The sequence below is a fragment of the Uloborus diversus genome, chromosome 8 (assembly GCF_026930045.1).
Source record: "Uloborus diversus isolate 005 chromosome 8, Udiv.v.3.1, whole genome shotgun sequence".
Classification (NCBI taxonomy): Eukaryota; Metazoa; Arthropoda; class Arachnida; order Araneae; family Uloboridae; genus Uloborus; species Uloborus diversus.
In genome coordinates this window covers 106,658,757-106,730,845 of record NC_072738.1, presented here as the reverse complement: position 1 = coordinate 106,730,845, position 72,089 = coordinate 106,658,757, and positions in this window count along the sequence as shown.

Here is a 72,089-nt window from a genome sequence, read left to right as displayed (position 1 = left end):
TGGTCGACTTAAAAAGATCTCGATTATCAATCACTCGATTATCAGAAGTACTCGATTCCCGAGATCTCGATTATCAAAAGATCTCGATTATGCCCATCACTACCCTGTACCCATCATCAAGGAAACTTACAAGGTCGTATGTGGTATATAGTGGTATTTACCATGTAAGAGTTATATTTCGGTTGAATATAATCAATTTATTAGATTATATAAACATACACAATCTCACTCTATACAGAAAAAATGTAATTTTCTTTTTGGCACGACGATACAGCTCTCTAAGCTAAATGTACCCTATTTAGGGATTGATAATTGAAATCTTTCTTAAAAAATTGAAATCTGTTGAATTTCACCTTAAAGCTAGGAAACTACAAGAAGGTAATTTATTTTTTTATTTTAACTTTCATTACGATAAGGGAGGATACAATTATCATCAAATACTATATATCAAATGTTAAAGAAGACAAAAACGAAAAAGAACACACCAAGTCCTAATCTGAAAACTAGATACAATTTTTTACTTATCTATTACTGATAAAATTGGTGTAAAATTCCCTTGTATGCTTCAATTCCAATAAATCAAGAAAGAAATGAACCCAACGTAGCATTTAGAGTACACTGACTTTAGCAAATCCTAACATCACGTGCCACATTAATATCAAATGAATTAAGCCTAACGAGCAAAAAATAAATACAATTATGGATAAAAAGACGTAATACTTAGTTGCTTTAGTGACAAATAAATTAACATTTAGTTGCCTAATTACAGCTCCCATGTCATTGTAGCTAAAGGAATTAATCGTTCTTTGATAAAATACAGACACATAAAGCTTAACAGAAGGAAAACTTTTTTGTTTTTCGTACTATTTATTTTCAAAAACGCGATAAACTATTAAGAAGAATTCTGGCTGAATTATTCGCCGTATTAAGTATTCGCCTTCACTAAAGACATCAGGGTAGTTTAATTTCAACTAGGTAAGTTTTTATAAAATCTTTAGAACTTTTAGATAAAAAGTTTGATAACGACTTATGTAGGGGGGGGGGTATGTGGGTCAAAGTAAAATGGTTAAGATCACTCATTTTTTTTCAATATGAACAAATTGGAATTTTGTTTTAAAACTTATGGTTCATAAAGAAAAAACAATATATTTTCTGATAAAACTTTCATTGAATCATTATTTTTTATTTTTGGCATTAGCTTTGTACCTCCAAAAAAAGGTGAAACTTTGTCACTTTCTTTCATACGGCAAGGGAAAAAAATGAAAAGTTTTTCGAATGAAACATTTTTTTATTTGATTATTAAAGATATTATTTTTGGTCAAATGAATAAGAAAAGAAAGAAAGAATGAATAATTAAAATAAAAGAAAAATGTAAACAAATAAAAAAAAAATTGACTAATATACGAAAAAATAAATAAATAAATTAGTGAAAAAATAGTGAATGTATAAGAAAATAAGTGAATGAATGAATAAATAAGGGAATCATTAAATAAAGGAATGTGAATAAAATAAGTAACAAATACATGCTCAAGTGATTTGATAAAGTATTGAATGAGGAAACGAAATGAGCTAGTATTTCACTTGCCCCATCCACTTTGCCCCCCATGCACTTGAATAACTGTACAAATTATTTAAAATACAAGTAAGCTTAATATTAAACAAATAAATACTGCACCGAATATTAGTAGATGTCAATTAATATTTAAAATATTTTTCATCTAATGGGGGCTGCGTTTAGGCTATTTAGCCTTTAGCAGACCTAGTACGATCCTAAGATACGGCATCTAGTCTTTCACGTGCCACCATTAAGGCGCGGATGTCAATGGCACGGATAATTTGGAAGGCCCAGTTTCCACCAGATGGAGGCACCTAGGTTCTCTTTGATGCGAAATTTGCACTATGAATTTTAATTTTGCTGAGGGAATTCTAAGTCAAACCAATACCAAAGGGATCTTTTACCTGCCGCATAATCATACGACATGGATGCTGATGATTTTCTGCTTCTCGAAAATCCACAGACTGGCCACCCCAGGTCAGAACCTGAGTCCACAGGCGTAGAAGGCCAGCGCCCAACCATCACGCCACCAGCCGGCATATTTAAATTATTAATAAGTAAAAAGAACAAAGTCATTTAATATTACCAAAAATAATTTTTGACTTACAGCAAAATAATACAATATGAGCACAATTTTTGAAAATTGCGTTTATTGTAATACTAGAAAGTCCCCCGTCAATGTATGACACGTGAAAATTGCTTCTAATTTTCTACATTTTGACGAAGCAATCGCCTGTTTGGTGATATTTTGATAGTTGAAATTTCAACTCTTATTTCAGTGGAATAACCTTAAACTCCAGTAGATAGCGTAAAAGTTTACCAGTTTTTCGTTTCTTTACTCTCCTAAAATGACAGTTTTATCAACAACACAGGTAAGTGACCGGATCCAGATCAGCCTTTTCAAAATAAAGTTTGACTGCTTGTCAAACATTACCAAAAAAATATCAGATTATCATTCCATGGCGCGAGTTTCATTATTAATGACGTCAGCGTTACTCGATCTTTCGCTATTATATATATGAGGATTATTTGATTTACAGAGGTGACTTTTTCCTCGACTGGAATAGAATACGTGTGTTACTACATCTTTACTAATAATAAAGCTGAAAGTCTCTCTGTCCGGAGGATGTCTGGATGTCTGTAGGATGTCTGGATGTCTGTGACGCGCATAGCGCCTAAACCGTTCTGCCGATTTTCATGAAATTTGGCACAAAGTTAGTATGTAGCATGGGGGTGTGCACCTCGAAGCGATTTTTCGAAAATTCGATGTGGTTCTTTTTCTATTCCAATTTTAAGAAAAAAAAATATCATAAGATGGACGAGTAAATTACGAAATTATCATAACGTGGAACCGTAACATGGGCAGAAGCCAATTGGCGAGATACGAAATTATCATAACGTGGAACCGTAACATGGGTACAAGCCAACTGGCGAGAAAATTCACCATATATTATTTGTAAATATACAGGCGAACCAAAAGACCTTTTGATTTTTCTATTACGGGCAAAGCCGTGCCCGTCACTATAGTTAAAATATAACCAGATACGTGGCACTAAAAGCGGAGTAAATATTACACCATTCCACTATGCCCTACATTCCCCTACTTACACTAACGAATATCGACGAATTGCGATAAGATACCACCATGGACAGGTAAAGAGCAGTAAACCCAATTTTTTAAGCTGCAATTCTTCATTTCTGTTGCATTTTTGTCATCTGTTGTACGTAAGCTTTATTGTACAAGTTTGCGTGTTTGGTTTTCGCTGACGAAAAAAAAAAGTCTAATTGGGCTGTTTCCGAAATTTTAAAAGTATTTTTTTTCTGAAAGAGCATGTTCAAAAACATAGGAGTTAACCATTTTTTAAATAATTTAACAAAGTTTAATATATCTTAACATTTATTTTCATTGGTGAGCAGATTCAATTTCAATTTTTATACTTCTGCGCACGACATCATAAGTGAGGAAATGCTATTAGAGCAAAGCGCAACATGTAATTCGCTTCTTTATTCTCATGAACTGGCAACGCGATTGATAGTAACCGTAGAGCGCAATACGTAATTCACTTCTTTGTTATCATACTGGTAACGCGGTTGACTGCAAAGCGTAAATATTTTAGCGCGTCAATGAAGTAGCGCGCTAAAGTACATTGCTTGTGACGTCATAAAGACCACGCCTCATTTCCAAAATCAGACATAAAAACATTAAATTAATAAATAAAAAAAAATTGTTGGGGAAATAAAAGTTTCTTTCTGGCTCCATGTTATTATTATTTTTTTTTGTTTATTCTATCTATTTAAGTGACTAAAAGTGGTACTTCTGAATGAAGGAAACAAACCCATTCGAAAATTTCCTTGTTGTTACTATCAAATTCAAATCGATTTTCTTCAAGTATTTCGAAAACTCATTTCTGCAGATACTGCTGTTTACCTGCCCACAGCAAAACGGTAGTTGAGTCCGTATCAGCAGGACGAAGCGAGAGATGGGGAAGGGGTATCTTTTCTTACCAGGGAAATACACGAACAATGTAATAACCTTTACTAATAATAAAGCTGAAAGTCTGGATGTCTGGATCTCTGTATGGATCTCTCTCTGTCAGGATCTCTGTGACGCGCATAGCGCCTAGACCTTTCGGCCGATTTTCATGATATTTGGCACAAAATTAGTTTGTAGCATGGGGTGTGCACCTCGAAGCGATTTTTTGAAAATTCGATTTTGCTTTTTCTATTCCAATTTTAAGAATGTTTTCCCGAGCAAAATTGTCATAAGATGGACGAGTAAATTACTAAGTTATCATAACGTGGAACCGTAGCATGGGCAAGTCAATTGGCGAGAAATTCACCATACATTATTTGTAAATATACAGGCGAACCAAAAGACCTTTTAATTTTCCACTTCAGGCAAAGCCATGCGGTACCACTAGTGAAAATATAAATAGGTAGCAGCCGAAAGAGCATATTGAGACATTTTTTTTGACACAAAAAATATTTGCCCTCATGTCCCCGCTTTCGAGATAGAGCGTCTTAAAGCCTGCCAAAATGTTAAGAAATGAGCCAAACTTAAAGACTTGGCGAAGGCTAAAAGGCAACCTTGCCTTTACCGTTTGCATGAAACAGGGCATCTATCTGCAAAGTTGGTGAAAGATGTCTTCCATTACTCACCCAGACTCGCTAAACGGGCGAATTTTCTTAAAATTTCCTTATACATTCAGACCTCATATTTCGATAACGGGGGACGCAAGGGCAAATAATTTATGCGTCCAAAAAACGTGTCTTACTATGGTCTTCCGTTTGCTGCTTATTTAGGTTTTTTCCCCCTTTAAAACATTATGGTATGGCTTCCTAGTTAGAAGAGTTCGGTTGCCCAAGCTACAAACATCTGATCCGTTTTCGTAATTATATGACCTAAAAGAGGACTAGGGTTTCCTTCTTCGAGCATCTCAGAAATAATTGGAAATGAGAAAAAGTACAATGTTTAATGCTCATTCTGATGCATGAGCAATGTGTTTTAAGAGAGAAAAATTGTTGGTAGTAGAAATAAAATTGCACTTTTCTATAGACTTTGATGATTGTTAGAGATTGAAGGATGGCTTTAGTGAGAAGTACGAAAAGAAATCATGGTATCTTAAGTATTTAGAGCCGTAGAAAGAAATTTAATTCTTATTCGTCTATGCCGTGGAAAATTTATAAGAGTAAAATTTCCTTTCTGTCAGCGTCCCAGAAAACCGTCAAAATGATGGATTTGAATTTGCTGATACTGAAATAAAAATCTTTGTAAGTACTTTTGAAAATCTTTACATAGACTTGTCTCAGAAGAAATGAGAATGTTTATATATATTTAGTTTTATTAAATGTTCTTATACTTAAAGTCTGTGCTTTAAAAGCACTCAAGACATCTACTTGAGTTTCAAGGACTGGGTTTCTTCTCCTAAATCTGGAAAGAATATTCAAAAATAGAAAGGATCAGTTAAAGCATTGAGAAGCACAAAGATGTAAGTGTACTTTCCTAAGTATTGAGTAAAACGCGTGTAAAGTTCTACTTTGGTAGGATTTCATTGACATTTTTTTTCTACATTATGCTGTACAGCAGCACCTACCAGCATTGCTAGTACCGTTTCCTGCCCCCCCCCCCCCAAATGAGAGTTCCTTCTACCATTTGTGCTAATTATCTCGAAATTTTTCATTTCAGCTCTTACATCCTTGTTCTTCGAGGTATTTCCATTTCATTTATAACTAGCGGTACTCGCACGGCTTTGCCCGCAGTAGAAAATTAAAAGGTCATTTGGTTCACATGTATATTTACAAATAATGGATGATGAATTTCTCGCCAATATACGATGTTAATTTTCTCGTCCATGTTGTGGTAATTCGCTCGATAAAATTGGCTTAAAATCGGAATAAAAAAAGAACAATCGAATTTTCGTAAAATCGCTTCGAGGTGTTCACCTCTATGCCTCGAACTAATTTTGTGCCAAATTTCATGAAAATCGGTTGAACGGTTTAAGCGCTATACGAGTAACAGTCATCCAGACACCCAGAGACACGGACTTTCAGCTTAATTATTAGTAACTAGTGCTTCGTGCCGACTTAGTTCGGGTTAAAAAAACTATCTATCGTAAATAAATATTATAAAGGTGCTTCGTTATTAGAAAATTAATAGTAAGCACATTTTTTTTTCGTTTTTGTGAGGTTTGAAGGATATTTAACTGTCAAACGACATTGGAAATATGTAGGACCACGAAAATGTCACAAATGAGCCCTTATGTGACAAAATTCCAATTAGCTATTACGATGAACATTGTATATTATAATAAGAGAAGTGACTTTCTCAATCCTGGGATGCCTTTCAAACTCTTGTACTCGGTTTAATCAGAAAATTTGCGTTTATCATATGTCTGCACTTTTTTTGGCAATTTCTTTCTGGGAGGATATTTGTGAGCTATATATTTTTTAGCTATATCGTTTTTAAATGCATAAATACGGTTACCATGATGAATAGTTCTCCAAATAATTTTCTTTCCCTCTTCTTTGCTAAATTCTTTTCTATCCAGTTTTTTTTTTTGCTTGTTGTTGTTGTTTTATTTCTTGACTTTGAACGTACGGTAATTACACTGGTGTGCAAAAATTAAGGACGAAGTCGAAAAATTAGCATATCAGCTGAACGAAGAGGCAGAGCGGACAGAAAGACCAATCAGGAGATTAAGTAAGGTGATGTACGGTAGCACATGCGCAGATATGCAGGTAGACGTAATGGGGGAGTGTCTGAGTAGTATAAAGCATGTTGTCGGTGTAAGATCAGCATTTCTGGCAAAGAGATTGCACGCCGTAACGCATTTAAAATCACACCGAGTTGCTGCCTTAGCGAGAAATGGCGAATAATCAATCTGTTAGACGACATCTGGATGCTTTTACCTGAGGTCGAATCATTGGGAAGTTGGAGGAAGGCCGCAGTGTGACAAGTGTGGCTGCAGAGTTCGGAATTGCTCACAGCAACGTGTCACGACTTTGGAGACCATTTCAAACTACAGGAACAGCTATCCGGGGGTTCAGTAGTGGTCGTCCACGAGGAACCACACCCGCAGATGACCGGTATATTTTCTTACAGGTCAGAAGAAACAGGCGGCAGACAGCGGGAAAAATCGCTAGACACACGACACAGGCGACTGGACGACCGATATCGCGTTTTACCGTGGTCAGAAGACTGCACGGTGGTGGTCTGTTTGCACGACGCCCTATACGGTGTGTACCTCTAACGCCTGCCCATCGGAGAAGGCGTTCTCTGTGGTGCCGGGAACACCGGAATTGGAGAGACAATGAATGGGGACGAGTATTCTTTACAGATGAGAGCAGATTCAGTCTGAGTAGCGATTCTCATCGCATACTCATCTGGAGAGAGCGGGGAAGCCGCAATCATCTCTCGAACATCATTGAAAGGGACAGGTATGGAGGTCGCGGTGTTCTCGTTTGGGGAGGCATCATGCTTGGTAGTCGTACAGACCTTCACATCTTCGACGCAGGTTCAGTCAACGGGACCCTTTATTATAACAAGATTCTTCTTCCATATGTGCGTCTTTTTAGAGGCGCTATGGGTCAGCAGTTCCTTTTCATGGACGACAATTTACCATGTCATCGCACAGTAGCCACCGAACAGCTCTTAGAGAGTGAGGATATTAAACGTATGGATTGGCCGGCACGATCTCCGGATCTCAATCCCATCGAGCATGTATGGGAATTTCTAGGCAGACGATTGGCAGCTCGTACCTTACCACCAGTAACGATTCGGGAGCTTCGATTGGCGCTGCAAGACGAATGGGCAACAATACCTCAACAACTCATTGACACCCTCATTCTCAGCATGGGCAGACGCTGTGAAATCTGCCTAGCAGTCGGGGGAGATCATATCCCCTCCTAAAGACCGGATGTTTCTTGCTGGACACCCATCACAGGGATGTTTCGGCTTTCAGTCGCATTGCGCTCCATGCTACTTTTTCAATAAAGCTTCTTTTTTTCCCTCTGATTTCTCTTTTAGTAAGTGTTGCTTACATTACACATGTCCTTACGTATTGGGGATCTTACGGTATTAATTGTGTTGATTTGGAAAGCTTTTGTACAAAGTTATATTGAAAAAACAGTCTCGTCCTTAATTTTTGCACACCAGTGTATGTGCAATTACTCTTTCAGTTGAGAATTTTCTGAACTAAATGTACTTAAGTGAACTTATTGGCAGATGTTTAGCATTTCAATTTTAGTATGAATAAAATATATTAGAAGATAACTCGAAATGCTTGCAAAATTACAATTGTTAGAAACACGAATTATTACCGTATGCACTACTTGAATTCAAAAACTGATTTGTCCGAAGCGAATCTCAGTTAAGTATCATTTAATAAGTTATGATGCTTAAACATCCTGTGGCTTTGCATTGTTTGTAGTGTCCAATGCTCTCCGAACGCCCTCAATACATGCGAAGCTTTTGGCGGTTGTCAAACTGACATTCCTCAGCATTCAGTTCGATGACAGCCTGCAATCATTTTGTTTTTACAAATGCTTCTTATCAGTTTTATTCTTATATACGTAGAAAATCGAAACTTGTTTCTACGTATATAAGAATAAAACTGTATGAAAAATAAACTGGTGGCGAAAATTAGTATACAACCATATATGCATAATTTATAGCCTATGTCACTTAGTACGAATGCACCTTTCTTGTAGTGAAAGATTTTTTCAAATAGTTGCAATGGTTCCGGAGATTGCCACAAACATATAAACATACAAAAACCCGCTCTCTGTCTTCATAATATTAATATAGACTAGCGGTACCCGCACGGCTTTGCCCGTAGTAGAAAATTAGGAGATCATTTGGTTAGCTTGTATAGTTACAAATAATAGATGATGAATTTCTCGCTTATTTGCTATATTCATTTGCTCGCCATTATTCCACGTTGTGATAATTTTCTCGTCGACCACGTTATGGTAATTTGCGGTCTTTCACGTTACGATAATTTGCTTGGTAAATTTTCTTAAAATTGGAAAAGAAAAAGAACAAAATCGAATTTTCGGAAAATCGCTCGAGGTGCACACTCCCATGCTATATGCTAATTGTGTGCTAAATTTCATGAAAATCGGCCGAATGGTCTAGGCGCTATGCGCGTCACAGGCATTCATACATCCAGACATCGAGACATCCAGGCAGGGGTCCAGACTTTCAGCTTTATTATTAGTAAAAATAAAATAAATATTAAAAACAAAAAGGAATTTGAGCTCCTATTTTAATAATTTACTAGACATTCAATTATGATAAAACAACAGTTTTTCTACTCAAATGGTATCATATTCAATACGTTATATAACGGTGATAATCATCACATGTCGACATTCATGCAAATGAAAGAGCAGTTTATTCTCCAAAGAAAAAGTGTTGTAAGTGGATACTGGACAATGTTCTACATTTTGTGGCCATCTTTCAGGAGAAAAGTTGGGACATTATTATTGCACATAGTCTAGCGAATAATCATTTATTCAAAGGGACAATGCTGTTAGAAACGTTCCAAAAAGGTTTATAGTCCAACTTTCAGTTAAAAATCCTAGAGTAAGAACTTTTGACCCCTTAATTTTAAATTTTACATTTTGCATAATTTTTTGCCTGTTAGCTTACATTCTCGTGAAAGTAGGAAAAGAAAGCATAAAAAAAACACGTAATTTTTTCGTAAGAACATCGATCCAAAAAAGTAAATATTCAAAGCAAAATATTAAAAAAGTGAATGATTAAAAAATAAGGTTAAGAGAAGAGAAGAGAAAAAAAAAAAAAAAGAGAGAGAGAGAGAGAGAGAGAGAGAGAGAGAGAGAGAGAGAGAGAGAGAGAGAGAGAGAGAGAGAGAGAGAGAGAGAGAGAGAGAGAGAGAGAGAGAGAGAATAATAATAATAATAGCAAAAATAATAAATGAAACAAGAAGTTCTGACCAGAACTAAACGAGCCTAATTTCCAATATACCAATATCGACTTTCTAGTATCTGATCAATATTCTCAGAAATAGCTAAAATCACAAATTATTTCAAACATAACTTTCTAATATTTTAAGCTGATATCTAGAAATGAAATATGCCTCGCTCATCTAAAGAATTAGATGTGTAAAAATAAATAAACGAACAGATAAAGTAGCAGTTCCTTTTAAACAAAGCAGGTAATACATTGTTTCCATTAAAAAAAAATCTTTAATCGCTTTAAAAAAGAAAAAAAAATAATAAGCTCATTAAAATAAATACATCATATCAAATTCAAAAAAATATTTTAAAATATAAAAAAAAATATTTGTTACCGAAAAATAATTTTAAAAATTAATCAATATACTTTCAAAAATAAATAAAAAACAATAAAATTTGAACTTAAAGAAATAATTTTCATTGTAGGAAAAAAAATCGTCGACGCATATCTTTATGTAGAAAAATTTAGGACTTCGAGTTTCTCCGTCAAAAACTAAATACATAAATTAAAACTTTAGAGTAAAAATAAAAATAAATCATATTAACAATAATTATTTCACAGTAAAAACCATGGCTGTGGAGTTGGAGTCGGAGTCCATCTCATTTCGGGACAAAAGAGTCAGATTAGGGAGCCGAAGGTTTTTTATTCGAAGACTAGGAGTTGGGATCGGTCATTTTCCCGTAAAGTCCGCAACTCTGCCAATATTTGTGGCGTTGGAGTTGGACTTATTTTCGGATAAAGGAGTCGGAGCCTGATTCAGTTATTTTTCCTCAGTGTATAAATTTTTGCCAAAGCTACGTAGTCAGAGACAAAGTCGGGTCAGGAGCCCCAAAGTTCTCGGAATCGAAGTCGGAAGTTGGTCGTCAAGAGCTATTTCCAACAAAATTTGTTTTAAGTAAATCTGTCTTTAAGTTCGGAATGTATATTGACTTTCAGTTTCCCCGTAGGCGCTAAATTTAAGTGATTTGAACAGTTCAAAATTGAACGGAAAATTGTTCAAATCAAAAACATATTTTCGAAACATGTTCTTCATTAAAAGTTTTTTCCTACAAAATTTGCTTGATGCAAATTCGCCTCTAAGTTCAGTGTTTATATTTGCTTTAAACTTCCCCGTAGGCACTAAGTTTTTTAGAACTGCTCAGAATTGAACGAAAAGTTGTTCAAATCAAAAAATGAAATGTGGGTATGAAATGTGCTCGCCGAGATCTTTCGAACAAAAAAAAAAAAAAAAAGGTTCGAATCGGACTATTCACTCAAAAAGTTATTGGGGGGGGGGCGGGCAGACAGACCGACAGACATTTCCCCCCCTCTCTCAATACCGTACTTTACAATTTTTTAATTTTTCCATACTTATCTAATTATTTCATTCTTTTAAACTTTTTTTTTTTTGTTTTTTCGCGATATTGTAAAGATACATTCAGCCTTCTTTCATGCTTTTTTCTTTTCTCTGACTTTTACTGGGAAAGTCGGCTAAAAAGGGGAGATTACTACTTCAATCCACTACAAATTAATAAATTTTAGTGCCGATTGATTGTTTGATTTGCTCCAAATAAGGATCACTCTTTGCATTATTTTTTATACCAAAACCTGTAAAAAACGAACGAGCAAGGAAAACTCCAAATTGAAATGTATACAAAAGGGTAAACATGAAAGAGGATTTTTAAAATAACGTCTTTCAAAACGCTGCTCACACTATGTAGAAGCACAAAAAGGTGTGAAACGACAAACTTTTCTCCTTCATTTTCCTAAGACTTTAGCGAATCCTTATTAATTTCACCCTTACCGAAGCACGAAATTTATCATTTTACTTTCAGTTCCTTCCAATATTTTGACGACTCTTCTGCAATCTGATGTATCACAAACGAGATATTTCATACATTTTTAGATACTTCAAGAGATCAAAAGAAATGAAATATTCAGACTGAAATTGGGCTGGAATGCCGAGGAAAAGGGGCCGTGCAAATAGTGTATTGCTATTTTTTAAACGACGTACGCTTTTAAGTTCAGAATTATTGGATTTCATGGAAAGCAATGCATTGAGTTGCATATTTGGAATAAAAATGGCGCAGATAAAGACAGGGGCAGCATTTCAACATTTCATTTGGGGGGGGGGTCGAGTTTTTTTAAACATGAATTTTCTCAATATAGAATAAAATACCAGTACATTTTTTTTAAGTAAGGTCATTAAAGAAAATTCAAATTTTAATTTCCACGCTTTTAATTTATTTTATAGCAAACTGTAACGGAAAAGATCTTGATACTGCCGTTTCTAAAGTAAATTTATAATGTTCGATTTTTTGGAATCCAGAAAAAAAAAGGAAATCTTGGTACTATATTTCCGTCAATGTCCAGTGGCATGCTCTTGGCAGTATAGCTGAAGATGAAAGTCTTGCTTGTCCCATCATGCACCAAAAAAAAAAAAAAAAAAAAAAAAAAAAAAATCTCTAACCTTCTGAGACACGAAAATGATCTTTCACATTTAGCTGAGTTGATTGGAATTGGTGAAAAATAATTGAAGCTACAAAGTTATGTTAGAAAATGCATCTTTAAAAATTTTCTCTTAAAAAAAAAACCACGCAAGTTTAAAAATTTGTGCTCTAGTCTTTCATTTTTCATCATTGAAGTACCACTGGCTCTTCACAAAACAATTCTTTTTGCTTCGTTCAACAACTTTTACATGTAACTGAAATGTTTTATTATATCTTGTTCAATAACCTGCACATATAACATTGAACTTAGATTTTATCACTAAATCTTGTGTTAAATTCATTAGAAACTGAATGAATCTATTATTTGATACAAAATATTGAGCCAAACATAGGACTTTGCATCATCATGTGAATTTTTGTCACTTTTTAAAATATTTTTTTTAATGGGTCGAATAATTCCAAATTAACAAGAAACACTTAATTAGGAGCTCAATCAAGAGTTCTAGCTTTAACTTTTGAATACCATTTTGTACCTCTCAGTTAAAGAAATACAAAAGTAAACCCAACAAAAGTACTTGTTGATGCACGAATTTTTTTTCAAAAATAGCGTGTCTTTTGTAAGAAGTTTCCATGAAAGTATACAATGTATTGAATTGCTCAAATCATGCCTCTTAACAGAAGGAATCAATGTTCACTCTCACATAACTGAAAGTACATTTAAATATAATCGCAACAATGAACTCAAAATACTAAGGAACTTCTCGTAAAAATCGGCCCAGTCACACTGTGCACTGCCCTTACACATTAGAAGCAGAAGCATCATCTTAACTCTGAACTTAAAAGTATGAGGCATTTAACCCATATGAGGAAATTTCTTCTTCAGTTGAAACAAACTTTATTCTCCATCTGTTTTTTATTCTGGAAGTTCTGAAAATGATTCATGAATTTCTAAGTTATTACCCTAAATAGCGAAAAACAGTTGCTCGTGTCTGGAACAGGTCCTCGAATTTCATCAACTTTTTACTAAAGATCGTCTGCAGATTTTTTTTTTTAATTATTGCATATGATCACTGATTTCGCGCGTTATGTGAATTGAATTTCCCGATTTCTTAATATTTTGCGCAAAATATTTGGGGGTGCAACGCCCCCTCTTGCTCCCCCTATTTGCCGCCCCGGGATAAAGACACATTTGCATTAAAAAAAAAAAAAAAAAAAAACACGGCACACACAAAAGCAACTGATAAGAAAACACTTCGATAGGGTTAAGGTACACAAGTAAAAAGGAAATCCAACTTTAGTTTAAAATATTTTTTGTTATTGATTGAATTTGTTATTTTCAATGAAAATAACAAGAAACTCCTTAGTGTTAGAACGAAAACAAATAAATATGACTATTAAGAAACTTTTTTCCCAGTGTCAAGCACGGAATTATTATAATTACCGTATAAATGACCGATAGGGCACAAATTTTTCTAATGTAAAGGCTCGCATTTCTAAGAAAATGGACGACGTCTTTTCTTTAGTAAATTACAAATTTGCTGTGAAAATGAACGTAATGAAAAGTAACTTAAATACAAGCACAATTGTAATATAGCATAAGAAATGTTTCTATTTTTGAGGACGAAACCGGCTCTCTTGTTTATGACTTGAAAATAATGGGAGCAGTGAATCTCCAGAAATATAAATACACATTAATGGTATATTATAAGCCAGAGGTTCCCAAACTTCAGACCTCCGCGGACCCCTCCGAAAAAATTACGAACTTCGCGACCCCCCCCCCCCCCCGGCAAGCAAAAAAAAAAAGACACAGATCTTTTTTTTTAAATATATTTTTACGCTTTTTTTTCCTTTAAATTTATTTATTCATTTTTCTGTATATTTTTTAGAGCTCTTGTCTGATTTTCATTCTTACATTACTATTTTGAGCTATGGAAGTAAAATTATACTTGAAATTCAGTTAGGAATAAAAATGTTTTATTTGAAGTATATGTGCCTCAATGTTTGCCTTTTAACCCCCGACACACAAATCACACAAATGAAGGGGGTTATAAGTTTGACGTGTCTGTGTATCTGTGTACAGGCCTAAATTCACGTACAATCTAAGCAAACTATAGTTTAGGGTCCCCTGCTTTTTTCGGGGACCCCAACTCCCAGAAATTAGCATGATCCGTTAAAAAAAAAAAAAAAAAAAAAAAAAAAAAAAAAAAAAAAAACTTGGGGAAAAAAAATTAATTGTCTAATACTTGAAAACTTTGAAAGTTTGGACAAGTGTGGCTGCAAACCACAAATGAGCGGGGGAAGGAATGCCAATGTATGTCAAATTCAGCTCCTTGCTACCATCCTGCACAGAAAATGTAAAAAGCATGTTTCTCACGTTTCGGAAACATATTACAAATTTTTTGTGACTTACATGCTTCATATTTTGTTATTTATACAATTCCGAAGCAGCATTTTGGAAATTCTTTTGTTATTCTTGCTTTTATCTTACTTCTTCTGAATATTGTCGACCTGTTTAGCATGGGGGAAAAAAACACTACCTCTATTCCATTTTCTTTTCTGCCCCACTTGCAATTCTTGTTGTCATGAAAAATCTATAGTTTCTTTTTTATTTGAAATTTAAATTAGCTGTTTCTTACAAAGTTAGAACAGGCGTGTAAAAACTTACAATCAAGTACTAAAATATTAGAGACTGGAAAGTACAAATGAAGTGCATTAATTTTTTTTTATTTATTCTCGAGTAATTGAAAATAAAATTAAATAAGTCTTTGAAAATCCTAAGCGAAGTGGAATCCATTTCATTTCTTATCAAGCGTATAAATGGGGTCGTTTCCAAAACTTTAAAAGTGTTTTTTTCTGAAAGAGCATGCTTAAAAACATAGGATCTGATCATTTTAAAAATAATTTGCTTAAGTTTAATATTTTTAAAAAATTACTTTAATCAGTGCGTTTTTATTGTTTACGCTTCTGCTTATGACATCACAAATGATGAAATGCCATTCGCTGTTGCCATTCACAGAGCAAAATATCTAATTCGCATCTTTACTCACGTGTATTGGCAACGATATGGTTGATAGCAAGCGTAGAGCGAAATAGTTAATTCGCTTCTTGATTATCATAATGTGGAATCGCGGTAGAAAGATGCTGCAAAGTGCGCCATTTGTGACGTCCCTTTGTCTTGACCACGCCTTGTTTTAAAAATCGGACATTTAAAAAAATAACTAAAAAATAACTGTTGGGAAAATGAAAGACTTTTCTGGGCCCATGTTATTTTTTTTTTTGCTTATTCTATCAATTTCAGTGACTAAAAGTAGTACTTTTGACTGAAGGAAACAACCCCATTATGAAGTGTTCAAATGTGAAGTATGTTACTCTTTTGTTACCCATTTTCTAAATCTGTACAGCATTTCTTTTAAAGCATTTTTTACTATTGATCATTTTATATTCGGTTCATTGTTGTATTTGTCGGTGGGTTGGAGATGTGATTAAAAACTAATTCTACCGAAAGTCAATATTGAGCAAGTAACAATGCATTGTCTTTTCTCTACCTGTGATCTTTCTCTCTGTCAACTGCTGTCATTGATTTGTTGAATCAAAAACGATTTTTACCGTCTATTATCTTAGTTTGCGAAAGTGTATATAATTAAAAAAAATTTTTTTTGGCCTATTTCTGTCTTGATATTTTTGCAGTTCCAACTACATTCTATAAGACTTCAAAATGCGGAACATTATATCTATTTTTCAAAATTTCCTCCGGGGAAGAAACCCCCGGGCCCCCTACAATTGGGGATATTCTATACTCCACTTAAAGGGGAGTCCTGGGTCACTCTTTTAATATCACTTTTAATATCATTCACACTCTTAAGGTAAATCCAAAAAGCACATCAGGAATAACACATTAAAACACGATGAAAAAAGTAACAACATTGCTGTATGTATCAGAGGAAAGAGAAAAACGTAGTAAAGGGAAGAAAAATAAAAAAAAAAATTGTCTTGTACACCACCGAGAGAAACGTTAATTAAACTACAAAAGGGGGCCCCATACCTGAAATAGCTTAATGCCCCGCTAAGTCTAAATTCGGCTCTGTCTGTGTATCTGTGTGTTTGTCTGTGGAACTCTAGCACCTAAAGGGATGGACCAAATTTGAAAAACTTTTTTTTGTTCGATCGAGGGTGTTCTTAGCTAGGTTGCGTCTTTGGATGACATTAATTAACGAATATATTAATTAAAAACCTTTAAAGGGTTTTTTCGTGATTTTTACAGTGAAAACATATTTAAAAAAATAAAATTTAATACCAAAATAAAGAGAATTTTTTTTCTGTGTCTCATAGAATGTGTTTGGAACTTCCATGATACATAGAATTCGAATTATAACGTCTTTTTAAAAGCAGATTTTAATACAGTTAAGCCTTCATTCACGCGATTGATCACCAAATTCATTGTTGTTCGATAAAGAAATTAAACGCAATGATTTAAAATTTTTATCTGTTGCCAGTTTCTATTTGTTAACAAATAAAACACTTGAAATTGATTTTTAATAGTAAAGCCTTTTAAAAGGATTTTCAATTTTTCCTCTTGATTCTACAGTTGCGATTCAGTCGGGGGTTTTTAAAAATTTTTAATTTTAGTTACTTGTACTTAATAGAGTTTCGTAAACTATATGAACTTCGTCATGTACACAAAATTAGTAGTGTGTAGTGTGTTCACTTCCGAGAGTTCCGAGGGGGTCTGCTTCCTGCATGTACTTAAGTAAGAACTTTTTTATTCCTCATAAATGTTGCTTTCTTTTTTAATTAAAATATCGTTACTCTTCCTTCAACCTCAGTTATACTTAACGTTTTAGCTGGATAACACCGCGGAACTCCTGGCATGGACTCGCGGACCCCCCAGGGGTTCACGAACCACAGTTAGGGAAACTCTATGTAAGCAAACCTAAGCTCATACTTAATCATAATCATATCTCGAAATGCAAGTTGAATTATACGGGAAAGTTCTCTACTGAAGATTTGCGATGCGACTCTGACAATGAAAATTGCGATGCTTTCTAATTTTTTTTCTTACAACGTGAAATTTTTTTTCGGGTATGGGGCTCATAGGACTATGACCTATGCTCTGGTTTTATGTCGCAAAATAAACGAAAAAATTGCAAAGGAAACTCTTAAAAAAAGATCGGTTTTGGTGGTTTAAAAAATATTTTAAGGGGAATATCAAAGTGAGTTTCCCCAACTTGCTCCAAATATTCATGCTTTTGAACTTTGCTCCTCTCTAGCCTCTCAGAAGAGTGTTAATGGATAATATAACGCTCCCTTCCTCTCCAAATAAAAACGATGGCTATGAAAAAACTAAAACAAATTGGGGGGCGTCATTTCCAAAAAGTGGGACGTGTAGGGGGAAAATGGTGGTCATATTTGGATTCAAGGGGTCATTTTACATAAGAATCAGCAAGAAATATTGAAGTTTTTTTTTTGCCCCACAATGTTATTCAATTATTGTTTCATTATCTTTTCATTTATTCATTCAGCCTTTTATTTTCTCATTCATTTGATCACTTTTTTAATAATCGAATATAAAAGAATTTATAAGGAAAATGTTTTATTTTTCATTTTGCCCCATGAAAAAAAAAAAAAAAAAAAGTGAAATAAACGTAAAACACTGTAATTCCCTTTTGAAGCTTATTTCGTATAACCGTTTGTGTTTTGTATGTCTTTAAGAAGTTCAAACTTCTGTGAGAAAAATTTGACATTATTTTTTATCCTTCAATGAGTTCTTTTCATTATCCTAGTGAAGGAATTTTCGGCAAAAATGTCCGTCTTTTTGCTTCTTTTGTTTCATACTCATTTTAATTTATTATTTTTCGTCTGCATTTATTTAATACTCAAAACCATAGTTTTGATTACTTCTATTTTTATTTTGTTCTTACTACTTTCTTCTTTTTCGATGGTGCATTGATACGTCAGTTTCTCTGCTTGTAGTATCTAGTAATTATTTGCTGTTACTGCAGATTAATAGTATATGTTTATCACGACTAAATTAAATGCTCTCCCAGAATTTCGACAGTATAAAGCCATAAAAATTGACGATAAGAAACGTTCTACCATTCTTTATTACTGAATAAAAAATGAAAATAAAAAAAGACAAACCATCCACCAATGGTTTGTCTTTTGGACAAACCAAAGGGGTTGTTTCCCTCAGTCAAAAGTACTAGTTTTAGTCACTGAAATCGATAAAATAAGCGCATAAAATATCATGGAACCAGAAAAAACTTCTATTTTCCCAACAGTCATTTTTAATTTATTTTTTTTAAATGTCCGATTTTGTAAATAAGGCGTGGTTTTTATGACCACACAAGTGATGTACTTTGGCGCGCACCTCCATTGGCACTCTAAATGTTTACGCTTTGTCGTCAACCGCGTTGCCCTTAATTATGATAATTTGCGCTGTGAGCTAATGGCATCAGTGAATGGCATTTCTTCATTTGTTATGTCATATGCAGAAGCGTAAAAAATGAATTTCAAACTGCGCACCGATTAAAATAATTGTTAAAAAATATTAAACTTTGTCAAAATGGTTAAATCCTAAGTTTTTAAGCATGCTCTTTCAGAAAGAAAAAACATTTTTAAAATTTCGGAAACAACCCCATTGATGTGATGAAAAGCTTTCCTTCTCCATTTCCCATATAAATGACTCTCAATAAACCAATCACGCTTTTTAAATTTTTTGTACTGCCAACATAGACTCCTCTCACTAACCCTAATATCTTCCGTACAACAATTTTCTCGAAACCTACTGGTAGAAAATTCATAATCGCATTGGAAAGAAAACTGCAAATCACGATCTTCGCGCTTCTTTTTCGCAAAAACGTAATATCAGAATTCCTTCTTAATACCATCTCTGTTTCCTTCAGTTCAGGGTTATTAAATCTATCATGATTCTTCTTTCTATCTCTAAAGATCTTGAACTTTGCAATAATAGCACTTCGAGAAATTCCAGAAAACTTAGATTTCTGACTGAAACATGGCGGGAAATACATTTAGGAGGGGCGATACAGATATTAAACGTTGTTTTTTGATACCAAAGAAGTAAAATATTATGGAAAATTATTTTACCGGCGGGTAATTTCAACAAGGTCATGGACAGAATTGTATGTTTAGTACCTCTGAGGTTATTTGAAGTGTTTTTAAAAAAATGTAATCTTAATTATAGTTTAAGAAAACAAATTTTTTGAGTCTTTTATTTTTGTGCAATTACCATCGTATTATTGCTGCCTCCGGGGTTATGAAACTTTTTCCTAACACAATTTTTTTCAAAAAATTTTTTATGTTATTATTTGACATAATGTTAATCTGAGAAGATTATATTTTCGGAAAATTACTTAAACCTTTAGTTTTTGAGGCATTCAAAACAAACAAAATATAATTAGAGAATTTTAGGAAATATAAAAGTTTTGGAACATTTCATTACTTTCTTTTAAAAAGAGCAGATTTTAAAGAGCAGATTTAAAAAGAGCACATTCTGCGAAAAAGTAAACTTTTTGTCCCGCTCGTGACGATTCATATATTTCATTAAAAAGTAATAATTTTAAAGGGTAATGACGAAACATTTTGCTTAAGAAATCACACGCAAGTTTAACATTTGTTAAACAGAAAAAAAATTGTTAATTAATTTTTTAACGCATTATTTTTTAGCGAAATACATGAGACGTCACGTGCGGGACAAAATGACCGTTTTCCTTAGAATAGCGCTTTCGAGTCTAGTCAGGCAACTGGAACACTTGTTCTGAGTTAAAGTACTTCAAATGTGTTTCCAAACTGCACTGGACATTTGCAGTGCTCCGTCGATTTTTAAATTGCAATCATATAAAAAAAAAAAAAAAAAGACTGAGACAGCCAGAAGCGAGAGATGTAAACGCCACCTTTAGAACAATAAAGTTCTTATAAAGTTCTTGTTATTAATAGTTTAAATATTGATAGAGACCTATTAATATTCTGCGCAGAATTTTTTTTAAATCAAATTTTAAACTCATTAATTTTTAAAAATATTTTGTACATTTAGTCAAGGGCATACGGTGCAAAGTGGATGGGACAAGGTTGAATACTGCCGTAGGCAGGTAAATGGAAGTATCTGTAGAAATCAGTTTTAGATATATTTGAAAAAACGGGGTTTTGGAGATAATTAATGAGTAAATACTTTTTTTTCGCACTTTTTTCAGTGGAAACCAAATAAGCAAGCTTGTAACACAATTTTAACATACAATAAATGACAAAAATAAATTGCTGTCACTACCCTTTACTTGCTTACGTTCATTTCGTTTACTTAGTCAATCATTTATTCAATCACTAACGTTTTAATTAGTTAATGAATTCATTTATATTCTTTCATCAAACACTTATTTATTCATTCGTTCACTTATTTTCTTATTCATTCACTAGTTTATTCACTCATATTTCTCATTAACTAAATAATTAATTGACTTTTTTTTATTCATTTATTGTTTCATTTTCTATTGTTTTATTCGTTAATTCTTTTTTACTCATTTGTTTAATCAAAAATATTTTTAATAATCAATTATAAAATGTTTTACTAGGAAAATATTTTATTTTTCACTTTGCCCCATGAAAAGGAAAAAAAAGTGAAAATTTTCCATTACCCATTCAAGGTAAATTTACTACTAAAAAAATGCAAGTTTTAATAAATTTTTCTTTCTTTATGAACTGTATTTTTCTTTAACAAATTTACAATTTTTTCATCTTGGAAGAAAAGGTAAGTTATCTTAACACTTTCACTTTGCCCCTCATTCCCCTATTTCAAATAATAAAGGGTTATAAATTATAATGATATTGATTAGCCATCCGATGAAATTACCACAATATCAAATTTTTATCCCCTATGAGTAGAAAACAAGAATGAATACGAAGAGGTAAAAATACCACAAAACAATTATAATAAATGAAAATAATTAAACTTTTACTTCTTCATGTAATTATGTAAATTTTAAATGCATCTAATTTTCTGCAGTTTAATCTGCTTTGCATTTGTTTGTGGATGTTTTTAACTTGTCTTAATTGCATACAAAGCATGTGAATTGGGGAGCAAAAATTTCTTATTTGTCTATCCATTAAGAGCAAAAATAGTTGCTTGATGGAAAATTCACGACTTTAAAAAGATGGGTTGAAAATCAGTTTTTTTACCAAATCTTTTGAGTAGTTTATCTGACAAAATACTTTTTGTTGATCTTATAGCATTTATACTCAAATGGAGGGAAAAAAATACACGAATGCTAAGTATAATTTTTTTAGCTTACCTAAATGATCTTTATGTAGCAATAATAGCATAATTCTAATGATGGATAAAAAGTCAAGCGAGAAATTTTACAGCACCGTGGTACATTCCAGAGCAGAAGTCTTCAACCTGAGTTCCACGGAACTCTACAGTTTTCTGGAACTTTGACTGGTGCTTCGAAAATGACCACTAGGGTAACGGCACAAGTAGCAGACATGCTTAAGACTTCGCTCTCAGGTTAACTCAGCTTTTGAGCCTTTTAATGTACACTGAAGAGCTAAAAAAACTGGTATAGGCATGCGTATGCAAATAAATTGATATGGAACCAATCAGAATACGGCGCTGCGGTCGGCAACGACTATATAAGACAACAAGAGTCTGACACAGTTGTTAGATCGGTTACTGCTGATACAATGACAGGTTATCACGATTTAAGTGAGTTTGAACGTGGTGTTATAGTCGGCGCACGAGAAATGGGACATAGCATCTCCGAGGTAGAGGAGAAATTTGGATTTTCCCGTAGGACAATTTCACGAGTGTACCGTGAATATAAACATTCCGGTAAAACATTCAGTCTTCGACATCGCTGCGGCCGAAAAATGATCGTAAATGAACGGGACCAACGAAGATTGCGAAACATCATTAAACGTGACAGAAAAGCAACCCTTCCGCAAATTGCTGCAGATTTCAACGCTGGGCCATCAACAAGTGTCAGCGTGCGAACAATACAACGAAACATCATTAATATGGGATTTCGGAGCCGAAGACCCACTCGTGTACCCTTGATGACTGCTCGACACAAAGCTTTGCGCCTTGCCTGGGCCCGTGAACACCAGCACTGGACTGTTGAAGACTGGAAACTCGTTGCCTGGTCTGATGAGTCTCGTTTTCAACTGTATCGAGAGGATGGACGCGTACGGGTTTGGAGAAAACCCCATGAATCCATGGACCCTGCATGTCAACAGGGGACTGTTCAAGCTGGTGAAGGCTCTGTGATGGTATGGGGTGTGTGCAGTGGGGCTGATATGGGACCACTGATACGTCTTGATGTGTCTGTGACAGGTGCCACGTACGTAAGCATCCTGTCTAATCATTTGCACCCATTCATGACCATTGTGCATTCCGACGGACTTGGGCTATTCCAGCAGGACAATGCGACAGCCCACACGTCCAAAATTGCTGCAGAGTGGCTCCAGGAACATTCTTCTGACTTTAAACAGCTCCGCTGGCCACCAAAATCTCCAGACATGAACATTATTGAGCATATTTGGGATGCTTTGCAACGTGATGTTCAGAAGAGATCTCCCCCTCCTCGTACTCTTAGCGAATTATGGACAGCCTTGCAGGATTCATGGTGTCAACTGGATCCAGCACTACTACAGACATTAATCGAGTCCATGCCACGTCGTGTTGCGACACTTCTGCGTGCTCGCGGAGGCCCTACACGATATTAAGCAGGTGTACCAGTTTTTTTGGCTCTTCAGTGTATTTAGACTTTTTAAACCATTTTTCTCTCGTGCAACTAAATCTCATCTAATGTTTGGCTGCACTGTAAAAAAAATTCCGGAACGTTACTGATCATTTCCGTGTAACGTTTCGGTATTTCAACGGTTTATATCCACTTCCTGGAAAAATCAAAGATCTCTGTCAAAAAGTTTCCTGAATTGCTACAAGTTACACGAATGCATACTCCTCATCGTTATGAAAAACATTTTTAGCTCTCAGTTTAAAGATTAACTGAATGTATTTGTAAAGTGTATCGGTTTCAGTTCGCTTAAGTCTGGACTGCGTAGCTTTGCAAGAACTGCAGGAGAGTTAAACTCTTGATTCTCTCTTACACTTCTGTCTTAGCTTTGGCCATGTTTCCAATACTGATTTTGGAACTTTCTAGATAAATCAGGAAGGTGCCATGTTATTATATTATAACTACGAGAGACACAACTGGCTTTAAACGGGAAGACTTCTGAGTCTTCCAGGATAATTTCAGGAAGGCTACTGAATATTAGCGGAAAACTTTCCTGGCTTTTTCAAGATATGTTACTGGCAGAAATTGGGCACATCAGCTGCCCATTATTTTCCATGAACGTTTCTGAATCGTTTTTAAAAGTGTGCTTCTGAATCCTCTGAATTAGTTCATTCTATTGTTATTTGCTCAATTTCCAAAAAAAGGTCCGACCCCCCAGTAACAGACACCAAAAATTCTGATGATACCCAGTAACAGAGAGGATGAGGAAAGGATGAGTAATGGGTAGAATTCATGTTTTATCTTGAAAATGTGCAAAAGTACTTTACTTTTACACTGTAAAAACGATTCAGAAACGTTCCTGGAAAATAATAGGCAGCTGATGTGCCCAATTTCTGCCAGTAACATATCTTGGAAAAACTAGGAACGTTTTCCCCTGGAAGTCAGTAACCTTTCTGAAATTAACCTTGAAACTTTCTGCAGAAGTGTGAAATCTCCCTTGTTAAAGCTATTCATGACTCTAAAACCTTCTAGAAAAATTAGGTAGGTTTAATGTTATTGAGTAGAACCTTCCTGATTTACCAAGAAGATTCCATAAAAATCAGAGCGACCACGGCTATGCAAGAAGGAACCAAGCATATCTCCTGCCTGCAATTTCAGCCTTACAAAGCTGTAGCTAGCTATCCATTGACTTTTTCGCTCTCATCGAGAGCTTAGTCAATCTGGACAGGCCGTAAGCAAACTTAGGCCGATACACTTAATAAACACGTTCATTCAATTTTCAAACTGGTTGCTAAAAATATTTTCCACAACAGCGAAAAGTCTGCACGCGTGCAACTTGTAGCGGTTCAGGAAACTTTTTTTTGAAGATACTTGTTTTTACGGGGAAATAGGTGAAAACGTGTGAAATCCCGGGACGTTCCACGGAAATAACCAGTAAGGTTTCGGAATTTTTTTACAGTGTAGGCCTAAAACCTTATTAAGTTTAAATGAACATGAAACACCGGCTGACCACGTGGTAACTGTTCATAACCTTCCACCACTGCCTTGTAAACACTGAATATCTCGTAAAATTCACTCTGACAATACTTGATGGTTGCACCGTATTCACGGGTCGCAGCATCGTTAACTCGCCTAAAATTCTTATTATTTCAATCCAAACTTACGACTGTCTGTTGCTGGTGCCGTTACCCTATTTGCTTAGTCAAAACTCAAAAATTAAAAAAAAAATGTTTCCGCTTTCGTAAAAGATCAAATTTTTACAGAAGGCTTGCGTGTAAAAATTAAATATAAATAAGTATTTTGTTATTTTTGTTTATTGTTCACAAAAACCCCACGATTTAGCTTCATCATCTTATCAAGATGTTTGTATTGTGATAAGATAAAAATCTAAGAATAATGTAAATTTTAGATGAATAAAACTTTGGTAGCCCATTTTTTCTCCTCTTTGATCAATAGGTTCCTAATAGGTTCATTTAAGAAAACCGTAAGATCCTAGGTTTCGAACGGTTGACTACTCTTGTTCTAGAGTAGGGGAATGTGGGGTAATGTGAAATAGCAGGGCAAAGTGAAAAGGTGAAATATTTACTCTGCTTTTAGTGCCACCTATCTGGTAACACTTTAGCAATGTGGTTGCACAAGTAGTCTATTCCAGTCAGGAAAAGCATACCGCCGAAGATTAAAGCGTATGATAATATAGGCAATTTTCAAAAATTGGTACTCCTTTTGTATTATTTGTTGTACACTGTAAAAACGATTCAGAAACGTTCCTGGAAAATAATGGGCAGCTGATGTGCCCAATTTCTGCCAGTAACATATCTTGCAAAATCCCGGAAAGTTTTCCGCTAAAATTCAGTAACCTTCCTGATATTATCCTGGAAGCCTCCTGAAAAATTCAGAAATCTTGCCGTTAAAAGCCAGTCGTGTCTCGGGAAAAATAGTGCAAACATAAAAAGGCATAATATGCATGGCATCTTCCTGATAGACCAAGGAAGTTCCAAGAGCATTATTGCAAACATGGCCAAAGCTAAGCCAGAATTGCTGGTAAGTAACGAGAATTCTACTCGCCAGCAATTCTTGCAAAGCAACGTCGTCCATACTTATCCGCTCCCTTTGGGAGCTTAGTCAGCATGAACGGGCCGTAATTTCAACGAAACCGATACACTTAATAAATACGCTCAGTTAATTTTTAAACTGGGAGCTAAAAATATTTTTCACAACAGTGAAAAGTCTGCATTCGTGCAACTTGTAACAATTCAGGAAACTTTTTGACAATGATACTGGATTTTTCCAGGAAGTGGATAAAAACCATTAAAATCCCGAAACGTAGCACGGGAATACCCAGTAACGTTTCGGAATTTTTTTACAGTGTAAGTAAAAAATTATTAAAAAAAAATAGTTTAGTTATTGTTATTAACATTTTAAATATGGATTGGGACCTTCTAATATGAGGTGCAATATTTATTTAGTTAATATTGAGCTTATTTGTATTTCAAATATTTTGCTCAAGCAATCGAGAACATGCGGGGCAAAGTGGATGGGGCGAAGTGAAATAGCTTATTTCGTTTACTCACTCAATCTTTTATCAAAACACTAATCCTTTTATTTACATTCATTCATTTAGTAATTCACATATTTGTTCATCCATTTACTTATTTTCTTATTCATTCACACTCTTTTACTCACTCGTTTGTTTTCTTCATATATCAATTAATAATTAATTTAATTATTCATTTATTGTACCATTTTCTTTTCATTTCTTCATTCAAAATTTTATATACAGATCCATTCGATCAAAAAAACTTTTTATAATCAAATAGAAAATATTTCATTTGAAAAATATTTCATATTTGACCTCGCCCCATTAAAAAAAAGTGAAAATTTTCCACTTTTTTCTTTTTGAAGACTCAAAATTATTGCCAAAAAAATAATAATAATAATAATGTTTCAATGCAAGTTCTATAATAAAAAACAATGCTTTTCTTTTTGTACTGTAATTTTCAAAACAAATTTGGAAAAAGCTCAGTCATCTCAGCCATTTTATTTTGCCTCACATTCCCCTATTTCTAATGTTATAGATAACAGTACTGCTGAGGACACGTAAAGGGCAGTAACTGCAAATGGGGTTGTTTCCTTCAGTCAAATGTACTACTTTTAGTCACTGAAATTGATAGAATAAGCAAAAACAATAACATGGACCCAGAAAATTCTTTCATTTTCCCAACAGTTATTTTTTAATTAATTTTTTAAGATGTTCGATTCTTCAAACAAGGCGTGGTCTTTATGACGTCACAAATGATGCTCTTTGGCACATCTTTGTACCGCGTTTCCACGTTATGATAATCAAGAAGCGAATTAAAATTGCCCTCTACGCTTGCTATCAACCCTATCGTTGCCAATACACGTGAGTAAAGATGCAAATTAAATATTTTGCTCTGTGAATGGCAACACAGAATGGTATTTCATCAGTTGTGATGTCATCGGCAAGAAATGTAAACAATGAAAGCGCACCGATTTAAGTAATTTTTTTAAAAATATTGAACTTAAACAAATTATTTAAAAAATGGTTGGATCCCATGTTTTTAAACATGTTCTTCCAGAATAAAATACTTTTAAAATTTTGGAAACGACCCCATTGAAAAAAAAGCGCGAAAAAAAAAAAAAAACTGTCTAGTCATAACATTTTCCTATTTTAAGTAATGAATCCAAACGCGTTTGTTCAAACACCTCAAAAATTTATTTCTTCAGATTTTGCCGTTTACCTGCACACGGGAGAGTAGGTATCGGTACTTTTGATTCCATGTCAATGGTATCAGAACCTCATGATAGGATACCACACCGGTCGTGATTTCTGTACGTTCGTATGCGTTACGTACGTTAATGTTACGTAAGAGTACGTAGCTAATATAAATCAAAAACGGTTAGGAGTTGAAATTTTATGTGAAAGAGTAACATAAAGTTTAATTGTATACGTCCAATATAATCAAACTAAAAAAAAAGGCAAAGAAAATTTGAACTTTTTACATCTTGAATTCATATTATGTTTTTCGCTAACACGAGTGTGAGCAGGCGTGTGTGTGTTTGTGTGTATGCGTGTATGTGCGTGTGCAAGCGTGTGTGTGTAGTAGACGAGTGTGTGTGTGTGTGTGCAGACAAGTGTGTGTGTGCTTATAGGCGTGCGTAGGTTTTCCCACCTACAGGAGAAGCTGAGTATATCTTTAAAAAATAACTTGAAAAACTACTTGAATAATCGAATAGAAAAGGTTTCATTAGAAAAACATCTTATTTTTCACATTCACCCAAGAAAAAAAAGTGAAACATTTCCATCTTTTTTTTTGGAGGTACAAATTTACTGCCAAAAATAAAAATAATTTTTTAATGCAAGTTTTCTTTAAAAAAAATTTGTTCTTTTATTTGTACTGTAATTTTCAGAACAAAATTCCGGTTTGCTTATTTTGAAAAAAGTAAGTTTATTTAATTATTTCACTTTCTTATTTGAATGTAATAATAAATACTTCATATGAAATAACAAGAATGTGTAGGTACTTAAATTTTATGCATAGTTCATTTCAATATTTAGGTATATAACCTAAAAATACCAACATTTTGGTTTGATTTCCACTGGCAGTATGTTAGAACTTTTCCTCCAACATTACTCAAAAGCTAAGTCTTGCAAAAACTCTCATGAAAACTTATTAATTTAAAAAACACAATTTTGTTAGAACGATGAACAGAATGAAAACCCATTGCAATAATTTATTGAAAATGAAAATCTTCAAAAACTCTAAAACACACTCACTCTCATTAATATTTATAAAAAAAAAAAAACAATACATTCAACTGCCAAAACATGTTTAAAAAAATTCATAAAATCAAATATGAGCAGACGATAAGTTAAAAAATATGAACTATTTTGTTTATTACTTACTATGCTTGAATTTTTCTTTTTTAACTGCCTTTTGATGATAGACGATATTTTGCACACTGAATCTGTACTATAACAGATGTAATTATATAAAACACTAGCTGATCCAGCACAAACGATGTTCTGCCAGATAAATATATATAAATATCAAAAAATATCGAAAGTATTGTAAGTTTGTGGGGATGAATCATCAAAGAAAGAGAATGGAGCGCTGTAGGCGATGATCACCGATTTATATATATATATATATATATATAAAACATTTATTTTCTCCTTACAGTAATACAAACACGGACAATATTTGTTGCAAAGACAATTTTTTGTATCGTTCAAAACTTGGTACGCACTGCTTTGTGATACAAAACAAATGCAGAGTAAAACGACGTGACGCTCCGGCAGAACGTCAGAAAACTCTCAATGCCATCTTCTGTTTGTCTATAAATAAAAGGTTTGTAATTGATTTAAGCAAGGCTTTTACAATGATTTTCAGCAATAGTTTTTACAATGATTTGCAACAATGGTTTTTACTATGATTTTCAACAATGGTTTTTACAATGAATTTCAACAATGGTTTTTACAATAATTTCAACAATATTTTTTGCTATGATTTTCAACAATGGCTTTTACAATGAATTTCAACAATGGTTTTTACAATGATTTTCAAAAAAAAAAAAAAAAAGGTTCTGGTTATGGACACCCTGAACTCCTATCAGTATGAAATATACTTTACGACTTATTCTCATATCTACCAAATACATATAAAAAATTTCACAAAAATCGATCGAGCCATTTCGGAGGATTTCAAACACTAACACTGTGACAGGAGATTTTTATATGATAGATTTTTCTTTTCTAACAACTAGCTCCCATACCTCCTCATAAGATATTTTCAAACATTTTTAAGCTGAAAGAGTACAAAGCTCTGCGTTGAACACTCAAGTTGTAAAGCATGATCGTACATTTATATATTTATTATCGATTTTCCTTGATTAGAAGCAATACATCCCATCTTTATATTTCTCTCACAATTTCTCCTCTCATTTGTGGCTGGACTCTTTCGTCGGATACGGGAGAAAATGAAATATTCAGACCAAGATGGCTCAAGGAAGCTTCTTGATGGAGTTCGCGTAGATTACTGCTTCTTCATTCTTGATGATGGATTCGATGATGGAACGATAAATCATGCTACGTGGGATCATGATGTCATTTCAGTTAGGTTTCTGCTATTGAGTGAAATATAACTCGCATTTTTTTTTTTGCTAAATACACCGCTTGCAGTGATGGAATGTATCACGAAATGAAACATGCTTGGATAATTGAGAGAAGATTTTACAGGAACTGCAGCTTTTGTGCCCGAGAGGCTTTGCAATTTTGAAAAAGATTAGAAATTTTACATGGTTTTTGTTTGATTTCTATCTGTAAGAGCAAATGAAAATGATTTGCGTATTAATGAGTTTAAAAATCACGAAGGAATTTTTTATAGCTACATTTTTTGTTGTGAAGAACAGTGAAATTGTGGTTTAAATTTCAAAAATGTTTTTTTTTTTTTGAAAATCCACTACGGCAAAATTAAAGCCCCGTCACATAATAAAGTGAGTTTTCAAAAATTCTCATATATATAATAGCCAATTCACAGATCTAGTAACGCTCCTAACGTCACCAACAATGGAACTCGTGTCACAGCATGAGAATTCGTTAATATTTTGGGGCAATGTTTGACATGCAGGGAAATGCTTTATTTCGAAAAGGCTGAACTGGATCTGGTGACTAAAGTGTTTTACTGGTAAGACTGTCATTTTAGGAGAATTGAGAAAGGAAAAAGTGGTCAACAATGAACGCTATCTATTGGAGTTTAGGGTCAATCCACTTGAGGGTTAAAATTTCAACTATCAAACTATCACCAAACAGGCAATTGCTTAGAAGCTATTTACACCCGTCATACCTTGACGGGCGATTTTCTAGTAAAAACATTTTGCAACTAATCCATAATTTTTACATTTTGATTGTTTTATGATCATAGAATGAGATGTTTTTAACTTTGAATAATCTTTAAAACCCTAATGAAATCAAAAGGATAATCTAGCTTCAAAGGGAATGAAGTTTAGCTGCTGCTTACTTTATCAATGCATGTATCGTGTGCTAAAGAATTTTATGGCACCATTGTCGTACGGCGTTATAATACACGAGATTACATTCATGAACTTGGACAAGTTAACAAGTATTTCTAGTTGCTGCAAACTATTCATACACGTTGATGTACGTAAAAACGCTGATTGTGTAACCTTACCCATCCAAAAAGTTAAATTTCTCTTTTGATGAATTTAACTGGTCTCGAATGACAACGATGCGTAGTATATCGTACACATATATGCACGCACCTACGTACGTTGCAAAAAAAAAAAAAAAACTAATAAAAACTGATTCACTAATTTGATTCGGAATTTTTTCGTTAATACAATACTTATTTTACTTCTTTCAAGTAAAAATAAACAAAACAGATTTAGTTACTTCAGTGCAAATTTTCAGACATTTTTTGAACTCGTTACTTGTCCCCTTTCTTCATACAAATTGCAGCACATGTTTTGAACAGTTTTCAAATTTATTTGATTAAGCACACTTTGTTAACCCTTTGGAAATGCATTTGAGAACATTTCTGAGCACTGATCCATGTTCCCTTTTTCAGAACACTTTGAAGCATACATTTTGGAACACTTTCAAAACAATTATGGAACACTCATCGGTTTTCAAATATTTTAAATTGTTTTACTATTTTTATAGCAATCTCGCGTAGTTGTCAGCCACCGGCTCATTGCCCAGTTTTTTAGCAGGGACGGTCGTTTTTTATAAAGACGACACCGATCAAACATGTTACATTTCAACACAATATCTACTAATACTGTACTGAGGGAATCTATTGAAGGGCAGTTAAAGAATGTTGGTACGAAAGAAAAAGATGATTCACAAAGGTTCATAAATGTGTTCCTAATCTGCTCTTAAATTTGTCTCCAATTTGTTTCCGAATGCGCCCACAATCTGCTCTTAAATGCGTTCCCAGATTTCAATTTAACAAGTATCCTGAGCTGCACAGGACACATTCGGAGCATATTTCAGTTTCAATACACTTGCATTTTAACGGAGCACATTTGGAACTCATTTTAGTGCTCATTCAGGTAACTGGAACGTTTTTTCTGATTTGAAGAGTTCCAAATGTGTTTCCTAGTGTGTAGTGGGTACTTGCAGTCTTAAAAGCTTCAATGTGCTTCTTTCAAAGTGTGCGACTAGAAATGGAGTAGCTCAATGACTATGAACTTGTGTTGCATTTCCTTCTTGTTAGTAATGGACTTTTTTGAATTCTTCAGGGCGATTCTCGAAAAAATGTCCCGTCCATAACACTTAGTTTTTTATTTAATTCAAGTAACTATGAATAAAATATGGGATTAACTGTTATGCTTTGGTAGTATATTAAAGTATGTATTATTCTCCAGCAGCATTATTTTTTGAAAGCTTTGGTTAGCTGGAAAAAATAAAAAAACTTAGCGTTACGCACGGAATATTTTTTCGAGAATCGCCCATCAACATTTTTCATTTAATACGCAGTTAGGTAATAGAAACCTTTTTTTTTCCGAAGATATCCACACAGACAAAGCTAACTCTCTATACAGTATGTCAAGTAGTTTAGAGATTTGAGGTTGATATCAAATAATCAAAATTGGAGATTGAATTTAAGTAAACCCAATTTTAATTGGTAGAATGAGATGTTTGCATAAGAAACAATATTGTGCCATGTATTATTGTCATTTATTAGACACATTGTCTTTAATAGTTTTAATTAATGCTAGACGCATTAATTATAAAATGCACTATATTGTGTTTTTTTATCTATGTTAATTTAATTTTTCTTAAAACTTTTAACTACAGTAAAACTTGTGTATTTACTATTTTTGCCGCTATTTGTAACAGTAAACATTTTTAATTTTGAAACTTAAGCTTGAATTTATTCTTTTATTAATGAGTATTAAATGAGTATCAAAATTAAAGGCGCCAACAATGGATACATGGGCTTTATTATTTGTTCACATATTTCAGTAAAATTTAAGGAAAAGAAAGAAAAGAGTATGGGGGATGCAATGCATCTCACTCAATAAATGTTATTCTTTCGTTTACCTATTCTGTTTAATCTTAAGTTCTATTTTCGTCTTCTAAAGTCCGACCATATTTTCCTAGATTAAGTAAAGTTCCAAGTAAGATTTGAAAATCTGTTTCAAATATGATATTCTTTTGAAATTATGTGAGCATGTAGTCGATTCTTTTGCAAAATGCAGTAGTTTGTAATCCTAAAGATGAATAAACTGAAAGAATAATGAAATACTTCCAATATTTTCCCTTATGAAGAGATATTTGCTTCGTTGTAGATGAATCAGTATTCTTTGCTATATCTCACTTCGCTGATCATTGTTTAACGTGTCTGTAAAACTGCCATGAAAAAAATATTTTCGTCTCAGGAAAGCAGTTTGTGGTAAACAGGCCTTAAATTGTTAGTCAGGATAATATATTACTTGAAAGTCACTGAAAAATCTAAGTTGCATATTGAGAACTCATGCAGCTAAATTTGCTGCTGCCAATTGTAAAGTCTTATGCTTTATTTATTAGCGAATGTTGAATGTTCAATACTGTCGCGCACTGTAAATAAACTCCGAAACGTCACTGATTATTTCCGTGGAATGCTTCGGGATTTCAAAGGTTTTCACCTATTTTTGATAAAATTAAGTATTTTCTTCAAAAAGTTTCCTGGATTACTACAAGTTGCACGAATGCAGACTTCCCACCGTTTGAAAAATATCTTCAGCAACTAGTGAAAAGATTAACTGAACGTAATTATTAAGTGTATTGGCTTCAGATCAAATGCGGTCCGTCCAGATTGACTAAGCTTCCAATGAGAGCGAATAAGTCTCTGGATTCCACGGCTTCGCAAGATTTGCAGGTAAGTGAGATTCTTGGTACTTACTTGCAACTCTGTCTTAGCGTTGGCCCAGGTTGCAATAATGCTTTTTGAGCTTTCGTAGAAAATGGGGAAGACTTCTTAGCTTACTTAAATCTTCTCCACAGGTTCAAGAAACAGGACTGTCTTTTACCGTTAAAATTTCAGTACTATTTAGAATGATTCATGGATAATTTCAGGAAGGTTACTGACTTTAATCGGAAAACGTTCTTGTTTTTTGTAAGATATGTTCCTGGCCAAAATTGAGCACATTAGCTGCTCATTATTTTCCAAGAACGTTTCTAAATTGTTTTTACAGTGTGGGAAGATAAAACGCATTTTTTTAAAAATGTTTTTAATTAATTTTTTTTTGCTCTTTCGTCATCGGTTGTACTAGAACTTTTATCGTACAATGTAAAAATGACGTCTTTCACGGCTGGTATCAATAATGTTGTAAGATTCCGGGATGTTGTGCCGTGGTCAGAGTGTTGTTACTCCAAACGTTTCGGCCGCATCTGTGTTAGCGTGCTCAAAGCTTCCAGGGAAGCAACTTCCTAGAAACTGATGCAGCTATCAAAGTGTTGTCACTATTTATGTTGGAAGCACTTTGTTCTGGGTCAGGATTGGCTGATGAATATTCGTCCTTGTTTCTGGTTGACGGAAACTAATTGTTCTGGTTGGCAAAACAGACTCTTTTGTTAGTGATTCTTCCCACTTCATAGAGAAGCTCAAAACTTTCAACATCCAGCCGACAGATATTCTGGTAAGCATCGACGTCGTCTCTCTTTTCACGAGGGACCCAATCAAGAAAACCATGGAGTATGTGCGGGAAATATTTTCATCAGATATCGCTGATTCGTTCCCTCACGTCTTAACGACAACGTACTTCAAGTGGAACAATGACATTTACGAGCAGAAGGACGGTGCGGCTATGGGGACTCCATTGTGTCCTGTTATTGCCAACTTTTATATGGAGAAATTTGAAGAAGTGGCTCTCAGCGCACCGCTGAAAAACAACCGACTTGCTGGCTCAGATACGTTGACGACACCTTCGTGATATGGAACCATGGAAAAGACGAACTTCATCGATTTTTGACTCGCATAAAACAGCCAACATGAGAATATCCAATTTACGACGGAAACTGAAAATGACGGGAAGTTGTCTTTCCCGGACGTCATGGTTAACTGTAGAGTTGACGGAACTCTAGGCCATTCTATTTATCGTAAGCCTACACATACGGATTGTTATCTGCACAAGGACTCCAATCACCATCCGCGACAGAAGAGGGATGACCTGAAAACTTTATTCGTCAGGGCCAACAGAATCTGCGAATGAACTGCTATTGAAAGGAACTTTCTCATCTCACAAATGTCTTCCAAGCTAACGGCTTTTCGAAGCAAGAAATTAAAAGAGCTTTACACCCAAAAGTGGAAAGACAACCACCTGAAGAAGAACCGGTCAAATCTACAGCCTACCTCCCTTACGTTCAGGACGTCACTTACAGAATTGAATGACTGTTGCGCAAACACAACATCAAGAATGTTTTCAAGCCTACCCATCGAATCAGCGACTGACTACGATCAGTGACAGATGCAAGAGAACCTTTGTCCGTTGCAGGAGTTTACAAGATCCCATGTTCCTGCGAATCGGCCTACATTGGAACAACAGAAAGAAGCGTTAATACAAATATAAAAGAACACCAAAGAAATTGCCGTCTGGGCCACACTGAGAAATCAGCAGTCGTGGAGCACACTTTTAGTGATGGCACCTATGACATTAAATTCAAAGAAACCAAAATACTTTCAAGGACTTCCCATTATTACCCCAGATTAAACAGCGAAGCGATCAAAATTTTCAAACATCCCAACAATTTTAACAAAAAGGAAGAAGGAATTAAGATCAACAAACTCTGGCATGCTACACTTAGACGGGTTATCCCGAGAGATACTTCTAGCCAATCAGAAACAGCGACGGATGCCCAGCAGCCAATCCCCAACCAGAAAAAGAGGGCTCAAGAGTCAGCCAATCAGAAACAAGGACGAACGTTTATCATACAATCCTGGCCCAGAACGAAGGTAGAGGCCCTCTTCCCATATAAACAGTGACAATACTAATACTTCGATATCTGCATCAGTTACTAGGAAGTCACTTCCCTGGAAGCTTCGACCATGCTACCTTAAAGATGGCCGCCGCAGATGCGGCCGAAACGTTTGAAGTGACAACACTCACACCACGGCACAACAGCCCGGAATCCTTCAACATTATTGACAACGGCCGTGAAGGACTTCATTCTTACATTGTACGATAAAGTTCTAGTACAATCGATGACAAAAGAGAGAAAAAAAAATAAATAAATAAAACCTTTAAAATGAAATAAGTGCGCTTTATCTTCTCATACAGTAAATTTATCGTACAAGTGTGCTTAATAGGTTTCCGCTGAAAATTCAGCACGAAAAGAACTTTAAATTCAAACATTTCCATATTACTAGTATGGAATACAGAACGCACTTCTTCAATATCGCAAAAACTTATTCTTGCAGATACTGCGCTTTAGCTTCCCGCGGCAGTATAAATGCTTGCAGTTCAATTAATATATACGTACTGGTACTGTTTTGATATTTTCAAAGGTGATATTACTGCGGGGTGACTTAATCAGTTTTACATTAAACGCTGTTAAAATGCTGTCACCTTTTCTTTGTATAATTTTAGACTATAAAATTAGTGAAAAGCTGTTAACTTATGCCATCAAAGCAATTTGTACCAAGAGAGATTAATAAACCGTTATTAAATCGAAAAAATGGTAGTATTTAACTGCAGTCTCAAAAAAATACCAAGACGTTTAAAAAACAACTTATATCAATAATTTCATACTTCAAGTTACGTCTTACCCTTATTAAAAAGAAATCTCCTGGACTCATTTTGAAAACTGCAGCTGTAACATTGTTTCTAATGTGTAAGAAATTCAAGAAAAACTTCTAACGAAAAAGTGAAGTCCGCTTGAACTTAAGTGAAATGTATTAGAAAATCCTTTTTTCATAATTCAGTAAAAATTAGAAGGGAAGGAGAGCGATATCTTCAGGGAGAAAGAAAGGAAACTTAGAATCAAATTTACCTTTCAGCTAAATATTCTGCAAGCAATTTTGTTAAGTAGGAGCAAAAAGTTTCGCTTGTATTAGAAAAAGTGCTAAATACAAATAAACTATGGCAAAAAGGAGGAGAATTTATGCTGCTTTAGAAAGTTTTTCGGTAAGTAGAAGTAAGTTGCTTCGTAGAATTAAGCACGATGCTTAAATAAAGACAAATATACAAAATTTGCTAAAGCGTTTCAATGGAAGTTTATTTAAAAATGTATTTGTTTCACGTGCGATGAAAATGCCTTTTAATATTTAACCAGAAAATCGTCCGTCAAGTAGTGATGTGGGTAAATACCCAGCGGGTAGGTAATTATGTTTTGGGTATTTACCCAAGGCCTGGGTAAATACCCCAAAACTGGGTATTTTACAAAAAAAAAAAAAAAAAAAAAAATTGCAAAAAGTGAATGGGAATTTTTTTTTTTAAATCTAAATATGAAATAATTGGTAAAACTGATACATACATATGTATTACACAGTTTATAACATTTTTTATTGAAAGACTTGATGAAATTATGAAAGAAACATATCGTGAACCAAGGAATCTTTCTTTTCAATGTCATTATTGGAGAAGTATAAGCAATTCAATGATAAACTTCAGGATTTCAAAATCACAATCTAGGTTTGTCATATCCAAAATGAAAAAAAAAAAAAAAAAAAGGGAAGCACGAGGGATGTTTGGAAGAATAAACTGAGAAGTTATTAAGACTATGATGTTACTTATTTTATTGCTGTTTAAGGGATAACGTGGCTAATATAGAAACAGAGTTCACATTAATGAGCAATATATATATATATATATATATATATATATATATATATATATATATATATATATATATATATATATATATATATATATATATATATATATATACTGTAAAAAAATTCCGAAACGTTCCTGAGTGTTTCCGTGTATTGTTTCAGGATTTCAATGGTTTTTATCCACTTCCTGGAAATATCCAGCATCATTGTCAAAAAGTTCCTGAATTGTTACAAGTTGTCCAAAGGCAGACTTCTTTCTGTTGTAAAAAATATTTTTAGCTTCCAGTTTAAAGATTAACGAAGAGTATTTATAAGGTGTATCGGCTTGCATTCAGTTACGGCTAGTCCATGCTGATTAAACTTCCAAAGAAGGCAAATAAGTATGGACTACGTAGCTTTGCAAGAATGGCAATCAAGCGAGATGCTTAATACTTGCAATTCTCTCTTAGCTTTGGCCATTTTTGCAATACTGCTTTTGCAACTGTCTTGATTCATCAGGAAGGTGCCAAACTGTTATATTATCACTACCTAAGATTACTCTGAAGTTCTGGAGACACGACTGGCTTTAAATGGGAAGATTTCTGAATTTTTTATGATGGTTACTGAATTTTATCGGAAAACGTTCCTGGTTTTTGCGAGATATGTTACAGGCAGAAATTGGGCACATCAGCTGCCTTTTATTTTCCAGGAACGTTTCTGAATCGTTTTCACAGTGTATATATATATATATATATATATATATATATATATATATATATATATATATATATATATATATATATATATATATATATATATATATATATATATATATATATATATATATATATATATATATATATATTGTTTTTCTGTCGCCTTGTTCATTTGCATTTGCTCCCCGGTACTTCATGATGAAAATTTATTTCAAACTATTTTTATTGACATTTCGTTACGTTTTGATGTCATGCAGGGATATATTATTGGGTTATAAAAGACTACACTGTAAAAACGATTCAGAAACGTTCCTGGAAAACAATGGGCAGCTGATGCGCCTAATTTCTGCCAGTAACATATCTTGCAAAATCCCGGAAAGTTTTCCGCTAAAATTCAATAACCTTCCTGATATTATCCTGGAAGCCTCTTGAAAAATTCAGAAATCTTGCCGTTAAAAGCCAGTCGTGTCTCGGGAAAAATAGTGCAAACTTAAAAAGGTATAATATAATAGCATGGCATCTTCCTGATATATCAAGGAAGTTCCAAGAGCATTATTGCAAACATGGCCAAAGCGAAGCAAGAATTGTTGGTAAGTAACGAGAATTTTACTTGCCAGCAATTCTTTCAAAGCAACGTAGCCCATACTTATCCGCTCCCTTTGGGAGCTTAGTCAGCATGGACGAGCCGTAGCTTCAATGAAGCCGATACACTTAATAAATACGCTCAGATAATTTTTAAACTGGGAGCTAAAAATATTTTTCACAACAGTGAAAAGTCTGCATTCGTGCAACTTGTAACAATTCAGGAAACTTTTTGACAATGATACTGGATTTTTCCAGAAAGTGGATAAAAACCATTAAAATCCCGAAACGTAGCACGAGAATACCAAGTAACGTTTCGGAATTTTTTTACAGTGTAGGACCTTAAAAAATATTGATGTTTGCTTTTTTTTGTAACCAGTTGAGCTTTTTACTTTTTGTAGAATGCCTTTTTTATATCTGAAATTTGGCTGTCAACATTGGTTAGGCATATCCAACAAATTTAATGTGAATGTCATATTAGATTGTTAAGTTGTTTCCCACAATAATTCTTTAAATATGTGATCAAAATACAATTTTTGGGCAAAAATTTATTGTTTTGTATATAGTTGGTTATACATAGTGGAATACATTCATAAAAGTATTTTAGTTGAATATAAATTTTAGAAATAAATACCCTGGGGATTTACCCCTAAAATAAATACCCGGGTATTTTACTTCACTACCGTCAAGGTATAACGAGTGAAAATAGCTTCCACGTTTGAACGAAGCAATTGCTTGTTGGTGATATTTTGATAGTTGAAATTTAAACCCTTCACTGCAAAAACGATTCAGAAACGTTCCTGGAAAATAATAGGCAGTTGATGTGCCCAATCGATGCCAGCAACATGCCTCGCAAAACCCAGGAACGTTTTCCGTTAAAACTTAGTAACTTTCCTGAAAAATCCAGAAATCTTCCCGTTTAAAACCAGTCGTGCCATTGGAACTTTAGAGTAATCTTAGGTAGGGATAATATAAAGGCTTGGAACCTTCCTGATTTATCAAAACAGTTCCAAATACAATGCAGCAAACATGGGCCAAAGGTAAGCCAGAATTGCATATAAGTATCAAGCACCACACTTGATTGCAATTCTTGCAAAGCTACGTAGTCCATACTTATTCACTCCCTTTGGGAGTTCAGTCAGCATGGACGAACCGTATCCGAACGAAAGCCGGTACACCTTATAAATGCTCTCAGTGATTCTTTAAGCTGGGAGCTAAAAATATTTTTCACAACAGAGAAAAGTCTGCATTTGGACAACTTTAGCAACTCAGGAAATTTTTTGACAATGATACTTGATATTTCCAGGACTTGGGTAAAAACCATTGAAATCCCGAAACGTTACACGGAAATAGTCAGTAACGTCTCAGAATTTTTTTACAGTGTAACTCCAGTGGATTAACCTTGAACACCAGTAGATAGCGTTCATTGCTGAACACCTTTTTCGTTTCTTCATTCTCCAAAAAATTATCTTACCAGTAAAACAGTTATGTTACCGGATCCAGTTCAGCCTTGTCAAAATAATGCATTTCCTACATGTCAAACATTGCCAAAAAATATTATAAAATTATAAATACCATACTGAATTTTTGGTGCTTCAGCAAGAAAATAGTGCCGTCACGCATGCTATGGCGTGATTTTTACTGTTGTGACGTCAGAGCTTTACTCGATCAGTGATTTTGGCTATTATATATATGAGGATGACAATGCAGCTTTTTGAGCAAAGGATAAAATGGAAAACCTTATGTAGGGCCCGATCACTTATAACGATAAGGGTATACGTAATTGAGTAGAGAGGAGCACGCTGTACCTTTCACCCTCTCAGTCTTAGCCCTATAGTATTTTAAGAATATCGTTTGAAAGAATTAATTTTTCCTCGCCGCAAGCAGCTAGATTTGCAATTCGTTTTTCATGATATTCACTTTTTTACGCCAAAAATGTCGCCTTAGCTGCTTAAATAAATTTCGCACCAGTATAAAAAAAAAAAAAAAACATTTTAATCAATTTATATGTACATGTACATTCATTTATATCTATCTTATCTCTATATCTCTATACCTACCAAAATTTATATCTATCTTGTATTTATCAATCTACTAGCTGCGTTGCCCGGTGTTGCACGGTCTACCTCAAAAATAAAAATTGCGTCAAGTGACGCATGTTCCCCAATCGGACTTAAATAAAATAAAAAAAAATTACGTGAACTTTCCCGTCGAGGTGTAGAAAAGAGCAATTTTATGACTCAAAATTAATTTAGACCTCTTGAGATTTTTTTAAACTTCCAAAATTCAATCATTGTTATTAATAGGCATAAACATTCCGTTTCACTTACTTTTTGGTGAAAATCCCAATGTGAATTTCTAGGCGTTTAAGAACTCACCAGAGGGGGATTAAGGAGGGACAGGGAGGTCATAGGGGAGATATTTGGACGAAAAAAACTCTACGGGAGTTCTTGAGCATCACTGTAAAAACGATTCAGAAACGTTCCTGGAAAACAGTAGGCAGTTAGTTGATGAACCCCATTTCTGGCAGTAACATATCTTGGAAAAGCCAGGAAAGATTTCCGCTAAAAGTCAGTAAACTTTCTGAAATTATCCTTGAAACTTTATTTCTCCACCGTTAAAGCCAGCCATGTCTCGGGAACCTTCTAGAAAAATTAAGTAGGTTTAATACAACTGATTAGAAACTTCCTGATTTACCAAGAAAGCTCCAGAAGCATAAGAACAGAAAATAAGGCGAAATAGTTTAAATATACGTTTATTTAACATATAGGAGAGGCACATGAATACGAACTCTTAGATAGCAATTAATCGACATCAAATCACGTATTAATCTAAAGCTAGCTGCGTCGCCGGACTTTGCACGGTGCACCTCGAAAATAATAGTTATGTCTAGTGACGCGTGTTCAACAATCAGGCTTGAAAAAAAAAAAAAAAAAAAATATATAATTGCGGCAGATTGCGGGAAAATAACCAAAAAGTAAACATTTAAAAACCCTCTATTGGAGGAAAAGTCTCAAAATAAAATTTCATTTAACGATTTTCTTCACGCTACAACTATAAATTTTAACAAAAGCACTTTTACGGAAAGTTGAGATGAAGCACTGAATGATAATTTGAATGGAGGCAAGCTTTCGAAAAATAGGGATTTTATTTTGAAATCTAAGAGTCATACTTAATATAGTTTTTAATTGATATCTCCGCTACTTATTATCAGAAGATTATGTTGAATAGCCAAACATGAAGACGGGAAGATTACGAGTCCATCGATACCTGGCTCAATGGTCAGTTAGTTCATTGGCGTTCGGTAGAAGTTACTAGGACATACATAGATACATAAGCTCAGCTTTTAATTACTATATAAGATGTTTTATTTTCTAGGGCATGGTTGATGGAGGGGTACTCACCCCGCATCCTGTCTTTCTAGTGTTCTGTTGTGACTTAAAATAATTAAATTCTGGTTCTCGTTATCTTTTGATCTTGTAATGAAGTTTTATACTTTAGGGATTTGGGACTTTCTCCCCATGCCCCGATATGTAAGTTTAGCTATTGCACGAATCGTGCACTTACCCCTGATTACAAGCGTGAGAGATGGAGGGTCAGTTGTACAATCGCGTGTAATATGAACATTACTCAACCAATTACAAGGATCGAACTTGAATTTTGCGTGCATCAATTACTTAATTGGTTTTGAGGTCCAAGTCTCAATTCACTAAGAAATGATCTATTCGTTCCAGGTAGGCAACTGAACCAGATGTTGCGAAAATGAAGAATCAGTTTCATTTTATGAATTTTTAAAACTGCCGATTTTCCTCACACTTTGACTTGCGGTGTTACATTAACATAAAGAGTTAAACAGACGAGTTTTATTTATAAAAAATTTTTTTTTTTTGATGATGCAAATTATTTCGTGCACATTTTATTATTTTTTTAAAGGTATATTTATTTATTTATTTATTTGTTTTTTAAAATTATTTTTTGGAAACGGAGAGAAATAACATCCGAGGCGCTTTATTTTTATCCGGAAAAAGAGTTTAACAGAAGATTTTTCTTTTTGATATAATGAATTTATTTTTATGAGTTTACTGTTTTTAATTCTTTTTGTTACTTTTTGAAAGCGATTAAAGTTTTTTTTTAAACGAAAAAAAATCTTTAATCGCTATATATTAGCTGCTTTGTTTAAAAGGTGCTGCTACTTTATTTGTTCGTTTATTTATTTTTTAAGTATCTATTTCATCGTAAGAGCGAGGCATATTTTGTTAACAGAAATCGGCATAAAAAGTTAAAAAGATATGTTCGACATAATTCGCAGTTTTAGCTAATTTTGAGAATATTGATTAGGTGCTCGGAAATCCATGTTGGCATATCGGGAAAGTAGGCTCGTTCAGTTTTGGAGGAAACTCCCTGCTTCTTTTTGTGTAATAATAATTCGTGCCAACAGTAATAAAATATTCCTTTTTGTAGCTGCATTTAAAATTTTTTTGCACTGCTATTTAATGTTGAATTAGGGACTTGTACTGATACCTGTTTTACGTAAAGTAATGTAGTACATTATGGTACTTTGGTAGACCTTGGTAGAACATAAAGTTTCTTAAAAATGTTTGTGCTTCTCAAAGCATTTTAGAGTAAACTTAACAACGTAAGGTCTATAAAACGGATGAAAAACACGAACTTTGTTCTGAAACAAATTTAACTAAAATTTAATGCTTTTACTCACGAATGTGCTAAGGCAAAAGTTTCAGCTATGTCTAAACATTAAAGTAAATAGCTTTTGTAGCACAGCTTATTTCTTATATTTTTGCAGTTTAGAGAATACATATCAGTTTTCTGGCAGACGGGGACTCGTTTTAGCCATTAGCCCCAGTTCCCTCAATAAAATTCCTTAACTTCGAAAATTATTGCCCATATTCAGCTGCAGCATTTCGACTGTTTTTAACTTTTTCGACTTTTTCTGTTTTTAATCTCCGACGTAACAAAGAAGGGGGTTAGAAGTTTGTCGTTTCTCTGTGGCACTCCTAAACGCATGAACCGATTTTGATAATTTCTTTTTTTTTTTTTTTGTTCGAAAGGCAACTTTATCGAGTATTTTAGCCCAGTCTCAATTTGTACGACTTTAATTATTGAATATTCTAATTGAAAAATACAAAAACTAGCACTTTTTTTTGCAATTTTGGTCGTGAAAACATACTTGAACATTTAAAATATTAGTACCAAGAGAAGGAGCAAATTTCTCTGCATCTGATGGAATTGTTTGGAACTCCAAGTTAAGTATGTAACCCTTTTTTTTCTAAATTCTAAATATAATTTCAAGCCTTTATTCACGCGATTGGTGACGATTTCATTGTTGAAGGAGAGAAAGCTCAGTGATTTAAAATGTTTATCTGTTGCCATTTTATATTTGTTAACGAATAAAATAATAATAGGCTTTAGTACATAAAATTAAGATTTTAGAAAGGATTTTCAATCTTGATTCCGCTTATATGACTAGCAAAACTTAGTAACTGTAACAAGAAATATCCAACGTTTTGTAACGCAAATATATAAGTTACTTTATACACGTTTTTTGGGGTTTCCAGAAACCCCTTTTTCAATTCAAAATTGCGAGCTTTTGGAAGTAGAGACTTCCGGAAGTCTTGGTTAATGGAAACCCCAAAACGCTTGCATTCAGTAATCTGTGTATTTGTGCTACAAAACGTTGGATATTTCCTGTTACTTCAGATTACAAAGATATCTAGTTATTTCTAATTTAATTCTGTGTTCATCTTTTTTTTTTTCGTATTTTCCCATGTCATCCAGAAATGTTTTTAATGTAACTACTTAAATTTTAAAATGTCTTTCGTCCCGTCACACAGTGGGGCGAAAATGCCAAAAAGCGCTTAAAAATGTTTTTAAATCACTCTCGCTTGCTTGTTTACACAGGCATGTTATTATGGAGTTTTTTCGATTTGTTTGGGCTCAGGATCCAAAGTTCGCAGGTTTACGCAGCTAATTCCTTTTCAGGATCTTTCTACAGACCATTTATGACTAATTATTATTAATTTCTGAGGGGACATAAAAGGACATTTTTTGTAGAGTATTTTGAAAAAAATAACTTTGAATTCCCAAGTTTTCGGTGCTGATCAAAACCGATTTTCGGTTTGAGAATTCGATTACTCATTTTTTTCGTCTATTACTATCGTTGGACACGAGAGAAATTAAATATACCGGCCTTTAATAAGAAACGAAAATTATAGACTGCTTAAAAGCAATTTTTGTAAATTCTCACTCATGGTTCGCCAACTTTCTAAAGGCTCCATTCATCTTTGTAGTGGACGAAGGGTCTCTAAAATTCCAGTTCTGATTGCCTAAGAGGTAGGCCTGTGAAAAATTTATTAATCCTCAATTGGTTGAATATAGGAAAAAAAAAAACATTTATTACCCCCTTTTTGGCGTTTTCGCATCACTGTGCATCAGCCAATGTTCATTTTAAGAGTAAGTGGTCGGTTTTGAAATTTTTTTTTTTAAAACTTAACTCGATATAAGTTCTTGTACTCACTTATTGATACCTGTGCTCGCAAACTGAAGTTACAACCTCCCCTCCTGCAGATTACTCAGGAAATTTTTCTTTAAAAAAAATTTTTGCTTTTTTATACAGAAAGAATTATTTTTATTAGAAATTCTCTCGAGGTAAATTTCAGTAGTGCCATCTATCGTAAAGAACGGAAGTTATTCACCAACCACACATAATGCGGATAAAACAGAGAACAGAAGATCGTTAAAAACCCAGTTTTGCTAATTAAGTAAGCTTAACAGACACAATTAGCTTTGAAAATTGGCTGCATTTGAAGCCACTTCGCTCCGGCGTAATGGGTAATGGCATATTTTTTTCCCTCTTTATGCTTTGCTAAAACTGTTTCCGTGCGTTGCAGTGATAATTTTTCCCCGTAATCCACGTTTGAGGTAATTGTTCTAGAAAAATACATGATTTTGATTTGATTTTTTTAGTTTAGTATAAGGAAAGAATGATCGTAAAGAGTTTAGATGGCTAAAGGCTAACTGAAAGAGGAGAAAAATAACGTGGTTGTCTTTTTCCTTTCAATACTTTTTGATGAGTAGATGATGAATTAAAAAACTTAGAACTTATTTTTTTTTTCTTTTGTCCACTTCTTTACTAAAAATAAAGCTGAAAGTGTTTTTCTGGATGTCTGGATGTCTGAATCTCTTTTACATGCATAGCGCGTAGACCGTTTGGCCGATTTTCATGAAATTTGGCAGAGAATCAGTTCGTAGCATAGTTCGTAGCATAAAGGTGAGCACCTCAAAGATTTTTTTTGAAAATTTGATTTAATTCTTTCTTTTATTAAAATTTTAACCCCATTTTACCGAGCGAATTACCATAACATGGACGAGACCATTAACATAGCATATTGGCGAGAAATTCTTCATCCATTATTTATAAATATACAAGCGAACCAAATGACCTTTTAATTTTCTACTACGAGCAAAGCCGTGCGGGTACCGCTAGTCCTGAATAAAAGACAAGAAGCTATAGATACGTTTCCTTGAAAATCTACTCCACCACACATAATGAGTATGTTTAACCGATCACATCAGCTACGAAGACATGCCAAAATAATTCATTAGCGGGAGCATACTCTTATGAGGAAAAAAAGAAAAAAAACCAAAGCACTTCTTTGTATTCGAAGACTGTTAAAGCTTGATGCACGTTTTAGGTGTTATTTTTTCTGAAATAGTATATTTATCTCTCTGCATAATTTCACTACTTAATTTTTGTTAAGGTGTCGTCTCAATATTGAATTGTGCATTAAATTCAACATTTTCTGTGAGAACTCCCCTTTTTTATCACATAGTTGTCATTAGTATCATATCTTAGCTTTGCCAAGATTTGTTTGATTTGCTCCAGCCGTTGCTTCACAAATAAATTGAGAAAAAAATCATTTAGTGATGTTGAAAAGACTTTTGATACTTTTGCATATAATATCTAAACGACCTTGGAAAAGGCTGATATATTTTTTTATACCAAAGTATGAACCAACTCAACAATAAAAACGCTATTTACTAAACCAAAAACAGAATTTTGATTTTTTAAATGAAATATGAAAATTATATTAAAAAAAATATGATCTGGAACCCTATTATACTTCGATGAAAACAACTTGATTCAATCTGGCTCACAGAGTATAGGAACAGATGTTAATGCACTGCATCAACAATGGCAACGCAAATCAATGAGAAACTGAATGTCCCCGTTTGAACCGACGTTTCCGACAACTTTTACTTATACAGAACTTAAAATTTTTACTAAAAAATAATAAATTACATTATTTACCCTTTCTTGGCAGTTTTCTTGAAGAAATTTTACAAGTGTTTTTTTTTTTTTTTTTTTTTTAAGTTTTATTTTTGGTTAAGTTGGGTAACCTGTATACAGTAAAACAGCGTTATAACGAACTTCAAGGGGACACAAATTGTGTTTGTTGTAACGGGAATTTCGTTGTAATGGAATCCAAGCAAGGTAATAGAAAAAAATAGGGAGTGAAAATTTAATTCTTAGAAACCGAGAATTCGCTATATTGGTCTTCGTTGTAACGGAATTTCACTGTATTTGTTTCACTTTCATGTTTTATGCAACAATGGACGATCGCAGAATTTTTTGCATAATAGGAAGGGCATTTTTGAAGTTATATAAACCTCATACTTTACTTTTCCTTGAGTTAACTAACAAGCTATTTGTTTATTAAACAAACAAAAATCAAGATAAAAATATTTAAAAAAAAAAAAAAAATACATCCAGCATTCATTTGAATTTTGACGTCTTGAATTCAAATTATGTTTTTCGCATATTCATAAAAAAAGAAATTGTCATTAGGATACGGTAATAAGTATATGGTTATTGGCTAATTTGCATTCGTACACTTATCATAAAGATTATTTACTGCGTATAACGTTATGTATTTTTATTTCTTATCAATCTTAAATGATGGGAATTAGTAAACTGGAAATTTCATATTTAGATGAGGTTTTGCTGTTTGAGCTCATCTGTGTGGATGTTTTTTCGAAAAAATCGTAATTTTACACCCATTTTAAAAGTAAAGTCTGCTTAAATTAAGCTTTGAGCTTTGAATGAACGCAGAAAAGATTCGTAATCATGGCGACGAAAACTTAATAAATATTAAAACAATGAGCTTATTCTCTTCGTCCTGGCAACCTGAAAAATCAGAGAAACTTTTTCAATAACTTAGATCAAGTGAGGATAACAAGCAATTTGTGCTTGGTCAATGATTGTTCACTTTTATTTGTGTAATTTTTCACACCTATTGGCAATTTTTTTTGGAAAAAAGTTGCAAATTATTTTGCAGATTCTTTTATAAACACTTTCTTTGTGGGTGCCCATGTATGTAAGCTCAATACTATTTATTAAGCTTCCCATACGTTCAATATGTAGCAATAACTACACTGTAAAAACGATTGAGAAACGTTCCTGGAAAATAATGGGAAGCTGATGTGCCCAATTTCTTCCAGTAACATATCTTACAAAAACTAGGAAAGTTTTCCTCTAGAATGCAGCAACCTTCCTGAAATTATCCTGGAAGCTTCCCGTTTAAAGACATTTGCATCACTGGAGTTTTAGAGTAAACTTAGGTAGGCATACTATAATAGATTGGCACCTTCCTGCATTTCCAGGAGAGCTCCAAAAGCAGTATGCACACATGGCCAAAGCGAAATCAGAATTGCAAGTAAGTATCAGGAATTTTACTCACCTGCAATTTCTGCAAAGCTACGTAGTCCATATGCTGGCTTGCGCCCTTTGGGTGCCTTAGCAGTCTGGACAGGCCGCAATCGAACTGGGGCGGATACACTTTACAAATACGCTCAGTTAATCTTTAAACTGGGAGCTAAAGCTATTTTTTACAAGAGAAAGTAGTCTGCATTCGGACATTTTGTAGCAATTCAGGAAGCTTTTTGACAATGATACTTGATTTTTCCAGTAAGTGGATAAAAACCATTTAAAACCTGAAACGTTACACGGATATATTCAGTAACGTTTCGGAATTTTTTTGCAGTGTAAGGCTTTACCATACCAAATGCAATAAACAAAAAGAAAAACGGACATGTGACTCAAATTTATAATTAATATTGCACAAAAATGCTTCAGAGTTTGAAAAACCACACCTACAGCAATAATGATACATCTCTCTTTACCATTTAGCCCCAATTTACTGAGTTTCCTTGTTTGTCAAATCAAAATTTGTTGTAATTTTGAACATTATTAGATCAGTTTCCTTTTCCTAACCGGCCATGGGAAAATTCATTTTCGATTTAAACTCCAAAAATCTAGCCCCATTGCGTTTATAGTGTAGAAGCTCTCGGATCTCACTTGGTTTAATTATAGAACCCTCACTAAATATAGATCTTTTTCTAATCAATATCATTCAAATGTATTGACTGGAACAGTCTCCTAAAATAAACGAAATGAAGGAATAAGCAGATGCAAAAGTATTTAGTTTTCAAAGCAGTATTTCTATACTTTAACGAATGAATTTATCTGAGAAGACTTTTCTGTTTGAATATCTGCGCTTTTAAAGTAATCCAAAACGACGGGAAAATATTCAAAGTGTACGAGTTTTAGGATCAAATACGTTTTAAGTTTCAGCGTAAAAAGTTTGTGATTTGCTAATTTCAATTTTGAAATAAATGTCCTGGGGAAACTGCGGGGAAAATTCATGCAAGAAATATTTGTAGAGACAAAAGTCGTAAAAAAAGTTTAATGTTATCCTGTTTTATTTTGAAAGGTAGTAGGTATGCATTTTTTTCTTTCTTTAGCCTTTTGCAGACTCAGTGCGATCCCCCCGATCTAGCATTCAATCTTTTAAGTGCGCCATTAAGGCGCGGATGTCAATGGCACAGTGAATTTTTACGCCCAGTTTCTACCAGATGGAGCACCTGAACACTGTTTGAAGTGAAACTGCACTAGTGATTTAATTTTGCCGAGGGCATTCAAATCCAAACGAATACCCAAGGGGTCTTTCAGATGCCGCATAATCGTACAATTTGGTCGTTGACGATTCTCTTCATCTCGAAAACACAAAGACTAGACCCTGCAGGTCAGAACTTGAGAACACGGTGCAGAAGGGCAGCGCCTTATCACCATGTCACCCAGCTGATTGGAAGCAAATCAAAAGCATTAAACGAGTTTTTATTTAGGTATTAATAGAACTTAATTACAACGCACTTCAAATTCATTACACTGTAAAGAACGATTTAGAAACGTTCCTGGAGAATAATAGGGCTAGACTGAGCAGTAAATGAGCACTTATGCACAATCACACCATGACCACTTTACCCCACCAGACCCTATTGTCTTGGCACTTAAGGGGTACGAGTGTTTTAGGCAGTCAACGCATACGAGTATTTTGGCAGTTAATGTGTACGAGTGCTCGACATTAATGCATACGATCATTTTGACATTTTGACAGTTAATGGTACGAGTGTATCGACAAATTATGCATATGGTGTGAGTTAATATGTACACGAGAGTTTAAACGGTTAATGCGCCTGAATATTTTGATATTTAACAGGTACGAGTATTTTGACAGGTAATGCGTATAAGAGTTTTGCCAGTTACTCCACACGAGTATTTTCTTAGTTAAATTCAAACGGCAGTTTAGATATTTATGTTTAGAACATTTGACTTTTGATAAGTCCGTATATTTTGACATTTAATGGTTTAGAGCAGGGGTTCTCAAACTTTTTCTACTCGCGGCACCCTTTGAACATTTAGAATATTCTCTCGGCACCCTAGTTCATCTCTGTTGTGTACCTGTAAACAACTAATAAACGGTTATTTTCAGGATTTTTTTTCCCTGCACCTACGCACAGTTCATGCACATATGTACAGCAGATGTAGCATAGGGTTTTGCAGGGTTTTTTTGGTTATCAAAGGTTATCAAAGCTCTGGAAAAAATAACGGAACGCAACGACTTTCTTTCTGAATTCGTCAACTACATAATTTAGAACAGTATGCAAATTTTTTTTTTATAATTCTTATTAATATTCAGAGAACCATGTAGAAACAAAATTTACCCTAAAACAAGATCATTTGGTTTTGACATCACTCTTTTGTTACACTGTTGCCTGGTGGTTAAAAATGGCTCGTTGATATCGCTTTATCATCAGATAGGCTTTTTAATGACGATGAAAGAGGATCTTTTGTTATACTGTATCAAACAAATGGAGGATTTCCTGACTTGTGAACTGGGCATTATTTGCCGCACTCACTTTACATATATATTGATACCACGCACACTTCGCGGGACACCTCGCCTCTTCCTACGGCACCCCAGGGTGCCGCGACACCCAGTTTGAGAACCCCTGTGTTAGAGTGTTTTCCAATTCTTTCAAGCGAATATATTAGCAACTAATCTACACAAACTTTGCTTGGTGCATAATAATAAAAAAAATAATTTCGCTTAAAAATTGATAACTTCTTCGCGTGTAGCTCTAAGACCATTGAAAAAAAAAGGGCTTGTGTCAGGCCTGAACAATTGCTCTTTTCGTACAAGCGAAGTCCCATTTTACTGAAACACAGGCATGCAAGGAAAAATACGTCTGGCGTAAATCCAATTTTTTTGTTCAGTGGATTCTCGTCCAGTATAGCTCAAAAAAGTAGAGTCGCGAATTTTCATGTGACGTACTGCAGCGACTTGCGCTGCGAGAGTTGTTCAAACGTAAAGAAAATTTGCAAGAATAGCTAGCGGGAATGCAGAATATTCGCAAGGACTACAGATACTGCCCAGATTTATTCTTATCAGATTTGACAAGTCAGTCTTTTCGGCAGCAGTAGCGTATTTTTCCCCACTCGGAAGGGAACTTGAATATTAAGAACTTCAAACAATGAGATGCTGTGTTATGTTGTTTTTATTTTAAAAATTATGATCGTGGTACCGCTTCTCACCTTATTTTTTCTCAGCAACAAATTTAAAGTAAGAAGCATTACATCACACACACACAAAAATATTTACATACATTTGTTCATTTATTTTTTCTGATTTACGTTTCGTATTAAGAAATATTCCACCAAAAATATTTACTTACGTTTATTTATTAATTTTCCGATTTGTCTTTTTATTGCAATTAACATAAAATTAGACACATAAAACATGAACTTTTAATGTTTTAATCTTTCTGTTTTTAGACGATTTCTATAATTTATTATGTTGCGTAAAATATTATCATGCAAAACCAGATATTTTATTAACTTTAAATAAGCATTCAAGAATAGCTTCCAAAGAGCTGATTCAAAATTACTGGATGATGCAATGAGTGGTGCACAGTGTTTCCAAATTATTCTATATTAGCGGTACCCGCACGGCTTTGCCCGTAGTAGAAAATTTAAAGGTCATTTGGTTCGCCTGTATATTTACAAATAATGGATGATGAATTTCTCGCCAATTTGCTAAGTTAATTTGCTCGTTCATGTTATGGTAATTTGCTCGTCCACCTTATGGTAATTTACGCGTCCACGTCCATGTTATAATAATTTGCTCGATAAAATGTTCTTAAAATCGGAATCGAAAAAGAACAAAATCGAATTCTCGAAAAATCGCTTTGAGGTGCTCACACTGTAAAAACGATTCAGAAACGTTCCTGGAAAATAATGGGCAGCTGATGTGCCCAATTTCTGCCAGTAACATATCTTGCGAATTCCAGGAACTTTTTCCGCTAAAATTCAGTAACCTGCCTGACATTATCCTGGAAGTCTCCTGAAAAATTCAGAAATCTTCCCGTTTAAAACGAGCCGTGTCTGTGGAAAGAATATCTCGTCATCATTCTGAGTTATCAAGGAAGTTAAAAGAGCATTAACCAAACATGGCCAAAGCTATGCCAGTATTGCAAGTAAGTAACGAGAATTTTACTTGCCTGCAAATCTTGCAAAGAAATGCAATCCACACTTTTTCGCTCCCTTTGGGAGCTTAATTAGCATGGACAGGCCGTACTTGAAATAAAGCCTACCCACTTTATAAATACGTTCAGTTAATCTTTAAACTAGGAGCTAAAAATATTTTTCACAACCGTGGAATGTCTGCACTCTTGCGACAAGTAGCAATTCAGGAAACTTTTTGACAAGAATACTTAATTTTTCCAGGAAGTGGATAAAAACCACTGAAATCCCGGTACGTGACACGGAAATACCCAGTAACGTTTCGGAATTTTTTTACAGTGCACCCCCATGCTACAAACTAATTTTGTGCTGAATGTCATGAAAATCGGTCGGACGGTCTAGGCGCTATGCGCGTCCAGACATCCGGACATTGAGCTTTATTATTAGAAAAGAAAACAGAATAAATAGATAGCGGAGTAATAAATATTCTATCTAAAAAAAAAATCACTCTTATTTATTTACTTTTTCTTATTTTCATTCTTAGTGCAGTTAATTGAAAATTAGAAATATTGAGAAACATTAATTCAGCATGACGATAATTTGTGGAAAGTAATGCTTAGAATAAATTTTTTTAGGCTCATAGAAAAATTATTCTTATTGTAATGAATTCTTATAACATTGTGAAGAGAACAATTTTCCAATCAGCAATTTTGAGACACGCTTAAATTTTTCTGTATTTGTTTATGGTATCGATGTAGTTAGCCAGTGGTGCTCTAACTTTTTTTTTTACCTGAGGGGAGCACCTGATATTAAGAAGATTCCCGCGGGCTAGATCGCACAAAAAGTTTAAATAATTAGGAAAGTTTGAATTTTTGACATCTTGAATTCAAATTATGCTTTTCGCCATCGCGAGTGTGTGTGTGCGTGCAGGCGTGTGTGTAGACGTGTGTGTGTAGTGGTGTGTGTGTGCGTGTATGTAGGCGTACCCTTGTGTGAAATAAGTGGGAATTGACTTATTTTTTAAAAATTCATTTCTTACTTTTTTTTTTGGCTTAAGTGGAAAAGTATCAAGACATAGTCATAAAAAATAAGATAAAAGAAAAAAAAAAGGAAAATTGAAATTTTTTTTCGTCACTAAAACAACTACTTACTTCCTTTCGTTGACCTGCCTTTCGTTGGGTCTCATAGGCATGTCATAACAACAACTGAAATTTGCAATCATTGATAAAAACTACTTTTTGAAAAATTTTTATTGCAAAAGAAAAAGCTATTGTTATTACTAAAATTTCACACGTAACAGAACAAAGCAAAAAACTCCGATTAACACTTCTCCATAGGGTATTTTACAATTTTTAAACCTAACAAAAGGATATAAGCTCAATCAAATCAAATTTTCTGTTTATCAAAAATTGAAATAAAAAAAAAAACTTTTTTAAAGTTATCGAAGTTAAAATGTCTGATCGAAAAATATAGGGACGCTCTGAACTAAAATTTTTGGGAGGGGGAAATTTCTTAATTTGCCGAATGACAGTCCGAATTTTACTGATTGATAACATTTGAGCATGCTCACATATCATCTAATGTGATAGAACAGTAGGAATCATTAAAAAATAATAAAAAAAAATAAAAATAAATAAAAATAAAAAGGAATATCATTGTTGCAATATTGTTGTTAAATTGGTCGAATCATCAGCAACACTTGCCGAATCAGGAAATTTTTGGGAGCTCTTAATGACCTACCTTGTCTTCTCATTAGGACCCCCCTGCGCTAATATGTTCTTTCCATAGCTACAAAATCATGAACTATAAGTTTTTAACCGACAGCTTTAAAAACACTTAGTGCAAATTATTTTAATGTGTGCTATAATGTTGTCCAAACACTTTGTTTCTGTTTATTTGCACTAATATATCAAAAAGTTTCATACATCCATCGATGAAACGCCAACTAAACAACTGCAGGAAAGAAATACAAATAAGAATAAAGCAAACCTTTCATATTTTGATTAATAGTTATTCTGGCAGTCTTGCTGACAAGGCCCATTGCTCGAATTCTTTGACTTAGGTCTGGTCAATTATTGGCTGGGAACCTGCCAAACCCTGTTCTCTTGGAACATACGCATGTTAGAAACAAACAAAGCTGGCACACGGCCAGTTTTTTCCGGAACGGATTCCATTGGGGGTCTCGTAAAGTATCTTACAAAAATCGAGTGACAACTACTGCTAATTTCTTATGTCGGAGCTTGAAGAAATGCAAAATTTTGAAAATATAATTTAGCAGATAGTAGAATTTCCCATTGCAGGCTATAAGCGATGGTGAAATAGCATCAAAGAATGCATTTCTTGTAAAATCTAGTGAAGTTATTTTATAACTTAACTACGAAATGTGTAGGGGCGCACAGTGGGGCGTAAACGCCCAAAAGCACTTAAAAATGTTTTTAAACCTCTCTCGCTTGTTTGTTTAAACAGGCATGTTACTATGGAGTTTTTTTTCGATTTGTTTGGGCTCTGGGTATAAAGTTCGCAGGTTTATGCAGCTAATTCCTTTTCAAGGTCTTTCTACAGACCATTGATGACTAATTAATATTAATTTCAAACAGGACATAGGAGGACTATTTTGTAGAGTACTTTAAAAAAAATATCCTTGAATCCCTTTAAGAAACGTTGTTCAACAGCGTGTAGAATGATAATTTTATATAAATTTCTCCACGTATTTGAGTTAAATTACTTTTTTCTACTAGGGAGCAGGATTTTCCTCTCTATTTGGAATTTTAATTTTAATTTAAAACTTTTTTTTTTCTAGTTGGAGCGGAATGATCATTTTATACGAATTACGTGGCGTATTTGAGTTGAATTCTTTTTTCTACCGGTGACGGAATTTTCCTTTTGTCTTAGATACGATTTGATTTTTCATAAAGTCCTCTTTCCTCAGAGAAAAGGGGAGTTCGCGAGATTTTTGTTTAAACTTATTCGTTAAAAAGGTCTGATCGCTAATTGATCGGAGTTCGTTTCGCCCGCTCATTGGCTGAGTTTCTGTAGCTTGGTCGCTTGGCGAGATTGGCGATAAACAATGGCGTCGGTGGATTATTCGACAGCTTAAAGCAGCTGTTAATGAAATTTAATAATTTATAATTTCTTTGAAGAAATATTTTAAATTACAAAGGACCTTTTACTATTTTCTTATATGGTGTGTGCAGGGGTGCGAGATTTTCATGTATTCAAGGGAAATCGGTTTAATTTTTAGAATGGGCATCGCAGTGCGGATACAGCTAGTGTTATTTATATATTCTATTTCAAATCAAATAATATCTTCTGTGAGAAGTATGTCCTGAATACTTACAATCCATAAATGAAGGGAATGAATTTTTTTTTCAACTATGCTTACTGCACTGAATTTACGCCTTATTTCAAGGACCAAAGAAAGCATTTTGCTCTCTCCCCTCATCTCAGTTGACGGCTCTTAATGAAAAAATATGAAGTTTTTCCTGTATTTAAAATTGGGAAACAATTTTGTGTTTTTGCTCAAAACTTTGAAACTTTGCCAGCCATACTTCTCACAGAAGGTATTATTTGATTCAAAAAAGATTTTATATCTGTAATGTCCATGGGGATTTGGCAATTTGGTGACAGGCATTACATTTCGCTCCGGAAATAAAAGTGCAAAACGTGGCACCTAACTACGCAGTTTAATTAATCAGTTATTCATTTAAATCGAAACTCATAGATGGCGTTCAAAAATGAGAACTTTTAACAGATCACGATTTGTTTGTGCCATCTATGAACCTACTAACTAACTTAGTCCTTTGTTGTGACCTGAATTAATTACATTATTATGATATTTTTTTGCTAGAAAATTATAGTTAACGTTGAAAATTATTAATTCTGTTCAAACAATAAATATTTATTATGAAAAAATTGATACCCAAAGATAAAATCTGCTTAAATACATTTTTATCAATTTAATTGATTTAATCTTTCTACCCACCAGTTATATTTATAGTGTATGGTCCATATAATGAAATATTTGCTATTGCGGCAGTAATTAGCGTTTCCTTCCTTACCATAGTAATTATAAGCAATCCTCTTCGCTTGGTGCTTGAAGGGGATGGAATGAAAAAAAATCTTGCTATTACAGTGGAGCCTCTAACTGAGCAACGAAGTAGAAAGAAGGAGACAAATGGCCTACGGATTCGCTAGTGTAAAGTGGCAACGATTTTTCTCCGGCGCGAACAGCTCCACAGCAAAAAGGCTCCCTACTTGCTGCAGCTTGCACTGTTTCGCATGCTATTTTTCAAAGCTATAATAATGTAAAAATCACCTGTATTGTGGTAAAAAACATCATTAGTCTCATGAGATCAAGAACTCATAGATTAAAATCAATCTTGAAAAGATATTTCAAGTGTAACCCGTTTTAACTTTCTAAAAACTTATTTTCCTCTTATTATTTCTTTGGACGCTTTTTTGAGATAGTTGCGGGGTTTTCTGTTGAAATTAATCAAGTTTTCGACAATGACAATTTACTGCTATTGTACATGTATTTTTTAAATAAATAAGGTTTCTCATTTTTTTTTTCGATTTGGTTGTCGAAAAAATGCAAAAATAATTATAATAAGGATAAAAACTAAGCCCAAGCTGTGAGGAATGCATGAACAAAATTATTATAATCAGTATCAGCTTAAAGTTAAGTAAATGAAAAATTAACATTTATTTTTATCTGTTAAAAGTCGTGAAAGCAAAAAATTATTTCGTTTTAATTAGTTCTCGAAATATGTCATGAAATTTGCAATTAATTAAAAGAAAAGCATTTACGTAATTAATTCTACTGCTCAATCAGTCAATTATTTAGAAGAATAGAAAATTTCCTATTCGTAATAAATAAAACATCGCACAGCACAATATTGATAGCAGACAAATTCGGCAAGCTGGTAATGAAAATAAAATGAATTTTTCCATCAAAGGTACTGCGGTATATGCCTTTGATGGAAAACTTCATTTTTCGCCGAAACACATGCCTGCAGTAATCCGAAATTTGGGCTTTTTGACTTTTTTTATTATTATTATTATTTCTCAGCACAAAGGTATTATTTAACTTACTTGATAGTTCATTGAACTTTTTTTTTCACTTTCAATTTACGCTGTTTGAACAGTGCAACGTCTGTCAGGTCCGCTAGTATCAAATAAAAGTAGGGGAATATGGGGTAAAGTGAAATAGCGGGGCAAAGTGAAATGGTAAAATATTTACTTTGCTTTTAGTGATACCTATCTGGTAATATTTTAACTATGTAGTAGCATATGTAGTCTATTCCAGTCAAGAAACAATTACCTCTGAAAAGTATAGAATATGATAATACAAGCAATTTTCGAAAATTGATACTCATATTGTGATATTTTGTTGTAAGTAGAAAATCATTTTTGCTATTATTAAATGATAAAGTTCTTGTAATTAACAAGTATTAATTTAGATCTTCTAATATTCGGTGCAGTATTTATTTCGTTAATATAAAGCTTATTTGTATTTTAAATATTTTGTACATTTAGACATGTACATGTGGGGCAAAGTGAAATAGTTAATGTCGTTAAAAATAGTTTTTGTAATTGATAGAAAATATTTCACTACAAAAATATTTCATTTTTCACATTTCCCCATGAAACAAAAGTGAAAATTTTCCACTTTTTTTTAAAAGCAAAAATTTACTGCCAAAAGCAAAAAATACTATTTCAATAAAAGTTTTATTATTAAAATACAATGTTTTCTTTCTTTACGTACTGTAATTTTCAAAACAAATTTCCAATTTGTTAATTTTGAAAGAGCTCCGTCATCTTAACCATTTCACTTTGCCCCACACTCCCCTACATGAAAGTGTCTTTAAAATGAGCCGTAATCCTACCCTACTTGAAGTATATTATTTTAAAGACCTGATAACAAATCGAAAAAAGTGCCCTTTAACGAATTTCAAAAATTACCCGTTCATCAATTGTGGAAGATCGATATTTTTTCAAAATTCTATATGATATAAGGTGTCAAGGCGTACGTTTTCTGAAATTTTCATGAAAATCCGAGTTAGTGGTTTTGATATATGTATGTATTTTTTGGTGGTAGATTTGTCATGAAACAATACATATATCGTCTTCTCAGAGCAACAGTAAGATATCTTAGTGTTATTCCTGTGATTATATGTCCTATTGTTGCTCTGAGGGGATGATATACAATCTGACACTAAGAACGATTGGCTTTTAATTTTATTTTCAATTATTTCGATACAAAAAGAAGTTTAAATTACACATTAAAAAAAAAAAAAGAAAAAACTTTAAATATCATGAAGAATGAAAAATGAAAGAACTCGTTGTGTAATTTACAAAACTTACAATGAGAATTTTGACAAAGGATTTTATTTACATTCCCATGGTGCCATCTTTAAAAACATCCTTTTTAGCCAACTTTCCCAGTGAAAGTCAGAGAATGAAGAAAAAAGCAAGAAAGAAGACTTAATGCATCTTAAAAATATCGCAAAAAAAAAAAAAAAAAAAAAAAAAAGTCAAAAATAAATAAAATTATTAAATAAATATCGAAAATTAAAAATTGGAAAGAAGGGTATTGATATGGGGGAAAATGTCTGTCTGTCAGTATGTCTGTCTGTGCCTCCCTAATAACTTTTGACTGAATAGTCCGATTCGAACAAACTTTTTTTTGTTCGAAAGATTTCGGCGGGGACACCTAATTACCATAGTTCACTTTTTGATTTGAACAACTTTTCGTTAAATTTTGAGCAGTTCAAAAAAATTTTACATTAGCGCCTACGGGAAAATTCAAGGCAAGCTCGAACATAGATTCGAATTTGCTTCAAACAAACTTATTAGGAAACAGCTTTTGATGAAAAACATGCATATAAAATGTTTTTTTAATTTGAATAATTTTCCGTTCAATTTTGAACAGTTTAAATCCCTTAACATTAGCGTCTACGGGGAAACTGAAAGTCAATGTAGATTTCGAAATTGAAGGCGGATTTGCTTCAAATCAATTTTATGGGAAGTAGCTCTTGACGACAAACTTCCGACTCCAAGAATTTTGGGACACCTGACTCCGACTCCTGTGCCGGAAAATTAGACAGACTCCGACTCCCCGACTTCAACTCTGACTTCGTAGCTTTGGCAAAAATTTATACACGGAGAAAAAATGACTGACTCCGACTCCGACTCCTTTATTCCAAAGTAAGTCCGACTTGGACTCCGCAAACATAGGCAGAGTTGCGGACTTTAAGGGAAATGACCGATTTCAAGTCCGATTCTTTGGATTAAATAACTGATTCTTTTGCCGCAAAACATCTCGAAGAGCACTGCGTTTTTATCACATAATACAAGTCCTAATACGATAGTTTATCTGCTATTTACAAGGGCGGGTATGATCACAAACCTCAATCAGAAGAAAATTTTCAGGCTGCGTTACTGTCCATTCATCAAAATTCTACCCTCAATTGTTGCTGAGATGTAGTTTGACTATTACTGATATGCGCGAAAGTTAATTCGGTCAGCATTTGACGAGATAAAAAAACTGGACGAAATATAATCACTCTATGCTCAAATTAGTCACCTGTTTCACATTAACGAATATATTTGCTTTTAAGACTTTTTTTTTCTTTGTAAATTGGTTTTATAGCTATCTCCTCCTAAGAGCACTTGCACTCTCCCATCGCTACAAAAATCTCCCCCCTCTGCCTCCCAAAAGAACTTTAATGGCACAGTCTGAGCCTTGATCCACCTAACTGGGCACTCTTGTTATAATCGCCGAAGATAGTTTTTAATAACACAAAGTCGCATTTCAGTCACCAAAGCGCATCCTCGAAAGATCAAACATTAATGTGCAAAATTGTTGAGTAAATCTAAGAGGAATGCTTAGTAAGATGGCAAAAATGGTTCTAGTTGAAATCTTTATTCACGAAAATTCTTTCGCAAAATGGTCCAAGGTTTTTATCTCCGATGCCCAGATGTTTTGCAATGACAATAAGATCAAAGCTCTCACTGAAAGATCGAGTCTCTTAAATGTTTCTACAGGTCTATATGGGGGAAATCACACACGTGGTGACAATTCTCAATCTTTGTCATTGAGGGTTCTTACTGCTTCCAAAAAAAGTGAGAACTCCTCCTCCCCCAGCACCGATGATAATGGTCAGGATGGTATTATCCGGTATATCTTGAGAGTTTCGGCTCTAATGAAAGAAATAAAGATATTAAATTTGACCTGAATATTTATGTTTGATGAGAAAAGTAGGTCCGAAAAAAGGAAGAGAGAAAAGAGTGAAGAATTTTAAACGGGAATTTTTTTTCTCAGGGTGCGGGGCCCGTAGTATTTGCTACTTCTGCTCTATGGCTAATCCGGCCCTGAGTAAGGGCCAAGTGGCCTCCCGGAACCTGATCTGCTTCAGGCAGTACTGTACATTGGTCATGCGCTCCCAGCAATCATGCGCAATGGATATATTCTTTCCAATTCTTTGCACTGTAAAAACGATTCAGAAACGTTCCTGAAAAATATTAGGCAGCTGAGGTGCCCAAATTCTGCTAGTAAAATAACGCGCAAAAACCAGGAACGTTTTCCGTTAAAATTCAGTAACCTTCCTCAGATTATCCTGAAAAATCCAGAAATCTTCCCGTATAAAGAGAGTCGTGTCTCTGGAATTTCAAAGTAATCTTAGGTGGGGATAATACAGGGTGGTTAAAATTAAACGCACAGTACTCAGAGGCTCATAGCTCCGGTTCTACTGAACGGATCCGAATGAAATTTAAAATATACGTTATGTAGAACATGCGCTCAAGATTTTTGAAAAAAAAAAAAAAAAAAACTGTTTAAATTTTTTGCCAATAGATGGCGCTGTAATGACGTAAGAACACTAAAAATTTGACACTAAAAATTCAGTTCATTTAGTGATGACACTAAAAATTCAAAGAATAAAAGAGGGTTTATTGAGTTACACACACGTATGCTCTACCTGCATACCCTGTCGGTCAACAGTATGCTGAAAGCGTACGATCGCGTGTTCAACGACCGCATGCAACATATCGGGATGAATTAGTGAGACGTGGCGTACGATAGACGCTTTCAACTCTGCTTCATTAGTTAAACTTCCTTGACAGACGCGATCTTTGAGAGAACCCCGAAGCCAGAAGTCGCAAGGGTTTAGATCTGGTGACCTTGATGGCCAGGCAATTGGGAAAGCCCGCGAGATGACGCGTTCATCAGGGAAGTGAGCTTGAATCACAGTCTTCGCACGTCGCGCCGTATGAGCAGTTGCTCCATCTTGCATGAAGACTGTGGTGGCCAAACAGACTCGTTGCCTTAACGCCGGGTAAACATGTTCTTCCAAGAGTCTAGCGTAGCGGTCACTAATGACGGTACGCTGAACAAACCCGTTCCCTCTAACTGGATGTTGACAACACCATCTAAATGAAAAGGAGCCTCGTCTGTCCATAAGAAATGCGACGGCCAGTTGTCATCCACTTCCATCCTCGCCAGAAAACACAAGGCAAAATCTAGACGTGTAGAGGGGTCGTGAGGTTTCAACTGTTGCACAAAATGCATCTTGTACGGGTAGAGCTTCAAAATTTTGCGTAAAATCATACGCACAGTTGCCCATGGAATATTCAGTGTTCGTGCTATTGAGCGACCACTTACAGACGCATTGGAAGACCTTGCAGCTGCAGCAGATGTTGCAATTGCAACTTCATCTACAGTCGCCGGCTGTGCTGCACGTCGTCCTCTTCCTGGAGCAACATCTAGGGATCCGGTTTCTTCAAATTTCCGAATCATGCGTTTAACGGCACTGCTGGACATGGGGCCTCTTCTTAAGTTTTTCATCCGCCGATAAGAACAGAGAGCTGCCGAAGCATTGCTCTCATTCTGATAAACAGTTTTACGATCAGTGCGCGTTCCTTCTTGTTAAGCGGCATGTTAACTGCGGACGAATGATTCCTTTCAATCATGCATCTCTGTTTTATACACAGAATACAATCGCTATTCATTTGCATATGGTTTTCACAGTACAGCGCCATCTACTGGCGAACCTCTGAGTACTGTGCGTTTAATTTTAACCACCCTGTATAACAGCTGTAAAAGCTGAATTTCAAACACGGCCCAAGTTAAGCCAGAATTGCAAGAAAGTATCAAGCATCTCACTTCATTGCAACTCTAGCAAGCTGCGTAGTCCAAAAATTTATTTGCTTCCTTTGGGAGCTTAAATCAGTGTGGACGAGCCGCAATCGTAATAAAGCTTATACACATTATAAATACCGTCAGTTAATCTTTAAACTGGGAGCTTAAAATATTTTTATAACAGTAAGAAGTATCCATTCATGCAACTTGTAGCAATTCCGGAAACTTTTTGACGCTGATGCTTGATATTTCCAGGAAGTGTATAAAAACCATTGAAATCCCGAGACGTTACATGAAAATACTCAGTAACGCTTCGGATTTTTTTTACAGCGTATGCAATATCGCATATGGAAAATGCATCGTCTCGTAGCCCTATTGCACGACCTCAATCAAATTCGGTGAGCTGTTGATAAAGGCTTCTTCGTCTTCTTAAAGGCATTCTTGTCTAACATCAACGCAGCGCGTGGAAATTCACAGAAAAATAACGCTCACGAACTTTACATTACGCATTTAAAGCAGCCCTAAGTTAGAAGTTCTTAGTGTCGCCACTAACGCCATTTATGAGCGAAGCGCGAAATTTCAATCGATGTTTTCTTTCGGATGTATAAACACGCCAAACAAATTTCATTTATCTAGTACAAATGTTTCTTGCTGTTGGGATTTTTTTCCGTTAGAGTATATTGTGGTCACAAAGTCTTCCAAGGTTACATTCCAAATCTCCTCTGTAGTACTGCACCAGAAATTGTTTGACTTCTGGTTTAGATTAAAATCACCAAAATGTTGATAGATGGTGCTTTCATCCATCGTGTGCAGCCTGGGCTTATTCATATTCCCACCTTAGTGTTGCAATGTAAATAGAAGTTGTACCTTTTCACTTTTAATCGAACAACATTGTTTACTCGAACGTGGATAGTGGTTTCTCTGAAGCTATGCATTACCTTCCTGGTCAATTTAAACGATACTGCTGTTTTTTTGTTGAATGTCAGCTTTCTGTTTTTTTTTTTTTTATGGTCTCGTCTTTTGTTGCTAGACTTTAGCGGTCAAGTAGACCTAGACAAAGAAGGTGCAATGAGAGAGAGATCGGAAGAACTTGCTAGCCAAGGAACGTCACCTCTTAGTGCGATAAGGTGTCCAGGATACATTTACCGTTGGATGTTCACCGATATCCTTATTGTTGGGATCACAAAGTGAGACTAGCTCGTTGAGTCTTGGCTGCAGATTTTGTAGCATCCGAAACGAGTATGAATACCTGCAATTCTTCTGTCCTTCTCTTCGAAGAAGTACGAGCCTATAGTTCAGAAATCATCAAAAGCACATCATATCGACGAAGCACACGAAGCACACGCTGATTGTGGAAATTTCAGTCACGGACCTGCAGAGAACTGATTTCATCCCAGTACTGGAAATGATGCTGACTAACGCAGCTCGACTAATCAGAGTGTGCTTCGTCACTTGATAGTAATGTAGTTTAGGCATTCAGTAACATAAACTCAATTCCATGGCAGAGTTAGATAATGGTAGACTCTGCTAATAGCCACAACAATGGCTAACGCCACAGTATTAGTGCCATAGAAACTACCGGGGAAAATGTGGGAGTTATTATTTTGGTAGATCTGGTATAACTTGATGCATAATTCCGTATCAGCTGTCACTGGCCGCCATTGAACTCGCGAATCTTGAATTAAACGGGCATAACCGTAGTTTACCCGGGATGAGACTGCACTCATTGATCTACAATGGATGGAACGCTGCTTACATCCTCGGCAAAAGTTGTTTGCACATATGTTATAAGTCTTTTTGGACCCCAGCTCATCTATTCAGTTGCCTATGGAACCGGTTTCTCGTTCTGTAACTAGTAAATACTACATCTATGGTTATTTCAGCCGCATCCGATACGTGCTGCTACAGTACGCTTAATGTTGAAAGTATCGGAAGTTGCATAAAGTGTAAAGCTCCCTTATATTATTAACTTGTGTTTCATTGTTGTTTTACATTTAATTGGTACTTTTTGTATGAAGTATTTGTAACTATAGCTCTGGAAAAGCTAACTTGGCAGCATCATGAAGGTTACGCAGATCCATATCACACCATTACTGTTTAACTACTCATGAGATGGAAAGGCAAATATTTGGTTCACTGGCAAAACTAGACGAATCTACTTGACTTCAGGTGTGCCAGCTTTTGCATAGATGCGTCAGTCTCTTAATTAAACAGAGTCACATTGGGAAAAAAAAAAAAAAAAAAAAAAAAAAAAAAAAAAAAACGAAACTTGTGCCTCAAATTTTCTCCTCCTCCATTCAAATAGATTTGTCTTAACTGGCCGTTTTCCAATTCCATAGCCACCGTGGTCTGGCAATTCATTTGCAACTATGTAAGGTTTGCCCCAACTGTAGGTTTATACAAATGTAATTTTAATAGGCTTTGAAAAAAAAATTCCGTTTGAAGCCCCTTGGATCAGGGGGAAAAATATTTTTTTTCGGCAGTAAACTATATTTTAAGATTTTTGACTCCCTTGATGAGACATTGATGGTAATACAAACAAAACAATTTATTTACTATTTAGGAATATAGTAATAGGATACACTTGTACCCTTGCTAGTTAAGATTGGGAGTGAGAGCACTACGGCTGCATCCGCTAACGTTCGCAAAGCACCTCATGAGAGGGGTGGTTTTTACTCGCCTCTCCGAAAAAGGGAGCTTTTGGGTTGTTTGGCAAAGCAAAGACACAAAACGTTACTCTTCATCGTACGGGAGCGTACGCAGGGGCGTTTACAAAGTTTTCTTTAAGACATTGAATTTTATATGTACAGCAATGTTTAGATCTTTTGTTCAAAGAGGAATTTCATAGATCTGAAAAGAGTAGCTCTTAACTCTATAAATGTTGCCAACCTTTGAGTTAAACATTGCAAAGCAATTTTACAAATTGAGAAAATTTCAATTGTTGCATAAAATTTGATAATATAAATTTGGAAGTTTAAAATCCGGCACAGAGCGAGATTAAAGTCTGGATTATTTTCATTGAAGCAGGGAGTTCCAAATATCTCGCAAAGTTCGATAGTAACACAAACAAAACGGAGATATAGGTATGTGGAGGGAGGAAGAGTGTGAGCTAGTAGAGGAATTTAAATAACGAAACAAACTTTTGTTCCTTTTCCTGTTCAAATAAAATCGAAACTTTCTACTCCTTTAGAGAGATTATCAGACTCTAATCACATCCCCCCTAAATAAAAATGAATAATTAAAACTGTTAAGAAATTTCAGCTTGGGCTGCGAGCTTCTTCAAAGCGGCCACGTGATTTCCCTTGGAAGGGAGCCAAGTTCTGAGGGAACGATTATTGGTTCGAGCTGTCTGGAGAACACACGTGGAACAGCGATGATTTGGCACTGAGCCAATATTTCAGAGAAGTGGGATTCCAAGGAGCTGGTGAAATGAGCTTTTCCATCTCGTATCGAGTAGGAGCGAAAATATTGTTCGGTCACATGTTGATAATTATTTAAATACGACTGATATGTTAAATTCTGCCAGCTAAAAAATAATTTCAAAGTAATTTGTTAAATAAAATATCCCCATCCCTGTGTACAGCTTTTTTAAAGCACTTTTTTGACACTCGAAGTACAATGCACAAAGTACAAAAATAACTAGGATGGGCGCTTGTGTGCAGAATTCAAGCGGCCACCTTTCTCACGGGAGATACATTTATCGATCAGAAAGGAATATTTAATTTTGAGCAACAAAGTAACAGTGAAAAAACAATGCAATAATTCAGAAATTTGAAATAATTTGCATATACGTGATTCAGGGTTTCAAGGAACGCCTTTTTTATGCAGAAAAGTGAACGTTTGGATGTAAAGACATCTGACAAGAACCTTTTTGGATGACTTAACATCCAAAAGTTTACACACATTTCTGCACGGTAGAAGTAGTTACTTAAAACCGTGAAACAGGTGTCTGACTGTGCTTTAAAATTTATGCATTAATGCGTTGCTTTTCTTATTATTACATTGCATTGCACCCCGAAGAGCCCCGCGCCTAAGGTCACGGCCTACCGCGTTCGTGGTTTATCAATTTTAGATGCCTGAGATGGACCGGGCAATTCTTTTTGTTATATTGTATGATAAAAAGGGTTCCCTTCCTGTTGAATACTGCTAGAGAAGAGTTGGAGCTGTTGTTTTAGGCTCGTTTTCATATATTCTTTAAAACTTTTAACTAAAGCCATGTTATGAACCACTTTGGAGCAATATGAAATAAAAAAGTAAGTGAAAGCAGCAAAAATTTTTTGTCAACATATTACTTTGTAAACGCTTACGTTAGGGAACTGGAGGGACCGTCTCTGATTAGTCAATGTGTGAAACATTACACTGTAAAAAAATTCCGAAACGTTACTGAGTATTCCCGTGTAACGTTCCGGGATTTCAATGGTTTTGATCTACTTCCTGGAAAAATCAAGTATCATTGTCAAGAAGTTTCCTGAATTGCAACCAGTCGCACGAATGCAGACTTTTTACTGTTGTGAAAATGTTTTTAGCTCCCAGTTTAAAGATTAACTGAGCGTATTTATAAAGTGTATCGGCTTCGGTTCGTTTGCTGTCCGTCCAGACTGATAAGGCTCCCAAAGGGCGCAAGTAAGTCTATTGGACTACGTAGATTTCCAAGAATTGCAGGAGAGTAAAATTCTTGGTATTTACTTGCAGTTCTGTCTTTCCTTTGGCCATGTTTTGCAATACTGCTATTAGAGCTTTCATGGGAAGGCACCAAGCTATTATATTATACCAACATAAGTTTACTTTACAATTACAGATACACGACTGGCTTTAAGCATGAAGATTTCTCAATATTTCAGAGGAAGCTTCCAAAATAACTCCAGGAAGGTTACTGAATTTTAGCGAATAACGTTCCTGGTTTTTGTAAGATATGTTGCTAGAAGAAATTAGGCACATCAGCTGCCCATTATTTTCCAGGAACGTTTCTTACAGTGCAGGTTTCGCTTACATATTTGAAAACAGTGATAAAGGGACACAAATTTAAAGGTCGGCTAGTTTAGACTCATTACCCCTGCTTCTTTCAATTGAGAAACGGTGATAAGTTTTAAATGTGTGAGTAATGTAATTTTAATTTATCAGGATATTATTGTTCATAGTGCGATAGATTGATGTATATCGATAGTAAATTTTAATTTTCTTTTTTAGGGGAATTAATTTTAATTCTCTATCAAATTTGCAGGAAAAAGATCGACAATTACATTAAAAAAAATTGTCCCCCCAGTTCCGCCGATACGAAATTTCCTTCTCCCTGTGTTTCAGTTTCAATCTCAACTTTTGATATGTTTTACACTGTAAAAACGATTCAGAAACGTTCCTGCAAAGTAATGGGCAGCTGATGTGCCCAGTTTCTACCAGTAACATATCTTGAAAAATCCAGGAACGTTTTCCGCTACAATTCAGTAACCTTCCTGACATTATCGACGAAGCCTCCTGAAAAATTCAGAAATCTTTCTGTTAAAAGCCAATTGTGTCTCTGGAAAATTAGTGCTACCTTAGAAAGGTAAAATATTTTAGCTTGGCATCTTCCTGATTTATCAAGGAAGATCCAAGAGTATAATTGCAAACATGGCCAAAGCTAAGCCAGAATTGCAAGTAACGACAATTTTACTCACCTGCAATTCTTACAAAGCAACATAGTCCATACTCATTTGCTCCCTTTGGGAGCTTAATTAGCATGGATGGGCCGTAAAAGAACTAAAGCCGATGCACTTTATAAATGGGTTCAGTTAATCTTTTAACTGGTAACTAAAAATATTTTTCACAACAGTGATAAGTCTGTATTCGTGCATCTTGTAGCAATTCAGAAAACTTTTTGACAATGATACTTGATTTTTCCTGGAAGTGGATGAAAACCACTAAAATTCTGAAACGTAACATGGAAATACCCAGTAACGTTTCGGAATTTTTTTACAGTGTAAAGAGAGGAAATTTAAAATGTCGGTAAAACTAGAGATAAACCAAAAAAAAAAAAAAAAAAAAGAAATTTACAACATTATAACCCCCAGCAATAAAATAATGCTGTGTAACTTGTTGTCGGTGTGAATTTTATTGTTGTTGATGTCAGAGTCTTATCGAATAACAGAGATATGGACTGTCACATCAACGATAATATGAGGTAAACAATTTCATTTACATATCTTATTTCTCAAAGGTGTTTTTTTCTGTGTCAACGCCACTACTTAATAAACTTCTTTTTATTTCTAATGGCACGGCAGGTTATACTAATAGAATAAAAACATGAAGACATGTAGAACAGTGAATTAGTAAACACAAATTGACCGAAATCATTGCCTCAGGCGTTCTCTGGCTCTCCAATACAGGGTCGTCTCGGAGTTAGTAAGCCGCAAAGTGTCCCGCATCAACGCAGATGAGCTCTATTAAAGGGTTCTCGAAGATCGTACAATGAACAAAGAGTTGAGTCAAAAATACCAATTCTATGGAGATGTCCACTCAGATAGTCATGTCCTGTCACCAATCGGAACAATGCAACTGCCTCACGTCGACGGCAATCGGATATGTTAGCAAGATCTCCGCTTGTCTTGGTCTTAGATTTAACCTAGTCTTGCATTTGGGCCTCAAATTTCAACTTCAAAACTTGTTTCCAGAAGAACTTTTTTGAGTGAAAAGATAGCCCAACAACATTTGTTTGCTGTAGATGTGCACCTTTACGTGCGAGATCTGCCCGATCGTTTCCGTAAATGCGTAAATGCCGCAATGACCAGGAATCCATTGTAACTTGATGCCTTTGTCTTCTTGACTGATATGGCGCATCGACTCCCGGCACTGCAGGACCTCAACAGATGTAGAAGCGCCGGCTGACCCAGTGACCTGTATGGCTGCCTGTGAATCCCAGAGTATAACAACCTTTTCAAATTCGTGTAGGAAGTCCAGGAGTTGCTTCAATGCAATACGGAGGGCCTCTACCTCTTCATCAAAGGCCGTTGTTTTTCCCCGCAGAAGCAGAAAAAGAGAATAGTTTGGAAAAGACGCCGGAATCTGCAGACACATAGCTTACAGAATATGACCCATCCGTATACACATGCAGCGAATTTTCTTCAGGACATTCAGTATGGATTAGCTCCAAGGCAAAGCGTCTGAAGACATCCGGAGCTGTGTCCTTATTGTATATTTTATTCACCACATTCAAATTAAACTCAACTTCGTAGCTCTCTAAGGGGTTTATGGGTTTCATAATCATCTGTGAATTTTCATGTGGCTCACCCCCTTGCATAATATCAAAAACTTTTTGAATAAATCCACTTTGTGTTTTAAGATTTCTAGTATGGATTTGATGGTTAACACAGTAATTATCTCCAATGCCGATTAGTTTCTCATAAAGCAAAATTGGCTTTTCTTCAAAAATTGTTTTAATAGGCCTATTTTTTGTTAACAATAGCATGGAATCAATTGGGGTGGATTTAACACCTTGTGTAATAAGCCTCATAGCCTGAACTTAATGAACATAAATACATGATTAATTCATCAAATTTCATAGGCACCATTTTGAAGACTTTGTTCGCTTTCGACGAGAAATAAACAGAAAACACACATTTGATTGGTTTTTCAAAGAAATCAGTTTATTTTGTTTTTTTATTAGGCATTGCTTAATGTATAACGCCTCACTAGTGAGGCCATATGGCTCAGGTGGTTAGCGTGTCGTGCTAAAAACGCAAGCATCGTGAGTTCAATCTCACCTTTAGTTTTGCCGTTTTTGAATGACTTTTCCCCCTCGGGTTGATCTTGATCCAAATTTTAATAGAGAATAATATCATCTTAACTCACTGCAGGATTTTGAACCAGTTGTACTGTTGCATTCAAATAAGAAAGGAAAACGTTTGTTTTAGCATGGTAAAGCGCATAATTTATAAGATTTTTTTTGTGCTTCTTTAATCTTTACTTTCTTTACTAATAATGAAGCTGAAAGTTTGTATGTCTGGATCTCTGGATAGCTGGATTTATATCTGTTACATTGCCATTCCTTGGAAAACGGTAATTTTGTCCCGCACGTGACGCTTCATAAATTTCACAAAAAATAATAAATTAAAAGGATGATGAGCAAACTTTTGTTGCTTAAAAAATCATAAAGGCGTGTGTGACTTCTTAAGCAAAAACTTGCTTCAAAAACTATCTCTTTTTTATGAAAAATAGGAACCGTCACGCGCGTGACAAAACGACCACTTTCAATGGAATGGGCATATACATTTTTTTTCAATGGTTTAAATAATTATTTCTAAACTAATGACTTATGTTTCCTTTACGTTGGAACCATAGATTTCAAAATCTACACTTTGTTTCGACATTGCTGTATTATTAGAGCAAACGCACGTGACGCATGTAAACAAATTTTATTTTAAATAAAAAATTATAGAAATATAATTGTGTCAGGAGTATCTTTGTATTAAATGTAAAGATTTAAAAAAATTCTTACCCCTGTTTCATTAAAATATTAAGAGATATGACGAAATGTTAATGAAATTTAAGCGTATTTTTGTCCCGCACGTAAGAGTGGAATGACCCTACACGCATAGCACCTAGACCGTTCGGCCGTTTTTCTTGAAATTTGGCACAAAATTATTTCGTAGCATAGGGGTGAGCACCTCGAAGCGATTTTTTGAAAATTCGATTTTGTTCTTTTTCTATTCCAATTTTAAGTACATTTTATCGAGCAAATTATCATAATGTGAACGAACAAATTACCATAAAATGGACTAGCAAATTACCATAACGTGGACAAGCGAACTACCATATGCGACCATGGGCGTGCAAATTAACGTAGTAAATTGGCGAGAAATTCATCAACCATTATTTGTAAATATATAGGCGAGCCAAATGTCTTTTCAAATTTTCTACTACGGGCAAAGTCGTGCGGGTACCACTAGTACTTCATAAAACTACAAAAGTAAGGCATTATTATTATTATTATTATTTTTGCTGCCATCGCGGCGAAAAATAAACAAACAATTTACATTGGGATTGTTTTTCGAAAAACTATCTTTCAAAAAAATTAGGATTTTTCAACTACCGTTGCCAAGTGCTAATGCTTCGCACAGGTCATCTAATATTGTATATAGTTTTAAAACTTCTTAGTATTGTGTATTTATTCAGTAAGATTCGTCACATTTTTGAAACATATATTTATTTTTGCAGCTAACGTTTCCTTAAAAAATCGACCACAACTTACAGAGTAAAGAACAAAAATAACTGTTGCTGTTTAATGTTACTTTACAATAATTCCACGACATTTTATGCATGAT